Here is a 72,089-nt window from a genome sequence, read left to right on the forward strand (position 1 = left end):
AAATAGAAATACCTACTACAACTACAAGAAAGCCTTTCTGAGTTACATTTAACTATTAAAGAGAATTATTCGTAACTTAGACTAATTCAGTGCAACCAAAGATACCGCTCTCGCAAACGCCAAAGGTAACACGACGTAAGTAAAACAGAACAGGACAAAATGTTGACACGAGCGAAGGGTGTGCGCGCACGCACGTTGGTCTTACACATAATTGACGTCACAGCCCAAAATTGCTATCAGCCAATAGGAGCGCGGCGTGATATTGCACGAATTATCGATTTCACAGTCCGGCGTATTTTTTGATTCTACACACTTTCACAGGACTTAAACGCGAATATTTGAAAGTAAATTCTAAGGTCCCCTCATCCTTTAAAAGCCGTATCGATTTTCTATACGCATACCAAAAATCAAATGCGTAACTAAAACAGAAATGAAATTACAGAAGTTTTAAATTTTTTGTCAAAAAACGAACTTTTAGGGGTGTTTCTAATGACCAGGGTCAGTACAACAAATAGAGATAAAGGTGACAGTACTAGTGGGGTGCAGACTATTCGTTATTAAATTCTCAGTTCAAAGTTTTAAAATTTAATATTTCGAATGGCATAGAATGGAGACAAATGGCATAAAATTCATCAAATGGCATAGAAATTTCATGGCATAAATGGAAATTTTGTTTGGCCAATTCTCCATTATGCCATTTATGCCATTGGTACCCCCCCAGGAGGAGGATGAAGAGGAGATGGAGGACTGAGGAGGAGGACTGAGAAGGAGGACTGAGGAGGAGGGGGACTGAGGAGGAGGACTGAGGAGGAGGAGGACTGAAGAGGAGGACTTAGGAGGAGGATGACTGAAGAGGAGGAGGAGAAGGACTGAGGAGGAGGTGGAAGAGGAGGGGGATTGAGGAGATGGAGGACTGAGGAGGAGGATGACTGAGGGGGAGGAGGAGAAGGACTGAGGAAGAGGTAGAGGAGGAGGGTGACTGAGGAGTATGTGCAGGAGGACTGGGGAGGAGGAGGAGGAGGGGGACTGAAGAGGACAGAGGAGGAGGACTGAAGAGGAGGACTGAGGAGGAGGATGAAGACTGAGGAGGATGAGGAGGAGGATGAAGAGGAGGACTGAGGAGGAGGAGGAGGAGGATGAAGAGGAGATGGAGGACTGAGGAGGAGGACTGAGAAGGAGGTGGCGGACTGGGGGTCAAGCATACAAAGTGTCATCAGTAAATTTCAGCTATTGAGTTATTTCAAATTTAAGGATTTAACTGGATCTGGACGAGTCATTTTAGGGTCTATCAAAAAATCGTTACGGCCATTTTGACCGCCATTTTGACCGCCATTTTGACCGCCATTTTATCCTACACCTTTTGAACATGCTCGATTTGCATGAATCTCTTAGTAAACCGACAAGTAATGTAAGTCAGTGTACACCGAGCTTCTCTCAAACTTGTACACTCTGATCACTGCGCAAAATGGTCCCGGTCTCAATCGCATGAAAATGCACAGAACGGTCAAAATCTAATCGCGACTAATGTCTCACATAACCCTCTCTGTCCAGACACCCTGAAGAGCCCCTTTAGTTGGGCAGGTGTTAAGCAGTTAAGTGGCAGGAACACAGTACTCGGCCGCACTCAGCACAATCTGTGTTTTATGAACACTAAGCTTGGGTACCCATGTAAGAACAGTGTCTGTTGTGAGCAAATGCGCTGCCAGTAACGACTGTAGTTGTACCACTGGGGAAAAGACAAAATAACACATCGATTACAAAATCAAAATAAAACGTTTTATACCATCATTTATTTTCAATACAAATTTTATTTCGAAAATTACATTTAATCAACCAGTTCGGCGCAGGTCGGGCGCAAAAGTGCTTTGTTTACAATTCAGTGTAGAATTGTGGTACTAGTAAGGTGCACGAGACGCACTTTTGGATTTTTCCAAGAATTTTCCGTTGTTTCAAGGAGGGATCTAGTTCCCATATATAGTTTCGGCATAATTCTGATTTGTAAAAGAAAAAGAAAACTTAGTCTGAATCGGACACCAGGATTACAAAAAATCAAACATGATAGATTAAAAACGAACACAGAAACCTTGCGGCGGATCGCTCAGTCGTAAACCTAAAGCATGCAAGTTTTCCACATCTATGATCTATGATCTAACGCCACAATAGTCAAGACTTAAGCTACTTAAGATTAAAATTTGATTCACTTGTACAGTAGATTGTACAAATCAATTTTTAGACAGTCACAAAAATCTCGCCCATATTTGAAATTAAATTCGTATTATACATTTTGATCAAATCGTAAACTTGATTGTTACTGTCCAAGTATCTGTTATGTATAATAATATGTCACTGGTACACGGCCACCAGGGCCACTCAAATAAACAGTATGGATAAAAGCTCTCATATTCAAAACATATTTCCTGGTGTAAATAAAACTGTTGGTAAAAATTCCAATCTGCTCTTAATACCGAAACCCCGTTCATCGTCATTAAAAAAACGGATCAGCCAATTTAAAAACATGAAAATGTCTATAGAATGTTCTAGAAAAAAAAAATTTTCGTCACAAGGACAAGATATTGGATGAGATGATCTCGAATGACTCCTCAATATTGAAGGTGAGCGCCATGATGTGTTTTATCTCGAGGGAGATATCCCCAAAGAGAGGTCTTTGAGATGGATCCACGTGCCAGCACCGTGACATTAAGTTCCACATATCATCGTCAAACTCTACAAGCCGTTCTGGTCGACCCCCACGTTCTACAAAATCCTGAAACAATACAACTTATATCATAAGGTGGGTAACTTTTCTGCCAATGTCTTACTGTGTAAAACATTTTCCTGTAATAGTAAGTGTTCGTGCTTTCGCTGTAAGTCAAATCAGCTTGCACAGACTTCACTTCAACCAACTTCTCTGAATTCTATTACATTAGTGTACTATTGTATTAGTGATACTATTCTATTAGTGATGTGATTGATCCATGATTTCGAAAGGAAATCGATCAAGAGACTGATTATTGCAGTGGCGTAACGTTGCCTACTGGCGCCCCTCTGTTGGCGCCCCTCTCTAAAATTGAACAAATTAGATGATTTTAGATGATACGCCGGTAAAATCTCTAAAAATGTGTTTCTAGAGCAAAACGCGCAGTTTTGCTAGTACCTCAGTTAAGTTTTTCAAAATTGTCCCACATTCAATGTCGCCCCCCCCCCCCCGCACAGCAGGGTCAGCGGGGCCCTTCGTTACGCCACTGGATTATTGTTCAGTAGCTGACAGAGGTGCTTCTCAAAATTCTGCTTAAAATTGTCACCATTCTTTTGATCAGTAATATTTCAAGCTTCAGATGGAATCATTATCAGCATCGCCAATATTATACTTAAGAATTTGAACGTCGGCATGAGTCGTTGCTGTTCATAAAATTTGGAGAACTTGCCATCAACAATTAAGTGCCAAATGATATTATGTATATTGCAAATCTTTGTTATTTACAAGTGTAAATGGACACGTTCATTGAAGTTTGAGGAAATTGGTAAATTTCTAAAAAAGCGTTTTTGACGATAGTGGTTTAATTTTAACATATATTAATCTAGCGTGTTCATAAGTTCTGAACATTAGCCACGTGACCCATACTCCCATATGCACTGCTCAAAAATAAAATGTATTGCTTTTAGGCACTATTATGTAAAAAATGTCACATTTTTGTGACATTGTTTACCATAGCTGCCCAATTAGCATTTTTTGGTCTAAAATATAGTAGATTAGGTCAATCTAACAATTATGATACAATGTAGGCCTAAAGGGCAGTGATCGAACGGCTTTAAGGCAACATTTCGTAAACTTTGTCACACTCAGAATACGAGACCTATTTTCTACTGTGAAGTGTCCTCAAAACCCTTTCAACTCATTATTTGATAGTTCTTCTGCCAATCATAGCCCTAAAATATGTTGTTTTGAAAAGTTAACAAATACATGCGCTTGGCTATTGGGAAATGATGTAAATTCTGTCACATTATATGGAATTTGAAATTCTGGGTGAATTTCCGAAATCATTTATATCTGATTTTGGTTTGGAAGGCGGGAAAACTATATATGAGGACGATACACGGATACAGTTGATTGAAGTATAGGGCAGTTGATGTAAACATCGTCACAAAATGATACGAAATCGTAAATGGACACGTTCATGTTGAAGTTTAAGGATATTGGTAAACCAAAAAATAGCGTGTTCAGAAGTTCTGGACATTAGCCACGTGAACCATACTTCAATATACACGGCTCAGAAATACAATTTATTGTTTTTAGGCACTATAATGTAAAAAATGTCACATTTTTGTGACTGTGTTAACCATAGTTGCCCAATAAGCATTTTTTGTTTAAAATAATATAGTAGATTAGGTCATTCTAACAATTATGATACAACATTTGGCTAAAGGGCAGGTATCGAACGGTTTTAAGGCAATATTTCGTAAACTTTGTCACACTCAGAATACGATACCTCTTTTCTACTGTGAGGTGTCCTCAAAACCCTTTCAACTCATTATTTGATGGTTTTCTACCAATCATAGCCCTAAAATATGTTGTTTTGAAAAGTTAGCAAATACATGCACTTATTGGGAAATGATGTAAATTCTGTCACATTATATGGAATTTAAAATTTTGGGTGAATTGCCGAAATCATTTATATCTGATTTTGGTTTGGAAGGCGGGAAAACTGTATATAAGGACGATGCACGGATAGAGCTGATTCAAGTTAAGGGCAGTTGATGTAAAAATTGTCACAATAATAATAAGGGCAGTTGATATGAAAGAAAATCTATCTAACTAATGCAATGGCTGATGTGACGAAATTTTGACCCTATTTTGAAGAAACATGCCTCGATTAGAATTCAATATTCTTCCAGGAATTATCAGTAGGTTATTATTCAGCAAATCAGAACTCGAGTTTAACAATTCTGAGTTTAATTTTACTAAGTTACCGAAATGTGACGAAATTCACTTTTCCTGCCCCAATAGTATAATTTCAATGTGATGAAAGATGGGCATGGGTTTCTATATTTCCTTATCTCTGAATTAATCATTTCAAACTATAATTAGGACTGTTGATGTGAAAGAAAGTGTATATCTAAATTTTACAGTGACGTATGTGTCAAAATTTACATTTCTTGACCCTATTTTGAAGAACCATACCCCGATTAGAATTCAATATTCTTCCAGGAATTATTAGTAGGTTATTATTCAGCAGATCATCAGAACTCAAGTTTGACAATTCTGAGTTTGATTATACTAAGTTACCGAAATGTGACGAAATTCACTTTTCCTGCCCCAAAAGTATAATTTCAATGTGATGAAAAATGGGCATGGGTTTCTATATTTCCTTTATCTCTGAATTAATCATTTCGAACTATAATTAGGACTGTTGATGTGAAAGAAAATGTATCTACATTTTACAATGACGTATGTTACGAAATTTACATTTCTTGACCCTATTTTGAAGAACCATACCCCGATTAGAATTCGATATTCTTCCAGGAATTATTGGTAGGTTATTTTTCAGAAAATCAGAACCCAAGTTTAACAATGCTGAGTTTGATATCACTAATTTACCGAAATGTGACGAAATTTACTTTTCCTGCCCCAACAGTATAATTTCAATGTGATGAAAAATGGGCATGGGTTTCTATATTTCCTGTATAAATCCATTCCGACTATAATAAGGGCATTTGATATGAAAGAAAATATATCTAACTAATGCAATGGCTGATGTGACGAAATTTACATTTCTTGCCCCTATTTTGAAGAATCAATTAGTATATACTGTTACTTTATCACCATCAATATGTCGATAAATTAGTTATTTTGCCAACACGGAGCAAATAAAGTGATAATATTTTTTTTGTGACAAAATTTACAAATTTTTACCCTGTTTAGGTGTTGAAATTTATCCAATGTTAACATATCACTGCCATATAATAATTTATATGACCGGCGTATGGTTGAAATATTGTTAATTGATCCATAGTACGTAATATAGGGTGTTTAAGTTGGTATACTAATATTTACTCAATTTCACACATGTTGAGATATCATACAAATTTATGTGACTAAATTTACCTATTTCTGCCTTCTGTATTTGTATTTGCCTATAACAATGAAATATGTGAACAATTCCAAACACATTCAGCTCACAAAATAATGTTAGACTATTCGGCATTTCTTGTCAGGATGTCATAAACATCCCTCATATAAATTTCTTAAATGTGTGACGGAGTTTACATGGTGCTACCATTTAAGAAAAAAAGTCGCTAAATATGTAGATAATAGTCATATACAGCCATTCTATGAATTGGAAATTCGAAAATTTGGTCAAACACGGCAACAAGGGGTCCATATAAACTCCGTCACGTTTTTATAGTGTGACAAAGTTTACAACTCACTGCCGGCCGCATTTTAGCGATATCTTATCGTCTGATAAAGATATCGTTATGCGACAAACTTTATCTAGAGGATGAAACGATTATCTTAGGGTTAGAGGGTTTATATAGTTTCATAGTGTGACACATTTTACATCATCGTGCCATTCAGTAGGGTCACTAATATTTACCAATATCCTCAAACTTCAATGAACGTGTCCAAATATGTTGTATACTTATTATGCAGACCATCAGTTCGTTCGGCAACCAGTAAAATAATTAACATGTCTATTTTTCACTAGGATGTATTATGAACACTTGAACGAACACCGATAAGACAACAAAATATGATAAAATATTAAGACAACATTAAGACAACATTAAGACAACATTAAGACAACATTAAGACAACATTAAGACAACAATAAGACAACATTAAGACAACAATAAGACAACAATAAGACAACAATAAGACAACAATAAGACAACATTAAGACAACAATAAGACAACAATAAGACAACAATAAGACAACATTAAGAAAACATTAAGACAACATTAAGACAACGTTAACGCAACAAACATCAATAAGACAACAAACGATAAGACAACATTAAGGCAACAATAAGAAAACATTAAGACAACAATAAGACAACAAACACCGATAAGACAACAAAATATGATAAAATATTAAGACAAAATTAAGACAACATTAAGACAACATTTAAGACAACATTAAGACAACATTAAGACAACAAACTCATTTAAAACAACATTAAGACAACAAATTCATTTAAATGAATTTGTTTAAAACAACATTAAGACAACAAACTCGTTTAAGACTACATTAATGCAACAAAATGTTTAGAATATGTAATATACTTTAACCCGTTGTTTGTTGTCTTAAACGAATTTGTTGTTTTAATGTTGCCTTAATGATGCCTTAATGTTGTCTTAATGTTGTCTTATCGTTTGTTGTCTTAATGGTGTTTGTTGCGTTAATATTGTCTTATTGGTGTCTTATTGGTGTCTTAATGTTGTCTTATTGTTGTCTTAATGTCCCATCGGTGTTCGTTCTAGTTCCCATACTAGTGTAACCCGGCCTTCGGCCGGGATTTCACTGCCGCAGTTAAAAAGGGTAGGAGTAATTACCCGCTTTGTCAAAACCCGCACTAGGCGAGCAATTCTATTCGGAGTGCCCTCACGTATCCAATAGTATCTTAAATAATAATCTCATAATCAATTCTTTCTCGTGGATAATTAAGTCATTATTAGGCACCATATTCCATGATCATAAGGTCCGAACCGCTTTCCATTTTTATTTAATTCGTTTTAGAAATTAACCCCTGTTAACTCCGCACCACACCCGCCTATTATATTTGAAAACACGCATAACGTTGTCGTATGTAAGTATGAACTCTCTCTGCAGTCCAAACAGACCCCAAACAGTGCCCCCTCTCCCTAATAAGCTTATAGTATAACATTACAGCGAATCTTACCCGAGTAACCCAATTATGATTTACTTATGCAGCTACATATTATGCAGTAATGGGAGAGAGAGCGAGCCCCGTAACTCTTACCGTTTTTTTGATTAAGCTGCTCAAGCCATTTTATGTAACATTTATGGTACAAAACCATCAATTAAACCACTGACCACCGGCCGATTAAAAAATTTGCTTATGGGCTTCGTCAGAGTTTTCTCAGCACTATACCGAAAAAACCACTTCCGTAACTCTTACTGTTTTTTTAATATAACCGACCGGAAATTACACACGCACAGACACACGCACATATATATATATATATATATCGTCTCGCTCTATATCAGGGACAAAAGGATTTCGCGGTTATTTTGGCCAAAAATCGCGGCACCGCGACAAGCCAAACTAGGCTAATTCGCGGCTAATTCGCGGCGGGAATTTCGAAAATCGCGGCATATTCGCGGCGAAAAATCGAAAAATCGCGGCGAATTCGCGGCAAAAAATAATGTATTTACAGTGCTTAGTTAGAGTTCACATATTCTTTGACTATTCTATTTGATCGGCTCATGTCCCATGAGGATGTGATCTCATCATATGATCTGATACAGGCTGATGGGGGTCCATAACAACAAGAGCTGCCATAACTTTTGACATGATCTCAAATGTTGCAATGTCATACGTACTGTATGACATATCTCGTTATCGATACTATATAACTTTCAACAGACGACAGGAGACATCATCATTCGACCATCTACACTTCACAACTATAGCAATGGAATACTACGAACTTTTCAATCCAATTCCCATATCCCTACCTATCCCCATCTAGTATCCAACCTATCCCCATCTAGTATCCAACCTCTACCCCTTGAAGCTTACATCAACCTGGACGAAATCCTTACCCCGGCCCCCTGCACGAACCTTTTAGAAGTTCTAACCACATCCCGAGGGAAGCCCATGATTGTTCCTTATGTGGTCTACGACGAGATTACATGCTCTACAAAATAGCTTCCCATTGTCAGCATAAAACGATGATTTGCCAAATTCAGCCACTCCCGTGGAAGCTGTTACATTGCCCTGTTTAGCCTGTTTCGAGCGTTTGCTAGACGAAGGTCCAGCCGGTTTGTCGGCAGGCCGTTTGACAAAGCGGTCCATTATAACAAGCGAATACAATACCAAGCGAATAACGATGACGTTATCGATGACGAAATATCTGACAAGTGACGATTCAATAACAACACTGATTTAACATACTGTTCGATTTCTTAATCCATTGTATGTCTTCTGGTCAACTTTATGTCGTTTGGTCAAGTTTTTTATGTCTACTGGTCAACTTTATGTCGTCTGGTCAACTTTATGTCGTTTGGTCAAGTTTTATATGTCGTTTGGTCAACTTTATGTCGTCTGGTCAAGTTGTATATGTCTACTGGTCAACTTTATGTCGTCTGGTCAAGTTTTAATTTTATATGTCTACTGGTCAACTTCCATATACGATAAGGGAAGGCAGGCCTCCCCTTCGCAATACGAGCTCGAAAGCGGGAGCCCCGCCTTCAGAGGTACGTATCGAGAATGACTCGGACAGAAAATTTTCTAAGTCAAAATTTTTCAAAGTTTTTCTGGAAACTACTTTTGTTCATGTTTCATGCTATCCTGATCATTATGAGCCGAAAATATTTTTTCGGTTTTCAAAGTTCAACATACCCTTCGATACACGATTTTGGGCTCGAGGGCTCCCCTTGTAATGCGATCTCGGAAGGCAGGCCTCCCCTTCGCAATACGAGCTCGGAAGCGGGAGCTCCGCCTTCAGAGGTACGTATCGAGAATGACTCGGACCGAAAATTTTCTAAGTCAAAATTTTTCAAAGTTTTTCTGGAAACTACTTTTGTTCATGTTTCATGCTACCCTGATCATTATGAGCCGAAAATATTTTTTTCGGTTTTCAAAGTTCACCATACCCTTCGATACACGATTTTGGACTCGAGGGCTCCCCTCGTAATGCGATCCCGGAAGGCAGGCCTCCCCTTAGCAATACGAGCTTGGAAGCGGGAGCTCCGCCTTCAAAGGTACGTATCGAGAATGACTCGGACCGAAAATTTTCTAAGTCAAAATTTTTCAAAGTTTTTCTGGAAACTACTTTTGTTCATGTTTCAGGCTACCCTGATCATTATGAGCCGAAAATATTTTTTTTCGGTTTTCAAAGGTCACACACGCTTCGATACACGATTTTGGACTCGAGGGCTCCCCTTGTAATGCGATCTCGGAAGGCAGGCCTTCCTTCGCAATACGAGCTCGGAAGCTTGGTCCTCAGATTTAAATGAAAATGCGCAAATTTGGTCTTCAGATTTAAAGGAAAATGCGCGGTTTTTCGCGGAGGACTGAAAAAATCGCGATTTGTCGCGGAGAATGGGAAATTTCGCGATCTTTCGCGGAAAACGTAAAAAATCGCGATTTGTCGCGGAGAATGGGAAATTTCGCGGTTTCGTACATGCCGCGAAATCCTTTTGTCCCTGCTCTATATATAGTAAGATAAAAGATTGTAACCTGTAACCCCCTTCCCGGCTCCCTCTAGTAACCTGCAGCACCCCGGCTCCCTCTAGTCTTTAGTAATTATTGTAACCTGTAGCACCCCGGCTCCCTCTAGTCTTTAGTAATTATTGTAACCTGCAGCACCCCGGCTCCCTCTAGTCTTTAGTAATTATTGTAACCTGCAGCACCCCGGATCCCTCTAGTCTTTAGTAATTATTGTAACCTGTAGCACCCCGGCTCCCTCTAGTCTTTAGTAATTATTGTAACCTGTAGCACCCCGGCTCCCTCTAGTCTTTAGTAATTATTGTAACCTGTAGCACCCCGGCTCCCTCTAGTCTTTAGTAATTATTGTAACCTGTAGCACCCCGGCTCCCTCTAGTCTTTAGTAATTATTGTAACCTGCAGCACCCCGGCTCCCTCTAGTCTTTAGTAATTATTGTAACCTGTAGCACCCCGGCTCCCTCTAGTCTTTAGTAATTATTGTAACCTGTAGCAGCCCGGCTCCCTCTAGTCTTTAGTAATTACTAGCAGGAACCCGTCTAACCCTAAAATGGTGTCAAGACTCAAGAGACTAAAACAATTATTACCTATTTAATTCGCGTTTTTGACACCACTTGGGGTACCAAATTTTGGGCTCTAAAACTCCTATTTCTTGGCCAATTTTTTATTTTTTCATGCTGATTTGGAGGCCATTAAAGCATTTGACCCAGTCAAAAAAGATTCAGTTGTATATCTTTGACGGTTTTTGCAGAAATTCGCGTTAAAGTTGATGCCGTGGTGTCAGTAAAATGGCACAGATAAATATATATATATTTATCGTCTCGCTTTATATATAGTAAGATTGTAACCTGTAGCACCCCGGCTCCCTCTAGTCTTTAGTAATTATTGTAACCTGCAGCACCCCGGCTCCCTCTAGTCTTTAGTAATTATTGTAACCTGCAGCACCCCTGCTCCCTCTAGTCTTTAGTAATTATTGTAACCTGTAGCACCCCTGCTCCCTCTAGTCTTTAGTAATTATTGTAACCTGTAGCACCCCGGCTCCCTCTAGTCTTTAGTAATTATTGTAACCTGTAGCACCCCGGCTCCCTCTAATCTTTAGTAATTATTGTAACCTGTAGCACCCCGGCTCCCTCTAGTCTTTAGTAATTGTTGTAACCTGCAGCACCCCGGCTCCCTCTAGTCTTTAGTAATTGTTGTAACCTGCAGCACCCCGGCTCCCTCTAGTCTTTAGTAATTATTGTAACCTGCAGCACCCCGGCTCCCTCTAGTCTTTAGTAATTATTGTAACCTGTAGCACCCCGGCTCCCTCTAGTCTTTAGTAATTATTGTAACCTGTAGCACCCCGGCTCCCTCTAGTCTTTAGTAATTATTGTAACCTGTAGCACCCCGGCTCCCTCTAGTCTTTAGTAATTATTGTAACCTGTAGCACCCCGGCTCCCTCTAGTCTTTAGTAATTATTGTAACCTGTAGCACCCCGGCTCCCTCTAGTCTTTAGTAATTATTGTAACCTGTAGCACCCCGGCTCCCTCTAGTCTTTAGTAATTATTGTAACCTGTAGCACCCCGGCTCCCTCTAGTCTTTAGTAATTATTGTAACCTGTAGCACCCCGGCTCCCTCTAGTCTTTAGTAATTATTGTAACCTGTAGCACCCCGGCTCCCTCTAGTCTTTAGTAATTATTGTAACCTGTAGCACCCCGGCTCCCTCTAGTCTTTAGTAATTATTGTAACCTGCAGCACCCCGGCTCCCTCTAGTCTTTAGTAATTATTGTAACCTGCAGCACCCCGGCTCCCTCTAGTCTTTAGTAATTATTGTAACCTGTAGCACCCCGGATCCCTCTAGTCTTTAGTAATTATTGTAACCTGCAGCACCCCGGCTCCCTCTAGTCTTTAGTAATTATTGTAACCTGTAGCACCCCGGCTCCCTCTAGTCTTTAGTAATTATTGTAACCTGTAGCACCCCGGATCCCTCTAGTCTTTAGTAATTATTGTAACCTGTAGCACCCCGGATCCCTCTAGTCTTTAGTAATTATTGTAACCTGTAGCACCCCGGCTCCGTCTAGTCTTCAGTAATTATTGTAACCTGCAGCACCCCGGCTCCCTCTAGTCTCTAGTAATTATTGTAACCTGTAGCACCCCGGCTCCCTCTAGTCTTTAGTAATTATTGTAACCTGTAGCACCCCGGCTCCCTCTAGTCTTTAGTAATTATTGTAACCTGTAGCACCCCAGCTCCCTCTAGTCTTTAGTAATTATTGTAACCTGCAGCACCCCGGCTCCCTCTAGTCTTTAGTAATTATTGTAACCTGTAGCACCCCGGCTCCCTCTAGTCTTTAGTAATTATTTTAACCTGTAGCACCCCGGCTCCGTCTAGTCTCTAGTAATTATTGTAACCTGCAGCACCCCGGCTCCCTCTAGTCTTTAGTAATTATTGTAACCTGTAGCACCCCGGCTCCCTCTAGTCTTTAGTAATTATTGTAACCTGTAGCACCCCGGCTCCCTCTAGTCTTTATTAATTATTGTAACCTGTAGCACCCCGGCTCCCTCTAGTCTTTAGTAATTATTGTAACCTGTAGCACCCCGGATCCCTCTAGTCTTTAGTAATTATTGTAACCTGTAGCACCCCGGATCCCTCTAGTCTTTAGTAATTATTGTAACCTGTAGCACCCCGGCTCCCTCTAGTCTTTATTAATTATTGTAACCTGTAGCACCCCGGATCCCTCTAGTCTTTAGTAATTATTGTAACCTGTAGCACCCCGGCTCCCTCTAGTCTTTATTAATTATTGTAACCTGTAGCACCCCGGCTCCCTCTAGTCTTTATTAATTATTGTAACCTGTAGCACCCCGGCTCCCTCTAGTCTTTAGTAATTATTGTAACCTGTAGCACCCCGGATCCCTCTAGTCTTTAGTAATTATTGTAACCTGTAGCACCCCGGCTCCCTCTAGTCTTTATTAATTATTGTAACCTGTAGCACCCCGGCTCCCTCTAGTCTTTAGTAATTATTGTAACCTGTAGCACCCCGGATCCCTCTAGTCTTTAGTAATTATTGTAACCTGTAGCACCCCGGCTCCCTCTAGTCTTTATTAATTATTGTAACCTGTAGCACCCCGGCTCCCTCTAGTCTTTAGTAATTATTGTAACCTGTAGCACCCCGGCTCCCTCTATTTTTAAAAAATTATTGTAACCTGTAGCTCTGGGAATGTGCGGCAGTTGAAGTTTTTGGGTCTCTCAGCTCGGCCACTACATAGATACCAGAATATAATACCAAACGCATAGATGTCAACCGTCTTGTCGTATAGTCCTGAAAATAGGAAATGTAAGCACGTAAAATTAACAATAACTAATAATAATTTGGGCTGTAACCTCATCGTCAAAATACAATCTAATTGGCAAAATCAAAGGAAATCCATTATATTGCTGACTCTGCATACCTATTATGTTAAAGAACGTGACAAATTATACAATATTTCAGTGTAAACACTGGTTTTTAATTTCATTATTGGCATAAAATGGAGACTTTTTCTATGGAGAAAATGGAAATACCTTAGGGTAATTCTCCATTTTATGCCATTGCCCCCCCCCCCCGTCAAACTGCAAAAAGTATGGATTTATTTGACGTTGACGACAAATTTCTAAGCATTCCCTAATCGATACTTTTTCTGCATGAAGAAATATTAATCAAGGCCAACGTTTTAAGTTATGGTTAAAGTCATAATGTGAGAGTAAATGTGAGTTAGTCATAAGGCATGAAAACGCGCATTTTCTATGGCCTGTACTTGCTCGCGCACGTGCAATCTTTTGAAGTTGCTAAACAACGACGCAGTAACAATTACTAGAAGTTGCGTTTTTATTGTAACGTCTATTTTCACTCACTTCCAACGGTATTTACCAAAAAATTAAGGCATTAATCAAATTCTAAAAATGCTTTGTCCTTTGGATATAATCCGGTTCTTTTGCGATAGTCAAAACGCGACAACTAGCGCTGGATGGCGACAACTAGCGCTATCCAGCGCTAGTTGTCGCCATCCAGCGCTAGTTGTCGCTATCCAGCGCTGGATAACGCTGGCCAGCGCTAGTTGTCGCTGGCTATGCGACACTGTCGCACGCGATAGTTTGCGATGGCCAGCGCAACTGGCCATATATATGTTTGATAATTGTCGCTATCCAGCGCTAGTTGTCGCCATCCAGCGCTAGTTGTCGCCATCCAGCGCTAGTTGTCGCTATCCAGCGCTAGTTGTCGCTATCCAGCGCTAGTTGTCGCTGGCTATGCGACACTGTCGCACGCGATAGTTTGCGATGGCCAGCGCAATTGGCAATCGCAGAAAACAGTTCGATAACTAGCGCTGGATAGCGACAACTAGCGATGGATAGCGACAACTAGCGCTGGCCAGCGCTAAGCGATAGCCAGCGCTGGCCATCGATATCCAGCGCAAAATTTTTGCGCTATTACTCGTCAGCTGGCGCTGGCCAGCGCTAGCCAGCGCTAGTTGTCGCTATCCAGCGCTAGCCAGCGTTAGCCAGCGGTAGCCAGCGCTAGCCAGCGCAATGTATCAAAATCATATATTACTCGGATGATGATTAATCACTTTACACTCGACTGTCACGTGACTTTTTAACCCATTCTCTGACTCTAGCTGGTTCTGAACGACTTTTCGAAACCCTAACCCTCTAATTTGATCCCAACCCTAACCCTAACCTAATCCTTAACAAAAACATATGCTGAAACCCTAACAATAACGAGAAATTAGACTAACTTCCTTATACGGTCATATCACGTGATCGATACATGTACAGTTTTTCGCCAATATCTCGTCAGGAGAGCATTTTAACCCTATGTCATGGGCCCATGGGGCCGGGGTTGATTCGAAATTAGCGTCCGAAAATACATCGATTGAAGTTTCAAGTTGGTTACAACCATCGTGGGCCCTTTTAGAACAATCTCGAAGATCGACTGTAAAGTAATTTGGCACGCTCGATATTAGTATTACTCGTCAGCCAGCGCTGGCCAGCGCAATATAGTTGCGATATTACTGAAATTACTCGTCAGCTAGCGCTGGCCAGCGCTGGCTAGCGCTGGCTAGCGCTGGCTAGCGCTGGTTAGCGCTGGCTAGCGCTGGTTAGCGCTGGCTAGCGCTGGCTAGCGCTGGTTAGCGCTGGCTAGCGCTGGATAGCGACAACTAGCGCTGGCTAGCTGACGAGTAATAGCGCAAAAATTTTGCGCTGGACATCGATGGCCAGCGCTGGCCAGCGCTAGTTGTCGCAGCGACATGTCGCAGCGACATGTCGCTATCCAGCGCTAGTTATCGAACTGTTTTCTGCGATGGCCAGTTGCGCTGGCCATCGCAAACTGTCGCGTGCGACAGTGTCGCATAGCCAGCGACAACTAGCGCTGGATGGCGACAACTAGCGCTGGATGGCGACAACTAGCGCTGGATAGCGACAATTATCGAACATATATATTTTGCGCTGGCCAGCGTTATCCAGCGCTGGATAGCGACCACTAGCGCTGGATGGCGACAACTAGCGCTGGACAGCGCTAGTTGTCGCGTTTTGACTATCGCAAAAGAACCTATAATCCTTCTCTATAAGTATAACCCCGCTAAAAATCGCGAGATTTCAACTCCATTCGCGACCTGAAATTGGTTTCAAAGGAGCGACACTTTTGGTCAAGTTTTTGTGGTTTTATGCCGTTATCGGGCGATTTCGTCATGTTTAGAATGTAGTATAGATAATTTGAACAAGAAATTGTCATTGATAGCAGTGATGCACGCCGGTTCATTTTTCGCCAACCGGCGGCGGCGTGCCCAAAATGGCCCGGCGTGGCGGCGTTCGGCGGCGTGGAACATAATTTTGTCAAAATTTAGGTTTGAATTTCCAGGCCCACAAAAATTGTGGCGTACTTGCGATCATGAAATAATGATGTAATAAGTGTGGTTTATGGCGAAAACGTGGCTGAATGTGATGATGAACGTAACGAAGTGGCCTCATAGCAGCGAGTAGCCCCATAAAATACGACATCCAACCGCTGAACTACAATTATCAATGCTACCATCAGAAAACTCTAGTTTGCCCGGCTGCGCGTGCCCTAAAATTATATTTTTCTAAATTGCAATCGTCCAAAAAAATTTGCCTTGAAATTTTTTAAAATTTTCACGCCACGCCGACTTGAGAGGTATCGGCATGGCGGCGTGTGAAAATGTGCCGGCGCGGCGGCGTCCGGCGGCGGCGTGCATCACTGATTGATAGTCAATAAAAATAAAAATCACTCTACATTGAATTATAAAAACAAATGTGAAACATGATCCTGGAAAAATCAGGCATTTAGGTGGAGGGGGGGGGGGGGGACATTGGACAACCATATTAAAGTATATTGAAATGTATGCTAGTTGCCGATTTGACCCCGGGATATACTTTAATATACTTAATGTTCATACAAAATATCGAAAACTGATTTAGTTATTTAAATGTTAATGAAATCACTCTAATTTCGCGAATATCGCGAACCGAGATATGAGCAATTTAGTTGATTTTTTGCCTTTTCAACAGATATTGAGCTATATCACAGACAATATTTAGTTTAGGCTTACCTTGTATGTATATATATATATTATTGGGCCAAAAGCTATCAAATTTGGTGCGTATGCCCAAATATGGGCGTATGATTTTTGGCTCATAATTATAAATCGGCAATTTTTGTCCAAACAGGATGAAAATTCATGTACGTTACCTTACAAGACCTATCTAACAGGCTTTTCTTGCCAATCCAAACGAAGAATATGGCTAATCTAATTTTAGGTATTACATTAAAGTATATTAAACTGTAGGTTTATATGCGATTTGATCCTGGAGATATACTTTAATATGCCCCCGCCCCCCCCTATTTATTAACAGCCCCTTCAATATTATTCATAATCCACGGACATTACTGCAGCTTTATTTTTCAGGTACATTATATCAATGAATGGTTAAAAATTGTCCGTAGAAGGGGCATCGTCAAGTGATGTGGTGATAGTAAGACAAAAGTATTTGTCCTCAAAATTATCATAACTTATTCGTCTAAAGTAAGAGTAATGGCAAATTAAAGCTAGAGATTATACACTGTAAACGTCGATTGTTCCATGTGCCATTGCGCACACGTGGCTGATGAGCGAGGGAGGGATGAGGAGGGCATCCCCAGGTTCAACAGCAATAGTTCCCTTGCCAATAATCAACACAACTCTAACAGCAGTCTGTCCCCTGCTGTTATCTAACAGTACCTGCCCTGACTTAACCCCACGTCCTAGTGAACTAACACTGTACCCTACTCCTCGGTGCAGCATGATATGGATCCCTGCTAGTTTCTCTACTCTTATTGGTTGGAATATATCATGCTCCCAGTTCAAGTAGCAGTAAGTATCGAGAACAGTCCTCTCAGTGCAGGCGTCTATTTCACGGTCCCTGGAAAGCAACTTGCCTTTACCTCTGTACAGCATTTTAACTATCTTCTTAACCTCATTATCATGACTGTAGTGAGTCAGTATCTCCTCCCTGATCACCTTAGCCTTGTCCTCCTCCCCCAGCTTTACCAAACACTCCAAATGTACAAGGTACTGATGGAGCCAGTGCTGCTCCCCCGGGATTGTGAAAGGTTCCTCAGACAGCACAAGATCGCTGTCAGCTAAATCAGCCCACTCTACACAAGACTTCACGTGACCTAGAGCGTGGGAAATATTCGATAAGATCAGGTAGTTACCAGTGTTAAAATCAGTTTCATCTGTTTTCATGCCATTTTGAGAAGGTTTCAGACTGTCAACAGCCACCGCTTCGTTCAGTTCCCGAACACATTCCATGAGATCCGAGTAAGACGGAAGCTGGGGTACGTGAATAACAAACTCTGCCATGACATCCAGATCATACTCCACCTCCAAACTGTCCACCACTTCAGCTACATTCGGCCAATCATAGATAAACCTCTCAACAATTTTAAACCTGTCAACAGGGGACTGAATGACTGATTCCACGGTCTCGTCGAAAGGATACCGGCAATCAGCGAGTAGGAACTCCAGGAAGAAATCTAGTTCTCCTTCGGGATCAGGATGCCTTTCTTTAATGTCTATCAGTTTAAGGATAAGTTCTCTTTCAGTACTCGCAAGATGCCGGATGTTCGTCAAACGATTATCTCGCGGTATGAATTCGTCAGGGTAAGTAAACGCACTTACAAGCAGAGAAGGAGAGAAGGAGAGGAGGAGCCCTAGGAATAAACTCCTCATTTTTACAATTCTAAAGAAAATAAACGTGTTAAGGGGTCGTTCACATATTACGTAATCAGCCGAGGGGGGAGGGGGGGTTTCCAAATGCTTACGGTTGATTACGGGGGGGGGGGGGGGGGGGGGGGGGTTTCGGTCGTTGATTACGTAATCAAAATTTTATTTTTTACCTTCTAGAATAATAACAATTTGACAATATTTTAATTGAAATTCCACTCAATTTCACTCTGAGTCTGATAGTGATAAAATTTAGAAATTGATCGAATATCCGGCTATAATAGTAAGTAGTTTAGAAGGTGCTTGGCCGGATATCATAACAATGATTTCGGCTCATCATGATAGCATGATAAGGGTAGCATGAAACGTAGAGAAAAGTGTTTTCTAGGAAAAAAGTCAAAGAGGGGGGGGGGGTCAGGCCATGATTACGTAATATTGCTGTCAGGAGGGGGGGGGGGGGGGGGGGGGGGTTGGGTCTTGATTACGGTTGATTACGGAAGGGGGGAGGGGGGTAAAAATTGCTAAAATATTGATTACGTAATATGTGAACGACCCCTAAAGATAGAATACTACTAAACTCCTCATTTTTACAATTCTAAAGAAAATAAACGTGTTAAAGATAGAATGGGCAAGGCCAAGGGCTGGAACATGAATTCTATGTAATGGTAAAATATTTACGATGAGCAAGGAGATAATACGAATTACAATGAGCAAAGAAATTGAACAATTTTGCAAAACTAGGAAGAGAAATACGATATTATTAATTTCGAACTCAATACGAACAATGTAAATACATGGTGCTATGCATTGCATAAATTATGATCAGACAACGGACATGATATTCATAACATTGCTTAGGTAACGTGCAAAGGTGGACATTGAACAACTGTTATGTTCCCAATCTGCGGTGCAGTCAGTGATAATTTGCCCAATTATTCCATTTATGGTAAAGGAAGCTCTTCCAAAACATCACACTCACATTACCAGAGCTCGGAGGGCATCACAACCTTTATTATATTTCTTGTAATTAAATTAAACGATGATGTCCATATACTTACTATATATATAATACTTTCTAATAATATCAACACTCAGTAAAATGTTACATCGAACACTTTCAAGGGTACATTCTCGTCAAGAATTTAATCGGACATTCGGACTGTTATAGTAGTTAATATGATGAATACTCGTAATTGTAAGGATTTGATCGCACTGTTATGAGTCCTGATAAATGCACAGAATTGAAAGTGGTCGTGGACGGTGGGGTAGTATGTATGTATGTATGTATGTATGTATGTATGTATGTATGTATGTATGTATGTATGTATGTATGTATGTATGTATGTATGTATGTATGTATGTATGTATGTATGTATGTATGTATCTTCTCAAAAATTTATAAAAAACTTATGCGCAGACGCGTATTAGAATTTCTCGACAAAAATAACTCACTACTCAGTACGGCTTCCGACCAGGAAGCCGTATTTGGCTGAGTGGACCGGGGGCTGCATAGATCACTCAGGATCCTTAGCTGAGCGTCGACGACGCTCACCCCACGGCTAGAGACAGAGTCGGGAATCGAACCTGGTACCTCAAGCAATGCCAGGCAGATTAACCAACTGAACCACTAAGCCGATAATAGAATCTATCGTATACGGTGTTCTACGAGGGAGCATATTGAACTTAAAACCTTGTTGAAGGAAGTAGGAACAACTGTCCCAGAAACCTGGGAGAGCTCAAGAGCGATCCTCAGATCAGGTTGATTTTATGAAACAATTCGCTGAACAATTCTCATCTTTAAAGGAAGACCTCACAAATATCAATGATGTTATTGAGAATAAAGTGAACTCTGTTGTAACAAAATCCGGTACTGATTCTCATAAAAAGGACGGTCTCTATTCCAGTTTGTTTACCGACTCAAACAGTTCCACACCATCTGCTCAACCACCACATGCTCCAATTGCTCCGACACAACCTTCATAACCCGAGATTCTAATTCTGTCCCCGAAAGAAGAACAATCGGTAAATGCTGCAACAATGACGAATGTGAAAAAATTTGCTACTAATGAATTAAAGAGCAGTCAAGTAGTATTTCTCAGATGCAATGAAAACAATAAGAAAGTTTCAATTGGCTTCCCTAATGCTGAAATTCGTGATAAGGCTACTTCACTTCTCAATGATGGAAAAACCTTAGATTCGTATGGATATCAGTTAAGAATGGCAACAAAATGCTGCCAAAAGTTACTATTTATGGTGTTTCTTCTGAAGTTCTTGACGATATAGACACTACAGCTGTAGGGAATGATGCTGATTAACTTAGTGATCTTGAAAAGAACCACATAGTCGCCCAAATTGTTGAGAAAAACTCGTCAATCAAAGATTTGTATGAAGCAGGGCACAGTATTTTCTATCTCAATAAGAATAAACGTTTCACCAACGATAAGCAGGAACGCATAGAGCTCACTATTGGAATCAAACTATCACCATCTGTCTATACAGTCCTCATTACCCAACAACAAGGATCTCTCTATTTATAATTTAGGTAGTCGCAGATACAAAGTAACTGATCGCTTCTACATCAAACAGTGTTATCATTGTCAAATGATTGGACACACTTCTGTTGACTGTAATGAAGTCAAAACAAATAAACATTCTACCTGCATGTACTGTATGGGAAGTCACCGGTCTTTAGTATGCCAACTTAAGCAGAAGAAGGACAAACATGCCTGTGCTCGATGTTTGGCTTCAACACACACTAATGATGCTGAGAATTCAAAAACACATAATGCGGCAGCCTACGATTGTCCTGTGTTGTTAAGAGAAACTAAACGTATTGCTGCTAACACTGACTTTATTTCAAAAAACGTAATGTGAAATTAGGTGCTAATCAACAGAAATCACAGCTTTCTATTGGTTGTTTTAACGCAAGGTCTCTATGCAACAAAACTTGTGGCGTACTAGAAATGCTTAAGGATAACTCGATTTCTATCTGTTGTATCACGGAAACTTGGCTAAAATCTAATGATCGGGAAAAGTTTGCCGAAATCCGTGATTTATTCATCTTTTAATAAAACAAATATTTAATAAAACAAATATTTATTTTTACGGCACAATCAAACAATATCAATAATAAATAAATCAGGGGAGGTTTGAAGAGGTTTCAAGTGCCGAAGGCCACTGCTTATCTTTAGGATTTGAGAGTGACCTGTGCTTGAAACCCCCTCAACCATCCACTACGTCAATATACTAATTACAGTATACAAATATAGAAAAATATAATAATCTTAAATTACTTATTGGTTTAGTTTGGTGACAAAGGAGAGCCCAGTTGAGTTTTAGTTTAGCTTTAGGTTTTGAATCACAGTTTAAAAGGTTAGCCATGTTTCATGGCAGAGAGAGATATCATGTGTGCATAGCCGTACCGGATGTAGAGTTTGAGATATAATATAGATTAGTTACCATGTATTAGGGTCATCTCGATTTTGGAGGGATAGCAAGTGCTTTTTAAGGTTAGATTTAATAACACCTGACGAAGCTGATAAGTCTGAATTCTTGGAAGAACCCGGGATTATCAACCCATCTACATTAGCATCACATATTTCGAATACATAGGGGCTGAGGTCATTCCAAATTTTCGTAGAGGTGTACAAAAAGTTCTGTTGGGAGATATCTAACCTCAGTAATGGGACAATCAGACGAAGTTTTTCATTTCTAGGACAGAACTTGAAAAGGTCTTTAATCGACTGGGGGACATCAAATTTAAGAATTTTAAATAATTCCATAAATGTATGGTACATGTGCAGATTCTCCAGGTTCATAATTTTCTGCTCGGTGAATAGCGGTTTAGTGTGTTCAAGACAGTAGTTCTTGCTAGCCATATGTTCGTTATAAGTTCTTGAACGTGCACAGGTTAAATAGTATTCTTTATGATCAAAATTGGGAATGTTACCAAATAGCAGTCTTATACATCGTTTTTGAATTGCAAAGATTTTATTCAGCTTATGTTTAGGGATCCCACCCCAGCAACTTATACAATAGCTAAGATGTGACATAAAAAGAGCATTGTATAGTTTCAAATATTCAGATTTGGGAATGAATTTGCAAATTCTCTTAATCGATACAATACTGGAGTTCAGCTTTAAAGATAAATGATTAAGATGTGGTTCCCAGCTTAGCTGTTCGTCTATTATCACCCCAAGAAACTTTGTACATTGAACTTTTTCTAGCTTTTTGCCATCTATTAAAATCGTTAGATTCCTGTTAAAGGGCCGTGTTCTGGCACAGGTCTGTGTTGCTCTTGACAAACCTGGCTGAAAATGCATATAACAACTTTTCCCTGCATTTATATGTAACTTGTTAGACTCCATATAGTTACTGACTTGTTTCATTACATGATTAGCTTTTTCAAAAGCTTCCTGTGCTGAACTACCTATCACAAAAATATTTGTATCATCAGCAAACAGGACGAATTCAGCCAAGCTTGAGGAGCTCACAATATCATTTATATAAATCAGAAATAGTAGAGGTCCTAACACTGACCCCTGGGGTACACCATACTCAACTGAACACTTGTCCGACTTTTCAGTTTGAAAAGAAGTTACTTGGCTACGGTTTGTTAGATAGCTAGCAAGAGTTTTTAGTGCAATACCTCTTACTCCATAGTGTTCAAGTTTATGCAGGAGTTTATCGTGCTCAATTGTGTCAAATGCTTTACTTAGATCAATAAATATTCCAATTACATGATTTTTCTGTTCAATCTCATTAAGTATTTTATTGACAGAATAGTTTACGGCATGAGATGTTGAGTGTTGTTTTCTAAAACCAAATTGTCGATCATAAATCACGTTCATAGCACTGAGGTAATTATATAACCTATTATAGATTATTTTTTCAAGTATTTAATGTGTCATTAAAACTTGAATGTGTCATTAAAACTGCTGGTGAGATTATCAGGCTATGTGTAGTTTATCGCAGCACTCAGGCCAAAACAAAATATGAAGAAACAAAAATATCTAAGTTTATGGATGACTTTGATGCATACCTGGACGATCTCCTGCTTAAAACTGGATCTCCAATTATTTGTGGTGACTTTAATTTCCATGCTGAAGACATATAGGGGGGGAGCCAAGTGGATATTTGTAGATATTTGTAGATTAATGTAGAATGGATAATCCACGAAAAAAGTGGATGACATTCTACAAATTTATACATTTATCTCCAAAAGTTCAGTAGAATTTCTGGGCACATATTTGAGATTACATTTTTTGTAGATAAATGTAGATATTTGTAGATTATTGTCAATGGATAATTCACGAAAATTCTACAAATTCTACAAATTTATACATTTATCTCCAAAAATTCAGTAGAATTTCTGGGCACATATTTGAGATATACATTTTTTGTAGATAAATGTAGATATTTGTAGATTATTGTCAATGGATAATTCACGAAAAAAGTGGATGACATTATCCAAATATCTACAAATATCCACTTGGCTCCCCCCCCCCCCCCCCCATATACAATAATGTTGCCCAGAACTTTATTGCTCTTTGTGATAGCAAAGGCTTCCTTCAGCATGTCGACTCTCCTACTCACATCTCCGGCGGGACACTGGACTTGTTATTTACTCTAGATTGTGTAAGTGACTCATTGTCTGTAACAGATATGATGGTAGAGACAAGCACTGGAACCAGCTCTGATCACTATCTAGTAAGTTTTCAGATCCCAGTCACATTCGATCTTCATAAAGCTCGTACATATAATGAAGAAAAAGTTGTCAATGAGCTAAGCAAAATTGACATCGATAAGTTCAGGGAAGATCTGTTTTGTTCAGAGCTTAACCTTTCTGAATATCAATCCTTAGACGAGGCTGTGAACCTTTATCAAAATGTCCTTGAACAGGTGCTAGACAAACATGCCCCACTTATTACGAAACGATTTACTGCTGAAAAGTCTGATTTTTGGGATAAAAAATGTCAAATTGCTGTCAGAGAGAGGAGAAGAGCAAAACGAAAAGCCAAAAAGCATCCAGAGAATGATGAGTTTATAACTGCTCATTTTGAAAAGTGTGTTGACGCAGAAATCACCATCAATCGAGCTAGGGATAGCTACTATGATAAACAGCTCAGTTCTTGCAAAGGAGACTCGAAAGGGACCTAAATAAACTTTTAGATAAAGAATATGGCTCCAACAAACTGCCAAATGGTGAAGATATCGAAGTGGCTGACAAACTCAAGACTTTCTTCGACAAAAAAGTAAAAACCATTTACTCTAATATTGAGAAGGAAACTCAAAACACTTCCCTAAACGGTCAAGGTACCAAAGACTCTACTTCGATAGAGAATGCAAAGTGTAGACTTGATCAGTTTAAGGAATTCTCATTATCAGAACTTGAAACCTTAATTAAAAGTCTTCCCAATAAATCAAGCGTACTCGATGTCATACCAATGTGGCGCTGGCTCTTCAAGAACTGCTTACCCGAGCTTCTCCCAATCATCCATTACATCGTGAATGAATCACTAAGAGTCGGAAAGTTTCCATATGCCCTAAAAGAAGCATCTATTAGGCCTGGACTCAAGAAACCTACCTTAGATGTTGATGAGCTGAAAAACTATCGACCGATTAGCAATCTAACCTATCTGTCCAAAATACTAGAAAAAGTAGTTCATTGCCAATTAAATGAATATGCTGATGTCAACAACCTGTTTTCCTCATATCAATCAGGCTATACAAAATTCCATAGTTGTGAAACTGCAGTTACCAAGATACATAATGATATTCTAATGATGATTGATAGCAAATCGAATGTTGTGCTTCTACTCTTAATTCTATCAGCTGCTTTCGACACCATAAACCATAATCTCCTTCTTACAAAACTCAAGAATGCGTATGGTATTACAGAACTAGCACTCAGCTGGTTACAATGTTACCTTAATAATCGCACATTCAAGGTTAAAGTAAAAAAAGTCACATCTTCTGAAGGCTATCTGGATATTGGTGTACCTCAAGGATCCATTTTAGGACCACTACTGTTCATATTGTATACCAGAGATCTTGAAGAAATTGTCACAAAACATGGTTTCTCGATACATTTGTATGCATACATTTCGATGTTCACAGTTCTAATCCTGATTTAACAGCTGTGAAAAATTGCTTTCTGGAGATAAAGCAATGGATGACAGTTAACTTCCTAAAACTGAATGATGAAAAAACAGAGTTATTAGACGGCCCCAATGTTAATGTGGCTCTTGATATGTGTTGGTTCAACCGAATTATTTATTATGTAATCAAGTTTATTTTTCTCTTTCAGTTAGTTGTCATCCGGCCAAACATTAAGCAACTTATATTGCAGTACCATTTATCAATTAGTTTATAATCAAAATATGTCATTGTAATTTTGCATGGCTGAAATGTAACGCTTGATTTATATATATAATAAATATATATAATAATTAATTGAATTTTCAAATGAAAAATAGGACCATTATATGTCAGCCCAATCCAGACAATGGATTTAGGAGACCTCTCAATCTGTCCTGTTAGCAAAGCCAAGAACCTGGCATTTCTTTTCGATCACCAAATGAATTTGGACTCTCAAATAAATGCTGTCTCCAAAGTATGTTATTTGAATCAAAGGGACTTAGCAAGAATCGGTTCGAAGCTTTCCCATGACCTAAAAGTTCAGTTAGTTCACTCCAATATCCTCTGTTTCATAGACTACTGCAACTCAGTCTATTATGGTATAACAGAAAAGAATCTTCATAAGCTACAAAAGATACAGAACAATGCTGCTAGATTTATCTTTGGTCTTTACGGGAAAAAAATACGTCAACCTATCATGCTTTACCTCAAAAAGCTCCACTTTCTGCCTGTTCGGTTCAGAATCAAGTTCAAAATATCACTTCTGGTCTTCAAGTGTCTTAATAACATAGCCCCTCAGTACTTACAAGGACACATCAATCTAAGGGAAGTACGAAGACGAAGTTCCAGACTAGATGATGACTTTTATTTGTTGAAAGTTCCTCCTGCTCCTCATTTCAGACGAACAGATGCTGCATTTATGTTTTGTGGACCAAAAATTTGGAATGAACTACCTTACTCAGTGAGATCATTATCATCTGTAGAATGTTTTAAAAATGCCCTAAAGACGTTTTATTTCCACCTAGCTTTTGATAATATTTCTAATATTTGTCCATAATGTCTGAACTGATACAGAAAGTGCATAATTTTGGTAACTTCATACAAATATTTGTTCATAAAATCTGAACTGTTTAAAAAAGTCCATAATCTTGGTATTTCAACACTAAGTCTCGCTTGAATGACTTAAATGTACATCTTTGTTGGGTATATTTTAATGTCGAAGCGTGTAATAAATGTTAGAATTTATTATTATTTATTTATTTATATTAGACCCCCTGCTCTTTGTCATAATATATATCAATGACTTACCAGGAATCAGTAACCTAGCTAAATTTATATTATACGCAGACGACGCAAATATAATTATCACCGGATCAAATGTACAAGAAATTATAAACCTCACTGACGTGTTGATAAAATTGGTTTACTCGAACGGCTCTTAATCTGAAGAAGACTTGCTATATGGTATTTTCAAAAAGGCGGGTAAGAATCGTCTCTTAAGAATCAACAACACTCCTATTATACTGTCCTATTGAACGCAAAACAGAGGCCAGGTTTTTAGGAGTTATCGTCGACGAAAAATTAAACTGGGCTAGCCATATCCGAGCTGTCAAAACAAAAATGTCACGATTTATTATATAGGTGTTATGTTCAAAATAAAACGCAAATTACCAATCAAAGCAGCGCACGCTTACAGATCTTCCAACGTTTTGTACAATCTCACTTAAATTTCTGTTCACTAGTTTGGGGCTTTGCTGCAAAATCCCATATTGACTCACTGTTCACTAAACAAAAGCAGGGAATACGTGAGCAGTTATGTCGGGTTACGTGAATTACTATTACAAGGATGGTAAACTTCCGGATCATACACTAAAGTTGTGTTTAAAGAGTACGAAATATTAACTGTTTTATTTATCGTGTCTAGTCCATTTAATTTTAAGTAGTTATTCAAATCTATGAGTGGTACATTAATTACCAATTAGATTAACAAAAGAAATATCAAAGCTGACCTGAAAATAGTTCAGGTGCGATGTAGATGGGTGTGCCAACCAGAGACCCGGACATCATGGCCTCAGGTTTACAAAAACCATAGTCTGTTATCTTAGCCATGTTGTTGGAGTCCAGCTGAAAGTGTGTTTTTTAGATTAAAAGGGGTTTTTCACTTAACATTTGTAGCTAATGTTTAATTCTATTTGAAGTAATTTGTTTCAAATGAGTATGTATATAACAAAAGATCAAATATACATTTCATGTCAGAGTGGTTTAACAAATAAAAACTACACTTTTTTACACTAAACTTTTGCCTTTTTTGTATGGTGTAGGAAAAAGTGTAGTAAAAAAAGGAAAAAAGGTATACTTTTTTATACTATTTTACATTTTTTTACACTTTCAATTACATTTAACAAAATTATCTTCTAAAAATCTTCTTTTTTCCTATTATTTTCCAATCAGTCTTCACATAGTAAAACATACCTTTGGTGAGAAAACAAATGTCACTTTTTTACACTATGTTACACTACACTTGGGGGGGGGGGGGGGGGGGGGGCAACCATATTAAAGTATATATTAAAATGTAGGGTTTTTTTTTCAATTTTGACCCAGGGATATACTTTAATATACTTTAATATACCTATTAATGCTTTTCATTCATACAAAGTTAAAACAAATTCTTCTTGTAGTGCATCCTGGGTTTGGACAGGATATGCCCGCTTAAAATATTTCCATCACGTCTTGGATTGGTTACATAGAAAATATACATGAAATTCCATTTCTAATTAAAATGTAAGTTTTTTTTATATATATGCTTAAATATACTTAAATATACTTAAATATACTTTGATATACAGCCCCCCCCCCCCCCCCGTTGTTGCTACAATCTTTCAAAATTTAATTGCTGAAAGTCGTCTTGGCAAACATGCTAGAAACCCCATTTTTACCTATTATTGTTAAAGGTCGTTAAATTTAGCACGATCCAAAAGTTATGCGAAACGGGTTTACAATGACGAAAATATAAAAAAATATATTAATATTGCTTAATTATGCTTCCTGCACGACAGTTTGGATATAGTGCCCGCAATCCGGAGTGTGACTCACTCAACCCCTCCCTGTTACTAGAGTCTACAAATTATTTTACACAAAAATAATTTGTAGACTTAAACTAAATTGCTTGATGATCCTTTCGATATATGGATAATATGGATTGAAAGGAAGTTAGATCGATTTTACTTAAATGAAACTATAATGTTCCAATATTTTAGGTCAATATTAAAAGGCATGCGTGGGAGTTTGCATTTCATGAAGCACAAACCATAGTAAAAACCTATTACTTACCAAGACGTTCTGTAGTTTGAGATCTCTGTGGACGAGGCCTTGATTGTGGAGGTATCGAGCTCCCTCCACGATATCCAGCGAGACGTTAAACCTAGTGCGGGGATCCAGGCTCTTGGACTTTAGGGCTGCAAACAGGTCACGCGACAACCTGTCCATTATCTGAAATGTTATCACATGTTATATAATGTAACGTTACCATGGTTACATGTAATATGTAACGTTACCATGGTTACATGTAACATGTAACCCTCAGGAAAAGTGGAGAAACTCAGTCAAGAACACTGAGCCACTTGAACAACTTCTTCAACTCGTTAGGGTCTGATAATTGTGCCGTAGTTAGTAGAGTTAAGATGAGCCTCAGTAAGAACAGGACCGCCAAGCAAATGATCCTGTATGACTTTAGCAGCCTGAGGAAAGACTCTGAGCTCCAGGATAAATATGCACTTGTAGTGAAGAACCGTGTCTCATGGACAGTGACCACATGGAGGATGCTACGGAACTTTACGCCAAGTTTGTGGAAATCACCGAGGCCGCAAATGTAACGCTACCATGGTTACATGTAATGAGGAACTGCTTCCAAGGAAGGCTAGGAGGAAGCCTGATGACCCAGCAAATGATGAGCGAGTCCAGGCAGCTAGAATTAATCTTTTTCAGGCCAAGCCCCAAGGATGTTCTCCATCAGGTCCTTTAATTTTATTTGTTTTGACTCGCTGAATCTTATCACTCGGTAATTCATTAAGCTTGTTTCACTAAAGTAACACTTATATTGATGATTGATCCGCTCAGATGACTAAATACTAATACGCTATATTGATAAATTAGAGTAAATCGTAACCCGATGAGTATTTTGTTAGCTCGGAGATGTGGAGAAAAATATCGGGGCAAATTAAGTTAATCAAAACTTTGTATTTAGCGTCATCTGTTGTAACCGTTTGTTTCAGCGTCTCTACAAAATTGTCCATTGTGGTCTTCCAATGCACGAACTTGTTGGCATTTCTCCGTCCGCTGATGTTCCCAGGTCAAGTTCCAGTTTTTCAGGTCTTAATACCTTATCCATTACTGATCACTGTTCAAATTTTTAGAGGAGTGGTCTATATTGCGAAAGAGCAGACTTTTTTCATCAACGTAGGACTATCGGGCCACCTCATATTATATCCAAACCCGATTACTTATTCCCTACGATCTTAAATAGTAATACCTAAAGAGCGTTATCATATATTCATACATGTGTACATGTATATTCATATTTGATTGTAATTAAAGATTTTAATATTTATTTTCAACATGATACAGCGAAATTATTAAATCAATTTGATTGAATTCTTGAAACCATATTCAATTGTTTTCAATTTGAAGCTTAGTCGAAAAAGTAAATGTGCTATAATTACTTTTGAGAAGAGCTCTAGAATTTGTTTTCCGTCACGCTGCAATTTTTTTCCAAAATCTTGAAAGAAGTTGTATCTAAAATCCCGGTCAAAATCCCGGTAAAATTGGTATTTTGGCCGGCATCTGGATTTGGTAAAAAGTCCAATCCCGGCCGGGCCCCGGTACCGGGATCACGGTCGATCTCGTTGATCGTTGGATTGGCTTCCTTTGGTAAAACCTGTTTGGTTAGGTGGATCAGGATGTGAGATTTGGCGGTGAGTAACAAGCCGAGATAGCAGCATCGTAGAGAGCAGTTTTCCGATACAGCTACAAACTGCTTTTGCTCTATAGTTGTCAGGGTTCCTGTCTCCTGATGCAACCTTTTTTGCGTATCGGTGCGATCGCACTTTTGCTCCAGAGGTAAACTCCTGTCTCCAGAGGTAAACTCCTGTCTGCAGAGGTAAACTCCTGTCTCCAGAGGTAAACTCCTGTCTCCAGAGGTAAACTCCTGTCTCCAGAGGTAAACTCCTGTCTCCAGAGGTAAACTCCTGTCTCCAGAGGTAAACTCCTGTCTCCAGAGGTAAACTCCTGTCTCCAGAGGTAAACTCCTGTCTCCAGAGGTAAACTCCTGTCTCCAGAGGTAAACTCCTGTCTCCAGAGGTAAACTCCTGTCTCCAGAGGTAAACTCCTGTCTCCAGAGGTAAACTCCTGTCTCCAGAGGTAAACTCCTGTCTCCAGAGGTAAACTCCTGTCTGCAGAGTTAAACTCCTGTCTCCAGAGGTAAACTCCTGTCTCCAGAGGTAAACTCCTGTCTGCAGAGGTAAACTCCTGTCTCCAGAGGTAAACTCCTGTCTGCAGAGGTAAACTCCTGTCTCCAGAGGTAAACTCATGTCTCCAGAGGTAAACTCCTGTCACCAGAGGTAAACTCCTGTCTCCAGAGGTAAACTCCTGTCTGCAGAGGTAAACTCCTGTCTCCAGAGGTAAACTCCTGTCTCCAGAGGTAAACTCCTGTCTGCAGAGGTAAACTCCTGTCTCCAGAGGTAAACTCCTGTCTCCAGAGGTAAACTCCTGTCTCCAGAGGTAAACTCCTGTCTCCAGAGGTAAACTCCTGTCTGCAGAGGTAAACTCCTGTCTCCAGAGGTAAACTCCTGTCTCCAGAGGTAAACTCCTGTCTCCAGAGGTAAACTCCTGTCTCCAGAGGTAAACTCCTGTCTCCAGATGTAAACTCCTGTCTCCAGAGACAGATTATCTCAGGTATAAATATTAAATAGAGTTTGAACTTTATCAAAGTTAATCATTGGTCAGTTAAGTGAACAGCTGGTGTGGTGTCCTCTGACGGCTTTAAGGAAGAAACTCAAGCACACCGGGACACCACACCTCAAGTCACTGGTACCTCGCCCTTTCAGACAATATCCGATCCCTTGAAGTTAAATCACACGACCATGATGTTGACTTCGCATCTACAACTAGCCTTGAAGCCTTCTTAAGCAATATTCCCACATTAGCATTAGCATTAAGTTATAGACTTTTGCTGGACGCTGGTCCACAATTACGTTGATCTTTAGAGTGAAGATGGTGAAGTTGAGGGGGTGAAGGGATAAAAGAAAGGATATGAAATCTAGGAATACATTATATTGGCATCAATCACAAGATTGATATAGGAATAAGAGGATTAAAATTGTTCACTTACCAGATATGCAATTGTGTGACCGTTGACGGACTCGTCTAGAACGGCCCCGTGAAACCCACATATGTTCTTGTGCGCTGGAATGTTCCTGAAAAAAATTGCAAAGTCACACACACAGTTCAGAACAACAATACTAGATGTACTGCAGGTTCACACACTCAGTTCAGAACAACAATACTAGATGTACTGCAGGGTCACACACACAGTTCAGAACAACAATACTAGATGTATTGCAGGGTCACACATACAGTTCAGAACAACAATACTAGATGTACTGCAGGGTTACATACACAGTTCAGAACGACAATACTAGATGTACTGCAGGGTCACACACAGTTCAGAACAACAATACTAGATGTACTGCAGAGTCACACACACAGTTCAGAACAACAATACTAGATGTTTTGCAGGGTCACACACTCAGTTCAGAACAACAATACTAGATGTACTGCAGGGTCACACACACAGTTCAGAACAACAATACTAGATGTACTGCAGGGTCACACACAGTTCAGAACAACAATACTAGATGTACTGCAGAGTGCAGGTTCACACACACAGTTCAGAACAACAATAGTAGATGTGTTGCAGGGTCACACACACAGTTCAGAACAACAATACTAGATGTACTGCAGGGTCACACACACAGTTCAGAACAACAATACTAGATGTGTTGCAGGGTCACATACAGTTCAGAACGACAATACTAGATGTACTGCAGGGTCACACACAGTTCCGAACAACAATACTAGATGTACTGCAGGTTCACACACACAGTTCAGAACAACAATACTAGATGTACTGCAGAGTCACACACACAGTTCAGAACAACAATACTAGATGTTTTGCAGGGTCACACACTCAGTTCAGAACAACAATACTAGATGTACTGCAGGGTCACACACACAGTTCAGAACAACAATACTAGATGTACTGCAGGGTCACACACAGTTCAGAACAACAATACATTTTGAATGAATGTAACCCCAGGGGATTAAATAGGGAGGAATTTAGATATATTGAGAAGTATAGAACTAATTGCTTGGGTTTAAATAGGTGCAAAGTTGAAAGATAAGGTTTTTAGTTTTTAATTCACTTTTTGAAGTTTTATTCTTGTTGTAGTTCATTTCCATTTACCACGTGTATTTTATTTAGGTAATTTGATTCTCGATTTTTTGAGGCATTTTAGATCTTCGTTTGTTTAGTACTAATTAAACTAACCAACTTAATTTCATTGTAGCTAATGATGTAATCTTACGAAGTATACACTACAATTGCGTGTTTCACTGTCTAGCCCACCAACCATAATAATTAGACAACTGCAGTTAACTAAGTCACACAAAATGTGACATTTGAAACATCATATTGCCTAACAACAATAGATTTTCTTTCTGAGCAGTGTATATGGGAGTAAGGGTTACGTGGCTTATGTTCAGAACTTCTGAACGTGCTAGGTTAATCGATGTCTAAATTAGGCCACTATCCTCGAAAACGCTCTTATTTTTGTTTACCAATATCCTAAAACTCAAATGAACGGGATGAACTGATCCCGTGTTAAAATGTTTAATTTCTTTGTTATAGGGGGGAAGGGGGGGGGGGGGGGGGGGGGGGGGGGGGGTCCCTGTTATAGCAACTTCTTTAACTTCGTGCATTCTGTTGGTAAGTAATCTCGCTCACTTCTAACTCAAACTGGAGATTGTAAATAAGGATCCCGTTGATGTAACCTGACATGATTCCAGCATTTCTTCCAAAGGAGAGTACGGCCCAACGAATGAAACTCAATCGGTCATGCCTCAATCCAATGACAACATTAACCAGGAAAAGAATGTATTAACAGTTTTTGAACACTGGTGATAGCATTAGCATAAAACTTTTAATTTCACCACATTTCATTACTCTTAAAAATGAACGTCTTTTCCTATTCCAATTTACAGTAATGAATGTTACGAAGGTCGTTCATTTCTTTAAAATGTTACGCCAGTCCCAGTTTTATTCATGGCCTTGTGACATCAGGCTCAGTAGGTGTAACCATCCATAGCGCTACTGGGATTACTAGGGCCGGTTAGTTAAAACTAGTTAATCATAGGAACATAAAAGCTTTAATGGTCGTGATCACCTCCGGATTTCAGGTTGCTTTTTTCCCTCGCCATGTCGAGGCGGAAAAGGTGAAGGATAACACCCACTCCGCGATGGCATCTGATACAATACGATATACAAAGAATACATTTATGTGCAATTGGACAAAAACTTATTATTGGCGTCCTTTTTAATTTATCACACCCTAACAATATGGGCCAAACAGAGTTCAACACGTGACATCAGATCCAAACAAAATATAAAAAAGGCGTGTCACCTTGCGTAGTAGAATTCAAGAGCGAGGCTATCCCAATGTAGGGGGGGGGGGGGTGTGTGTGTGTGTGTGTGTGTGTGTGTGTGTGTGTGTGTGTGTGTGTGTGTGTGTGTCTCACCTTGCATAGTAGAATTCAAGAGCGAGGCTACCCCAATGTTTGTCGTCGGGAGGTACCACTGACTTAAGAGCTAACGGACCCTTTCCAGCCCATTTAATACAAGAGTAAACCACGCCAAAGTGACCTCGTCCTATTTCACGACCTTGTATCGGAATTCCGTATTCTAACTGGTCGCTGAGGGAGTTTTTAAACATTGAGAAGATTATTAATGAAAACAATAATGATACATAATATTATATTATGTACAATATATGTTATATACTCCAATTAGCTACTGTTACTATGCCACACATACCGATATATATTATAAGCGTAACAAAGTAAACGGTGTTATTGCCCAAATAATAGTTCCATGTGTTCAACAATAATCTTCAGGGACATAAATACAATTGAAATAGCAAATTATGAAGACAAATAACAAATTTCCTAGAATGTCTTCATTTTGAGATAATCTCAGATCTTTCATTTAATGAGTCTGGATTCTTTAGGTTGTGCAGCTTCTCGTCTAGGCAGAGGCCACAGTGCCCCGCCCCTGCCGTATAACTATTTGATTTGGTGATGATTTTCCAGTCTATACTATAGTCAATGTTTTTCTCCTTGAGATCCAGAGGTGTAGGAAGCGGGGGGATCCCCCCATAAAATCTGGGCAAGGGTCCAAAAGGGCCAACTTTTTTATTTAGGTTTCTAAAAATTTTGGGGAAAATCATAATGATCAGGGTAGCATGAAACATGAACAAAAGTAGTTTCCAGAAAAACCACTTTTGTCAAAATTTTCGAGTCATTCTCGATACGTACCTCTTTCTCATGTGATCAAAAAGTCAAAATTGCGATCTCGGAAGGCAGGCCTCCCCTTCTCAATACGAGCTCGGAAGCGGGAGCTCTAGTTTTACAGGTACTTATCGAGATGCTACCCTGATCATTATGAGCCAAAAATACAGGGTGGGCCAAAAGTCAGTGTTCAAACGTTGGCCTTAATAGCTCAGTCACTGAGTGCCCAATTGAAATAAATCTTTCTGGTATGACTCACTACCACCACTGGTTCGAAGAATTTGTCAAATCGAAAAATATTCGTGTTCATTAAAAAAAAATGAATGTTCATTTTCGCATTTATTTGATAGTTTGGATAGTCGGATCGAGCCAAATTTTATTGGATTGTATTTGGCCATTCGAATTACGTTTGTCCTGAAAAAATGAGAGTTGTAGCTTCTCAGATGACCGAGATACGGTATTATGTAATCAATTTTTGGCCAATTTTTAACACCGTGAATGAATGGGAAAAGCGAGCAACCGGTTTCATTTTCGGTACCATTTTGCATTTGAGAACAGCAATTTAAATTGACGTCAATTCTTTTTGTTCGGAAAAAGGAGACACTGGCCATGGTCCACTCTACACAATTTTGAGTTTTAGTTTAAAAAATGGAAGATCAACTTACCACAGTGATGTAGAGTAGAGGGCGAGGCGGGCAAGTCTTGGGGCGTATTCGGTGCGAGTGCGATGTCTGTCCTCTTCCGTCTACCGGAGAAATTAGTTCAGTTACGGTTTACAGTGTAAACCGTCCACACTCCACTACTGAGTTACACAAAACATACCCATTCCGGGATCGCTTGTTGATGTAATTTGTATTTGATGAGCTAGTATTTAAATTTATGGGAATTAAGAGCAAAGTTTCTTTTCTTGCCTGGCCTAATCTAGCTTGATGAAGTTTCAGGAGTTGGTCCATAGATGTCTCAAAAATAGAGTGGCTTTCGTTGAGTCTCTCAGTGAACTGGGTAGTTATGCCTCTTGCCATAGGAACAGCTTGAATCTTTCCAAGTATGTTCTGAGGAGTACATATTAAATTTCTTGTTTGAAATGCAGCAACAACAAAAAAAAATGTTTTATCATATCTAGGGAAAAGCCGGAAGCATCTGAGGACAAGATAAGTCGACGCCACAACATGCGCTTATGAACTCGCGTGTTATTGGCGAAATTGTAAACCTTTAAAATAAGCTCCGCGCGTCACAAAAACTATAGTTTCTGCCTGCCTTCGGCCGGGATTTCACTGCCGCAGTTAAAAATTGTATTCTTGTGTAAATTTGTATTGATCCTGTTTGATGCGACAAGGAAAAATGCTCTTATCAGGAAAGGAATTACTCAACGTTTCGATGTTACATTTACAACATCGTATTCATGATCTAAAATATTTCTATAAAAATTTCAAAATGTAATTTAAAACATAGATCTGAGGCAAAATTAGTGTACGATTATTTACTTTTAATTCAATCAACTTTATCCAAAAATGTGATACAAAAGTCATGACCAAATGTTAAACAAAAAATTTTCGTAGTCACTGACATGGATCAAATCAAAGAATGATAAGAAATTTCGCCCAGTTCGGACGCAAAATAGTGCATAAAACCGAATTCGAACTCAGCACCTACGGCATGTGAGGCGATCTTAAGCCACTGGGGCGACATTTAGTACAATTCTGAGAATAAACTAGTGGCGACAAGGGGCGAAATTTGTACACTTTTACGTACAATTTTGCTAGAACACCTCCTCTGCACATCAGAGGATGTTTTCAATGAGTTGTAACGCTGAATCTGCATCCATATATTAAAGTCACTATTGTAACGCTGCCCTCATCCTGAATCTGCATCCATATATTAAAGTCACTATTGTGACGGTACATTAGAACTAGACAGAAACAAAGTGTGAGGGGCCTGAACGGAACCCCTCGGTTTCAGTTCCTTGTTTAACACTGCCGTACAGCAAGGACATCCACCGGGTTCTCCAAGGATGGGCACATAGCTCACTCCACACTATGCTTTGTCAAATGTTGATTATATACCAAGGATCTACAGGAAATATTTCCTTGTAAGTTTACAGGGCGATCTGTGAACAGACAATATACATTGCGCTTGCGCGTTTCCAGAAATGGGGGCATATTACAATTTCGTTACAAATTGTAAATTGTAATTTTGTCGCCCAAGTTCGGATCCATAATAGCGTAAAAGTTAGGTGCGTGCAGAAATTGACATCGATAAATTACACCGTTCGGAGAAAACTGTGCTCTCAAAGACATGTCAAATATTTGGTTTGGTAAATGGTTCCTGCTAACTAGATAATAGACGAATTCAAATGATTACACATATTGATTGGAAGTTTACCTTAAGTTTACGAACAGTGTATTATTGGGAGAAGGTTCACCAGCCTCTGATAGGGCCTCATCGGCCATATCTACAATATGTTATCGCTGAGGATATATTGTGACAGTTCATATAATGTATTATTATAAGGATTGGGCAGCATACCACCAGATGAAGATGATATGTAAGACTTACATTGTAAGTCCGGTAATCGTAGAGATCTCAAGATACGACTGTCCAGTTTCCCTGGCCCAGGAACAGTCGTATCTTGAGATCGTAACCTGGGCCCTGGCTACAGTCCACACCTCACCTATGTGGGCAATCTGCGGAGGAACACGGGGCTTGACGACAGCAAGGAGATAAATAACTCATGCTGAATAAACAGATTTGGAGAAAAACTATATTATCTGCTCGGACATTGAAACCACAATATGTATTATATTATCTGCTCGGACATTGAAACCACAATATGTATTATATTATCTGCTCGGACATTGAAACCACAATATGTATTATATTATCTGCTCGGACATTGAAACCACAATATGTATTATATTATCTGCTCGGACATTGAAACCACAATATGTAATTATTATCTGCTCGGACATTGAAACCACAATATGTATTATATTATCTGCTCGGACATTAAAACCACAATATGTATTATATTATCTGCTCGGACATTGAAACCACAATATGTACTATATTATCTGCTCGGACATTGAAACCACAATATGTATTATAATGAATAAATGAAATTGAATTGCTCTCTCTATGAGTAAAACTTCGCAACAAGATTTACATTGGTCGTTAACCACTATTGGTGTACTACATATACACTGTGCAAAAGTTATAAATTGAAATAACTATTTGAAACAATCTGGTATGAATAAGGAAAAATGTATGGTTATTTCTAATATCAAAGATGAACCAATATTCTTGTACCGTGAGAGGTATACCGAGAGAAACCCCGAAAAGTAAAACAATTTAAAAAGGTTTGAATTGGTACAGCTTTCTAGATGCAGTACTTTATCTGATTTCATGGTACACCGTAGTAACTAACTGAAAGTGAGGGAATGAGGTTCCAAGCTAATTTCTTCATTTAAAGTTTTAAAAAGTAGCCTCTTAAACTGTAGAACTAACTTATTAATGCTAATTAACACTGTATTCTCATCACATTGTCGCCATATTTCTATCCAAGAGCTAGAGGTAACTAGCCTATCACAATTTACAAGATCTAATGTATAAACCAATCTTTTGAGTAAACATTAATCAGTAAAAAAAATCTGGTTCCCCATCAATCGGGTATATAGATTTAAGTTTTGCATAATGGTCAATGCGTTCGTGTTGGCGAGGTTCGAGTTCCGTCCATTAAGTATTGCATAATGTATGTAATGTTTTGCATAATGGTCAATGCGTTCGTGTTGGCGAGGTTCGAGTTCCGTCCATTAAGTATTGCATAATGTATGTAACATGTATGTAATGTATTGCATAATGGTCAATGCGCTCGTGTTGGCGAGGTTCGAGTTCCGTTCATTGAGAATTTTTTGGCAATTATAAATTACTCGACTAAGGTAATCAGTAGAACACCTTAATTAAACTGTTCGTTACCTGTTAATCAAAGGTAAATTTTCAATTAATATGTGTAATCACTTGATTTCACCGGTTATCTGGTTAGCAGGAACCATTTATTAATTTAACAAAACAAACATTTCCTGATAACTCCGTTTACTATTTGACATGTCTCTGTATGAACTTCTCCGGACAAGGTATTTTACGGGGGGGGGGGGGGGGGGGGGGGGGGGGGGACAGTCCTCTCCGAAGTCAGAACAGTATAAATTTCCGCACCAAACTTTTTAGCTATTTTGGATCAAATTTGTTCGCGACAAATTTACAATTCTTAGAATAAACCTTGCATGACATTTGTGTGAAATTTTTACAATTTTGCTAGAACACCTCTGCACAGTGAACACGCATCATCTCACCTGAGCAGTATTGCGTTTCCACTCCGAGTCCGGGACAGGCTGTGGAAATCCGGTCTGGAACATCATCTTGAGGCTTTCCCAGATGGCTTGAACCGATGAGAACTGGTTAGCGACCCTAAAGTCAAGGCCGTAAGCGGAGGCGACTACCCTAGTTAGAGCCTGCCTGGCCTGACCGTTGTTTGTGTCCTCCTGTTCTTCTTCCAGTCTTGCCAAACATCGCGACAATGTGCCTGGAGGGAGACTGCTGATCAGATCTGATATAGGCTTCCTGAAACTTTCAGAGTATAGATCAACTGCCGTGTTAGCATATTTTAAAACTGAACCCTGCAATTAATGTAAAAGTGGTTTGAAAAAAACATTTTACCATAATATATTAAGCCTCGATCCTTGTCTTTTTACGATGGTATTGCTACGAAGAAGTTCCAAGAATTATGTATTTTATAGTATGTAGGGTACTACCCAGCCCACCTTGACACTGCGTCATTCACTTTTTCATTGCTATGCAGATAAGACCATGATCCGACTTTTACTTACCTTACCGGACTTTATTTGAACGGACATTAATTGGACGCTGGAGGCCCTAACATTCATTTTTATGTCTGTTCAAATAAAGTCTGTCTGTTGAAATCCCCCCCCCCCCCAGATGTATTCCACTACTTATAGTCCAGGATATGGCTGCTTTTTGATTTAATTTAATATAAACATGTTTACTTCTTAACGACTGCTTTTTTTGGCTCACTGTATTAAAAAACGATTGAAAAATTATATCTATTAAAATTGGGAAAACCGCCCAAAAAGATGAACAAATTTCGGATTTTTAATGGTTTTGAATGCCTTTAAGTGTAAATTTTAATGCCCGTTCGCATTATGTCTGGTCAATAACAAATAACCGATGAGATACTCCGCTTCGATGATCTGCCGTCGTCATCCACCATTTTTACTAAATAGGGTGTACAAAAACGATAACCACAATACATGAAAAGTGTTTGAAAGTTTTAAGGTTGAAGTGTGTTAATCTTTAAAATGAACTTTAAAGTTGAAAGAAACCTTGTATTGAGGTAGTGAATGACAAAAGTATTAATATCAAAATATTTGAGTATTTTTCGCGAGCACAATTTAAACCATGGTTCGGCAGACAAAAAATTAAGGCCCACGCAATTTTAACAGTAAAAAACTACATAGTTTTCAGGTTTTGGTAAATTACGTGATTGAAATTCTAGCCAATTCCAAGCAACCTCTAGTATAAGGATGGTACTATGTAATGATGGTTTACCTAACTCTATAGATGATCGCCGGCGTGTGTTTCCGGCCCCTTCATCCGCAGCTGACCATGACAGAATGTCTATTATTCGACCAAACTTAGCATGCAGATTGCAGTGAATATTATATTTTGAAGTGAAAAAATTAGAGAATAAATAATCAATTACCAATTTCATTTAGACAGTTTAGTGACCAAAGAATCTTAACATAGTGTTATTTTCACAAACCTATCATACTCTCTTGGAGGCAGCTAGCACTTTGTACAATCTTCTTAGAAACAAGTACATTTAGTTTCTCCAAAACCAACTTTTCCAGTTGATCATTACATCTCCTCACCTGTTGCGTTACATTGCTTCAAATAAATAATTGGATAGCTAACCATACAACTGGTAACTAGTAACTAGTAACTGGTAACTAGTAACTGGTAACTAGTAACCAGTAACTAGTAATTAGTAACTGGTAACTGGTAACTAGTAACCAGTAACTAGTAACTAGTAACTAGTAACTGGTAACCAGTAACCAGTAACCAGTAACTAGTAACCAGCAACCAGTAACTAGTAACTAGTAACTAATTGTACTAGTAACTAGTAACTGGTAACTGGTGACTGGTAACCAGTAACCAGTAACCAGCAACCAGTAACTAGTAACTTCATTGTCGCTACCAGTGGTGTGCGCCGCCGTGTTCTACCAAAATCGGCGGCGGCCTGGCCAAAATTAGCGGCGGCGGCGGCGTTCGGCGGCGTGGCCTGTGGTAAATTGGCAGTTTCAGTTGTGACTCGACAAAATGGAAATTCATTGCTTAGGTAAAGGATTGACTTAGTATTAATAAGGTTCAGACAGTTGCAAATTTCACTTCAATTCATCGTTGATCGTATGACGGGAATTCACAATTTCATGAAACATTGCATTTGCTACATCGAACTACTTGACGTCAGACATGCTAGAGGGATTTTATAATTAAATTCAGCAAATTTTTTTATTAAATTTTTAATTTTTTTGAGTAATATTTTGAAAATTCAAATTTTAAAAATACCACGTTCACGCCGTTTGCGCCGCCGATAAATTGTTCGGCGCAGCGGCGTGGGCTAAACACTCGGCGGCGGCGGCGTTCGGCGGCGGCGCACACCCCTGGTCGCTACAACAAAAAGGTGTAGTGACACCTCCCCCCCCCCCAAACAAGTTTATCTTACATCGTGAATAAAACACAAGTACATGTAGCTAGTACCCCACCTGTCTGATATCAGCTAGTCTCCCACTCTCACTCAGCCTCACTCTCTCGAACTCAAAAGACTCTGCTTCTCCCAGGATGTCAGGTGTTATCTCTGCAATGCTTTGCTCTATTATACCTGACATTTCCTGCTGGTTGTCGTGTACCTGATCAAAATAATTGATAATTTGATTTATGCTTCACAGTTCACACTAGAACAAAAAAGGGTTAGCTAGTTTATTTAAGTGCAGTTTAATTAAACCCAGCATAAATCAATAAGGCGTTTCAGAATAGACTCATAGTTGGATAATATATATATAATATATTAGTGTTGAAAGTATTAAAACTTAATGTTTAATACTTTCAACACTACTATATAACAAATAATTTGAGCCTGAAGATGGCGTTGACACCAAAAATTTGCCTATATTCCTAACTTCCTGTTTCATTTGTCCTTGTCTCTTCCAACCGGATATTATCCAACTATCAGTACATCTAGTATTGTTGTTCTGAACTGCGTGTGTGACCCTGCAATACATCTAGTATTGTTGTTCTGAACTGCGTGTGTGACCCTGCAATACATCTAGTATTGTTGTTCTGAACTGTGTGTGTGACCCTGCAGTAAATCTAGTATTGTTGTTCTGAACTGTGTGTGTGACCCTGCAGTACATCTAGTATTGTTGTTCTGAACTGTGTGTGTGACCCTGCAGTACATCTAGTATTGTTGTTCTGAACTGTGTGTGTGACACTGCAATACATCTAGTATTGTTGTTCTGAACTGTGTGTGTGACCCTGCAATACATCTAGTATTGTTGTTCTGAACTGTGTGTGTGACCCTGCAGTACATCTAGTAATGTTGTTCTGAACTGCGTGTGTGACCCTGCAATTCATCTAGTATTGTTGTTCTGAACTGCGTGTGTGACCCTGCAATACATCTAGTATTGTTGTCCTGAACTGTGTGTGTGACCCTGCAATACATCTAGTAATTTATAACCATTGATACAAAGGCCATAATTTTTCACCAGCTCTCCAATATCCATCTTGAAGTTGCATTTTATATCATCAAACTTAAGCATACTACATAAATAGTGTAGACTTTCTGTCACAACAAGACTGCAACCCATAGTAACAAATATAAACAGAACCCCTAATGTCAGCTAACAATTTTCTTCTGATCCTAATATGAGCTTTTTCTCTAAAAACTCAACTGAACTAGCGTTTCGGTGTGTGCAAAAGCTTCCAGGCACGCACATTGCTTGCCCCGTTAGTTACCTGTCCCTTCAAAATCAAACTAACAGTCAAGGACAAAAAGTCATACACCAAATGAGCATTATATTTTTATAAATTGTTTTACACCTTTTTATTCGTAAAATGTGCTAAAAGTAAATTTCATGTTTTTTTTGTTTTTTTTTCTTTCTTGGACCAATTCTGTTCATAATTTACATCAACAACCTTCCTCAAATTATTGATTTAGCCAAACATATTTATTTCGTCCGACGCAAATCTAATTATCAGTGCAGATACTTTTGAACATTGAACAACTTAATGTAATGGCAAATGAAATCCCAGTGACTTTTATAATCGATTGGGCTTCTAACAACGCGACGGTCTCCAATTGAATGCTAGCAAAACTAAATATTATATGATATTTACAAATAAGAAAACCGAGGATATAATAGAAATCTACATAAGAAGTGAACGATTGAAGCAAAGTGAACACGAAAAATTTCTTGGCGTGATCATTGACAAGAACTGGTAATCATATTGTGTCCTAGTATTGTGTCCTAGTATAGTATAGCGGATGCGGCTATTTTCACATTTCCTTTCATTCGTATCACTCTAAACATCAAATCACATCATCCGATGAAAACGAAGATAGGAGTGGCTAAGATAGGAGTGGCTAAGAAGATAGGAGTGGCTAAGATAGGAGTGGCTAAGATAGGAGTGGCGAAAATAGGAGTGGCTAAGATAGGAGTGGCTAAGATAGGAGTGGCTAAGATAGGAGTGGCTAAGATAGGAGTGGCTAAGATAGGAGTGGCTAAAAAGATAGGAGTGGCTAAGATAGGAGTGGCTAAGATAGGAGTGGCTAAGATAGGAGTGGCTAAGATAGGAGTGGCTAAGATAGGAGTGGCTAAAAAGATAGGAGTGGCTAAGATAGGAGTGGCTAAGATAGGAGTGGCTAAGATAGGAGTGGCTAAGATAAGAGTGGCTAAGATAGGAGTGGCTAAGATAGGAGTGGCTAAGATATAATAGGAGTGGCTTAGATAGGAGTGGCTAAGAATTTCCACGTAATTGCCCGAGTAAGCTCTTCCCCAGAGCTCGTAGAAGAGTTTAGTCTACTCAAACACAACGGATACCCGAATCCTTGACGGTTCATTGACCCCCCACCCCCATCAGGATGTTAGGGTCCAGTAACACAGTTCAACTGCTCTATACTTTAGCGAATGATCCATGCTCTACATTAAGAATTGTCTCATAATTAGGGTAATTATAACACTGTGCTTTCTGTCTCTCGGAATTCTCCATGGTCTTCTTTGTTGAATGTTGAAGGTGGGAAGTAGAATTAGGATTAATAACCTTAACATAAAAAAAGACACTTGGCCCGGCCTATAGAAACCACTTGCCTTAATGTCTGGTCATGCCTGTTCAACCGTAAATGTCGAGGACCACAAATTCACCAAGGCCAACCCTCCTCGACAAAAATCCTTAGCCTCATTCAACTAACAGACCAAAGATCACGCGCTCAGCGTTTCCCTTCCATTCCATCCCTCCCTTCCAAACCCATCTTCTATATACTCGGACAAGACGACATCAAAGTCACCCAATCATCAGCAACTACTCTCCGCAACCTCCTCACCAAGACGAATACCACACCGCCCACTCAACTCACTCCCAACACCATCTACGAGATACCCTGCTCACAATGCCTCTCCAAGTATACCGGACGGACCTACAGACCCCTGATCCACCGCATGAAAGAACACGAACGATGCTACCGTACAGACTCAACAATGCTTTCGACGAAACCACAGACATGATCAAATCCGCCCCCGCCCATCATGCACTGACCACTGGAGTGGGGGGGGGGGGGGGGGGGGGGGGGGGGTGGGGGTGACATGTCCGCTTCCTTTTAGTTCTTCAAGCGGAGGTTCAACATCTGAGCATGCTGTGTTAAGCATATCCGCCACTGTGAATTGTGATGGTGAACGATCCAAGTGGCCCGAGTCTATGCTGTATCGCAATGTGATAAAATCTGTATATTCAGATTTATTTAGAACTCAAATTCTTAGCGGTATACAATTTAAGCTCCCTGGTTCACAAATCTGCTCCAACACCCTTGCAGTTTTCTTATTTACTTTTTCTAGGATGTGCTGTTGATGTTCTTTATACATATTCTGAGACACGTTGTTTTAGTATCTCTTGGAGCTCATCTGGAGCAGCTGATGATTGTTAACTTACATAAAACTTACAGTCGGCTTGATTTGTTGTTTCAGTTTGTAACATATCATATTTGCTACTCAAACAATTAAATAATTAAGTAGAGCACCTTGTTGGAAAAAGAGAGCACAGCAGTATTTAAAACTACAATATAATATATTACAACATTCCCGTTTATATTCCCAGCCTAGCAACAATACTCAAGTCTCGGTTTCAGAAGTAATGGGGCTGCCGTGAAACTTGATAGCAGGCAATTAAATCAGATGAATAAAATACAGTACTGTAAATTTTTACTGTCAAGGATTCAGATGAAAATGGAATGCTACTCAAGTTTTCACTTGACCACTCCCAAGTTTCATGTCATTATTTGCAAAACTACATTATATACCTACTAGTGTAACCCGGCCTTCGGCTGGGATTTCACTGCCGCAATTAAAAAGGGTAGGAGTAACTACCCGCCGAGTCAAAACCCGCACTAGGTGAGCAATTCTATTCGGAGTGCCCTCACGTATCCAATAGTATCTTAAATTTAATAATCTCATAATCAGTTCTCGTGGATAATTAAGTCATTATTAGGCACCACATTCCATGATCATAAGGTCCAAACACCGACTATTACACCTCATCACTCCCGTCTTGAACCGCTTTCCATTTTTATTTAATTCGTTTTAGAAATTAACCCTTGTTAACTCCGCACCACAGTCCACACCCGCCTATTATATTTAAAAACACGCATAACATTGTCGTATGTAAGTATGAACTCTCTCTGCAGTCCAAACAGATCCCAAACAGTGCGCCCTCCCCTTATAAGCTTATAGTATAACATTACAGCGAATCTTACCCGGATAACCCAATTATGATTTACTTATGCAGCTACATATTATGCAGTAATGGGAGAGAGAGCGAGCCCCGTAACTCTTACTGTTTTCTTGATTAAGCTGCTCAAGCCATTTTATGTAACATTTGTGGTACGAAACCATCAATTAAACCACTTACCACCGGCCGATTTAAAAAAAATTGCTAATGGGCTTCGTCAGAGTTTTCTCAGCACTATACCGAAAAAACCACTCCCGTAACTCTTACCGTTTTTTCAATATAACCGACCGGAAATTACACACGCACAGACACACGCACACACACACACACACACACACACACACACACACACACACACACACACACACACACACACACACACACACACACACACACACACACACACACACACACACACACACACACACACACACATTCTGAGATTATTGTTTAAGATTACAGAACCATCATTTTACAGAATACGGTAATTTACAGAGCCAACCAATCTACAGAAAACACACAAATTGAGCGAACTCACCATTTCTAGGAGGTTGTTGTACAATTTGTTCTCCTCTGCTCTCACGTAACTGATACGTTTCGGTGTCGCCTGGAGGTCTCGAGCCAGTTTGAAGGCGTGTGTTATGAAGAAGTCGAGAGATCGTGTGTGAATGGTGTTAATCCTTCGCACCGCTTCTTTTAGCTCTTCTTGGAGATTAAACTGAAGACACCTTATCGTGTTTATGATTGAAGTTTTTAATTTGTATAATTGAGATAAGATTTTTGAGTATTACTGACTTCATTCGAGTGAATTTTATACAGGCACAATTGCACTGTTGCAGTTTTCAGTTTTATAACGTAAAAACCATGAGATTGGGTTATCAGTTATCAGGTTATCAGTTATCATACTATACAGACCACCCACCTGAATGAAATTAATGAGAACTTTCCGGAATTTATCAAATTGTTCAGTAAAGAAGTTAGTTTCCCTGTTGCGCCGAGCACTTTTACTCTGCCGTGCGCTGATAGTAAAATAATTATCGCACTTTTCCGGATCCGAACAGTTTTGTAAGAAGCCCATCTCTTTCAGTTTATCAAACATCGTCCGCTCCTGCAAATAAGTTTATTAAACATCGTCCGCTCCTGCAAATAAGTTTATCAAACATCGTCCCCTCCTGCAAATAAGGTTATCAAACATCGTCCCCTCCTGCAAATAAGTTTATTAAACATCGTCCCCACCTGCAAATAAGTTTATTAAACATCGTCCCCTCCTGCAAATAAGTTTATTAAACATCGTCCGCTCCTGCAAATAAGTTTATTAAACATCGTCCCCTCCTGCAAATAAGTTTATTAAACATCGTCCCCACCTGCAAATAAGTTTATTAAACATCGTCCCCACCTGCAAATAAGTTTATTAAACATCGTCCCCACCTGCAAATAAGTTTATTAAACATCGTCCCCTCCTGCAAATAAGTTTATTAAACATCGTCCCCACCTGCAAATAAGTTTATTGTTCTAGAAACTAGAAGGGGATGAAGCCAGTACTAGATTCGATTATGATGCTGGCCGACCTTGGAGTTGTATCGGAATTTTCACAACGTTTACGCCGGATTATGTTACATCTGTTTTCAAGTTTCAATCTAACCAGGTCTCAAGAAAATGAGACTAAGTAAGTAGGTTACATACTGTAGAACTTCAAGTGTACAGTACTATTTGAAACATGATACAGTATATTTTGGTTTCAAGACGGAATACCTAACGATTTTCAGTCACATTAAGACATGGCCCATGGGTCATAAAAGATCAAGACCGCATTCCTTGTCTTATCCCAAAGCAAAATTAATATCTAAAACGCTCGGCAGCGATAACACATGCACTAGTCAGGACATAAAGTTGAGTGTAGTAAATCAATGCTATAATATAGCGTATGTAAATAATATATTGTATTATCGTTTTTATTCTACATTCTAGGACTACAATATTCTACCAGGTATTTGTGCACGTATGCCAAGAAAAGGTATGATACTCGTCCGCATTGATAGCGTTTCCGGATGTTTTGAAACTCAATATAGGCCACATTTTACTCTGCAGATTATGCACAATGTAAGATAAAGTCATGTGCAAGTCAATGTGGAAAGTTAAGTTATGCGAACACTATACCGAAAGTAAGGAGTCAGCTGAAGGCGACCGGTCTCGGCAATATAAAATCCTAGAAAAGAGCAAGTACTGACCCGGTTACTACTGTGAGTAGCATTCTCGCTAATTCGGGGTTTGCGTTCTTCGGAGTCAGAATCGGCGTCCAGCGCTGCTGCCTCTTCATCAATATCACACTTATTGACCAGGAAAAAGATTGGTGTGTCGGGCATGTTTTCCTGAACAATATCACACTTATTGACCAGGAAAAAGATTGGTGTGTCGGGCATGTTTTCCTGAACAATATCACCCTTATTAACCAGAAAGATGTTTTCCTGAACACTTTGATATAACATAACATAAGCAAAGCTGCATGATATAGGAACAGGAACCGACTGGGATCCCGGCGCCGGAATCATGATTTTAATCAAAATAAAACCTCCGCCAATTTGTATTTTTGGTCGGGATTTTTTTAATTAGAATACATATATTATGCATCAGTCATCACGATTAATTTACAGTATGACTACGTCCACTAGTTAGCTGCGTTATTTTCAACAGCAGACTTGATTGTCTCAATTTAAATTGACTAATCTGGCTGACTCGTTACCAATCGTAAGTTGACTAGGTAGTAGGCCATTTGACTTAACGTCACGTTATGTGAGTAGACCCGACCCGAAGACACTGCAACTTGCAGGTTGATAGAATTACACAATTTAACATTTAAAATATTATAATATTACACTTGACAGATCGGTATATGGTACATTATTTGAGGACACATCAATAGCAAAGTCTCACTCACAAATTACTAACTAAAACTGATACCCGTCCTGATTTTGATTCGCATGACCATATTATATGGAATAATAGCACGTGATTCGATGCGTGCAGTTTTTAAAGAAAAATCCCACGCATATAATTGGACATTTTAGTTTGCTTTCGTTGAGAGTTTTAAATAGTACCGCAAACCCCGCGGTAAATCGGGGTTTGCGGTACTATGTACTATGTACAATGTACTATGTACTATGTACTATGTACTATGTACTATGTACTGTACTATGTACTATGTACTGTAATATGTACTGTAATATGTACTATGTAATATGTAAGTTATGTACTATGTACTATGTACTATAACATGGCTCACTTGCCTGATAGTAGAGCAAACTAACTGTATCTTCCTCAGTTATACAATAGTTCGCATCAAACACATAGATTAGAAACGCTATAATCTTACTATCTCCGGTACCAAGACGGGGACGCTCGATAATCTGCAACCCCTGTAAATTAATAATTAATATATACCTTTCATGTGATAGTACATTTCAAAGAGAGGCTTCAATAATACTACCACATTCAATTGACTTCAGACGATTATTATACAGTATTATTGTGGCAAGCATTATCGAAATGCAACATTCACGTGTTACCTGTTTCATAAGCGGGTGGTTAATGGACGCCTCTACCATCTCATTGGGGTACTCGGCTGACAAATCAGAATCACTCTCCAAATACTCCCGAGGGATTGCTTTCTCTAGTCTTTTGTACGTACCTGCTATCTAGGAGGGAACATTTTGTGCTAGTTTGATCTTGTTTGTGTTCCAAGGGTAAAGAAAGTTGGAACATTTTATACTTTCTGTTATCAAAGAGAAGAAGTAAACATCATGAGCTGACCTCTTTGCTAGCCTTGTTGAGGAGTCTGACAAAAGGAATTGAACCGTACTGCAGCTTGACAGGTCTGTGAAGGCTGGGTGTCTGGGAGGCTGGGCACACTGTCTTTCCCAGCAGTTCGTTTATAACACTACTTTTACCACAGTTAACTTGACCTGGCAGATAACTCATTATCATGATTAGATTACGGTACAACTTCTATATTAATAGTCTAAAGTTCAACAATAATTGACAACGGAAACTTTATATGTACTCACCAACGAAATACAATGTTGGGACGCCAATTATAACATCACGAATATCGTTCTTCTCCATATCACTCATGAAGATATTGCTTCTGTCTTTTAAAAGGCTATCGGAATGAATGTCCATGAAACACTGAAAAAAAACCAGTTTATTTTTATCTATTTTTGGTAGTGCAAAAAATAAGATACAGCACGATAAGCTACATAGGACAGAGCTGGCTACTTTATCATGCACAACTATATTATAATTTAAACTTGACATAGAAAAAAAAACACTGAAAATTGACAAAAAACCGACCCTTCTTCCTGACCAATTTCAGCTCGCAAATGGAGTTGGAACCTCGCGATTTTTAGAAAAAGGACAGGAATACGAGACAGCATTCTTATAATTTTGATTTAGGCTTTAGATTTTTTATAATCAACATCAAGAGATTGCACGTGCGAGAGCAAGAACAGATTAGCAACACGCGTTGCCATGCCTTATGATACGTCATGACTAGCTCACATTTACGCTCACGCTTTAACTATTCATAACTTAGGTTGTGATTGATATATTTTGATGCGGTAAAACAACTTTGTCGTCATTGTCAAAAAATCCATACTTTCTACAGTACAGAGCTTAGACCTGGATGATGAAGAGATTAGAGAAATTTAAACATATTATATATATATATTATTTTTCAAATTTCCTCGAACAAAGCTTTCGACTAGCGGGTTTCTAGTATATAATAAAATGATTAGTAAATTTTGTTTTCGTAGCTATATTTATTCAGGACGTTACAGAAGGAATTTATTTAATGTAGTTGAGGAGCCCTCACTCTCCTCACGTCCGACAATGGCGTTTCTCTTGTCGCTAATATATATAAATCTAGATTCTAGATATTTCATTCGATAGACATGGTAAGAAGTTGGTAATAGGTGGAATGTTCTCGAATAGCGTGTTTGATTCCTGTCCATAGAAATGTTTTGGCAATCGCGAACTGCCCAAGCCTTTTGGTCGCTCATTCCTGCCACTCAGCATTGCCTACTGCAACGGTAGACAGTTTAGAAGAAAATTTGAAAAGTTGAAACAATCACGTCATGTAACCTGTATAGTGTCGTTGTAAAGTTCATCAAGCTTTTTCCTTGTTTCAGAGTAAAGCTGTAACTTCTCATATCCTGTTTCTGACTCCTCCATTTCTGGTTCAGTTTGAGTATTTTCATTCCATAACTATCACGGTGCAGAAAGATTAACCGCAGAGTTTGGGGGAAATGTAAAGGGCGCAGTAAATCGGGGTATTGATTTTTAAAATCAGGGTTTGCGGTATATCGGGGTAACTATGGTAACATGTAGTCTTTACTGTAGTAGGTATGTGCCTTATATTATAAATATTTATATTTGTAAAAGCCAAAAGGTGTATTTTTATCATAAACGGAAGGATTTTTACGCTAATCAGTCACTGTGAATATAGGATATAAGGTAAATAATAATAATAATAAGGTAAACCTGTACTTTGGATTTAACTGTGTTATGTTCAATTTTAATACAGGGGGGGGGGGGGGGGGCAAAAGTCGGTAAACATACGTTGGGTCTTATACCACCGCCGACCGCCATATTTCATATTTGAGACTTGTTGCTTTGCAGATGTCATACTGTACCTGCTCATTCGGGGATTCTGTCGCCAAAATTTGAAAATTCGGTTTTTAGGGGCCACACCCAATCCACATTGAATTGCTTATACTCGTGTTTGCGAACATGCTAGAAAATTCATTGTAACATATTGTTATTGGTAATTTAACTGGAATTTGATCTGAAAAGATGGCGCCAAACGGACACAAAATGACAAATTTATCGAGCAATTCGTTTATCTCGTTAGCAAAATTGATTGGGTAGTCATGTGATTTCGTGCTACAACACCGTAATTGGGCCCTTTCACGATTCCCATAGTGCCCAATCACCTGATCACGTGATTAGGTAAACCAATCACCTGATCACGTGATTAGGTAAACCAATCACCTGATCACGTGATTAGGTAAACCAATCACATGATCACGTGATTAGGTAAACCAATCACCTGATCACGTGATTAGGTAAACCAATCACCTGATCACGTGATTAGGTAAACCAATCACCTGATCACGTGATTAGGCAAACCAATCACCTGATCACGTGATTAGGTAAACCAATCGCCTGATCACGTGATTAGGTAAACCAATCACCTGATCACGTGATTAGGTAAACCAATCACCTGATCATACCTAATGAATAAGCTCGTTAAGCTTCCTATCTCGGTCATTTGAGAAGCTAGAACTCTCATTTTTTAGGGAAAATGTAATTTGAATGGCCGGCCAAACACAATTCCATACAATTTAACTCGATCCGATTATTCAATCTATCAAATAAATGCGAAAATGAACCTTCATTCGAAAAAAATTAACATTCAAATATTGTTTGATTTGACATATTCCTCGAATGAGTTCGAGTGGTGATAGCAAGTCATACCAAAAAGATTTATTTCAATCGGGCATTGAGTGACTAACCTATAAAGGCCAACGTATGTGCAACCCCCCCCCCCCCCCCCCCTGTGTATAATTATATGTAGCAGTTGTAGCTAAATAAAACAATATTGATTGAACTAAACCGAAAGTTATAAATTTTGCAACAACAGAAAGGTCATTAAACGAATAAATTAAAAGATCCGAAAACCCACAATTCAAAGGTTGTGGAACCTCATTCAACTAAGAACCATCTACTGCAGGGTGATTGAATGCCTCCCTGAATTCTTTGTTGGAAGCAATGTCCCACATTAGTAGTCCTCCCTCCAGAGCCCCTATTGCCAGCATTGTAGCGTAATCAGGACAGAACGAAAGACAATGCAAGGAACCTGCTTCTGGAAATGCACGTGACGTCACACAACTGGGTCTGTTATCAGAAATTTGCCATACCTTGACAGTCCTATCAGCACTACAGGTCGCCAGAAGGCCAGGAATTTGTTTAGTCATGGCTAATCCAGACACTTCATTATCATGGGCTGCAATGGTATACAGAGGCTTTTCTTGTCTGATGTCAATGCACAAAGCACTACCATTTGATGTGCCTGCTAAGAAAGAAAAGGGATTTGAGACGTCCCACATTAAATGCTCTACTTCCCCATCAACTGTCCAGGACTTGCTGTTTTTTGTTCTGCAGTCTGTTACCTGACATGTGTTATCATAGCCTCCAGATAGGAGAGTTGTGCCCTCTGCTAAGTGCCAGCATAGTGTCTGGACCTGCAAAAAAAACACAATGTTCTCAACTAAGATTATCTACAAGGTGCAACAGTTTATTTGGATATAAATTCAATGAAATTGTTTGTTAATTTAATTTGATTAATCAATATTTGGTAATTTTAGGCAAACTTTATTATTGTACCTTATCTTTGTGATGAGTTAGGCATTCTTTAGCAGAACCTGTTTCTAAATCCCACAAAAGAATACTACAATCAGCACTCCCAGATGCAATAATATTCTGAGTAAGTTTATTCCAGCTGAGACTCATCACGGCATCACTGTGACCTTTCTTACCAACTTTGGGCTTCTTTTTAGAATGTTTTAACCTTTGTCCAAGAACAGCCACTGGTTCTGACGTATCAACTATGTCAATATCCCAAATTTCAATGAGAGGGCTCATACAGCCAAGAGCAATGTAATTTCCTGGAGCTCTGTCCCCTTCAATTTCTTCTTGATCCCCAGCATCAAAACTTAACCATTCTACACATAATGGAAATTTATCTAACAATATATCATGATGCACATAGAAATCTTGTTCTTTTTCATTCCAGAGATGAACCTCAATGTTGCTCATTTCACCATCTAGCTTCGCACAGCAAATTAGATTGTCTGTTGGTTTTATGCCATAACCTTCTTCTTCGTCTTTTGCTGCTTGAGGGAATGTTATGTAAGGATCATCCTCAGGATTTGCATAATATGTCACTCCACTCAATCCTGCACCAAATATTCTTTGACCATCCATTTCTTCTTCCTCGTCATAACCTGCCATGTTAAATTCGTCATCCTCATTTATCTTGTTGCACATTTGCTCAGCAGCATTGTCTACAGATGATTCAACTTCTTCATCACTATCAACTCCATCAGGGCCGTCCACTATTTCCAGATTTTGCTTGGTTTTTTCGATGAGATGATTGAGTTCTTCTGAATCTAACTTCAACACAGCAGGCTCCTCTGCAGCTAAACCCCGGGCAATCCAGCATAAACTAGGGATCATATCTTACTTAAGTGATGCTGAAAATATTAATATCATTAAACATAATACCTAAAAGTATTTATTGTTGCAGTAAAACATCTACTATATGGACACTTTCATTTCATTTGAGAATATTGGTAAATATTAGCTTGGCCCCATTAAAAGGCAGTGTAGTTGACTTCGTCACACTATGAAATTATATAAACCCTTGATGGTTCGGGGCCAGTCGGATCTGCAAATTTTCCAGTTTCTGCAACGCCAGAATCCGGACTTGCCGCCCAATTCCTTAACTTTTGCGTCGATGAACTCAGGGGGCCGCAGCCCCACAGTGTATGTGGACATGGATGTTAATGAGGCTGGCCATACCTACCTGGGTGGAAATAGCTATAAACTGAAGACAATGACAACGACTGAGCAGGAGTCAGCGCACCAATTAAGGCCAGAGGGGGGGGGGGGGGGGTTAATTGCTCAAAACAATTTACAAAAATTTCGTTGAATAAATTCGTTTTTTGATGACAAAAATTTTGCTGCCATTCACATATTATTTGTAACTGCTTAAGCAGAATTGATGTCATCATGACAAATTGCTACTCAAATTTCATAGAATGTGCTTGAAGCTTTGAAGACAGAATAGGAGATCATCAGGCTCTCAAATGTACTCTTGACTTTAAAGTTAATAAAGCTAGCTAATTCCAAAAGGTCCTTATTAGAGATCAATCCCTTAACAATCTCAAATCCCTAGCTAAGCTATTTCCTGGGTGCCTGCAGTAATTACAGCAATATAGTTGTACTAATGCAATGTAGACCATGCTATAGATGGACTAAATCGTCACATCCAAGATTCATATATGATAATTTCTGTCCACCTAAACAGATAAAATGTAATAACAATTTTCTTTTCGAGCCTTCCAAAGAACTGCTGACAGGATAAGGAAAAAGAGAATGCTATTCAAAAAGTATAAAAAGTTGCTAGAGAAAAATTGATAAATTCATGTGTAAATGTATTAATGGCTTATGTAAATGCAGGAATAGTTAACTGCATAAAAAATGTATAAACTCTTGGGAAACTTATCAATTCCAAAGGAATTATGTTACCATTATGTTAGAGAAAACAGACGCACTAATATTGTCCAAGATCTTACTGTAAAAAGAGCAAAAAATGATTTAAAATGTATATGGAAAACTATCAAACACGCTTCAAACTTACCTGGACAAATTACTAAGTCCTCTTCAAGCAACTTAAATGTCAACGGAGTCAATCTACATTTTGCCACAGTTGGAACAATCATACAAGAGTCTATTAAGGTTAAGGACTCGGACAACTTCCTAGAATATATGGCACCTCCAATAGAGTGCAAACTCTCTGTTTTCGAAGAGGTGACTGTAGAACAAGTCAGCTGTAAATGACACTTAAAGGATGAGGGGACCTTAGAAAAAGTTTTTTTCTCGTGCAAATCCTTTTATTACATTAATCATAAAAACCACTTTAGTGAAATCCGCAAAGTTGTATTTCATTCGCGCGCCGAGATATCCAGCCAAAACAATTTGAACCTGTGACGTCAATTATGTGAGTTGCTCTGATCCGCGCATATAGAAATACAGGTAAAATGAGCGTGCGGGCCGACTAATTACTAATTAAGAATACATTAACAATTTACGATACTAACGAGCCTATAACCAATGGAGAGGAGACTTTTTATGACCGGTTGAAAAAAGAATTATCACCCTACGATAACCATGAGCCGAGATACACCTGAAATAAGATTGAAGTCACACAGAAAGGCATGTAAATTATGTATATTTATAGCTCCCAACGTAACACCTAGCAACTCCCTGTATTGTATCACAGTTGATATATCAACATGTCATATCAACACAACACGGTCCTAATAAAAATGGATCGGGTAGGTATGAAATGCATGTCTTCATTCCAGTTGGACAAGCACCAAGCAGCAAGCTTTTAAGTTCTAACTCGCTATGAGACACTACTTATGACGTAAGCAAGATTTGCAACTATTACACCAAACAATATTATACCAAGCATAGCAGACGAACACATCCACATTCGTTACGCTTTACACTCAAGTCACAGCAAACTAAAACGGTAAATTATAAATGAGTGTACAACTAAAGGCCGGTACACGCTCAGTGTCAAACCGCACGTGCGCACTCAGATAGGACTAGAGGCGCCAAGGGCCAGCTAGTAAAATGTCTTCTACTACATCATACATTCAATCGATTTTTAGATTGTGTCCATATCGGGTTTCAAACAAGTCAAAACAAAATAGCAGTTTGTGGTTTAGCTAGCGAATGCTACTTATCTTAGCTATTTATAAATAGAAATACCTACTACAACTAGAAGAAAGCCTTTCTGAGTTACATTTAACTATTAATGAGAATTATTCGTAACTTCAAACTTAGACTAATTCAGTGCAACCAAAGATACCGCTCTCGCAAACGCCAAAGGTAACACGACGTAATTAAAACATGAGAACAGAACAAAATGTTGACACGAGCGAAGGGTGTGCGCGCACGTTGGTCTTAACACATAAGTGACGTCACAGCCCAAAATTGCTATCAGCCAATAGGAGCGCGGCGTGATATTGCACGAATTATCGATTTCACAGTCCGGCGTATTTTTTGATTCTACACACTTTCACAGGACTTAAACGCGAATATTTGGAAGTAAATTCTAAGGTCCCCTCATCCTTTAAACTAACAAGTAACAAGGGTGTGCCTTAGACGGAAGTGAAACAAGAAACTGTTCAGTTAACAGGCGTTGATTTAACTGTAAATAAGGCAGCTGCAACAAGCAGATATCCAAGAAGGGTTAACAGATTTTCTAACAGAGGACTTGAGGAAAGGATGATGACTACAAGAAATCGCAGCATGAAACACATCAGCCTATCAAAAATAAAAATCAGGTAATAAAAATGAAATTCCCTAAAATATCAAAAATTCTATAAACATTTTATAGAAATTCTATAGACTCCAAATGTACAAACAAACTGAATACTCCAATATACAATAAAAATTATGCCGGTCAAAGTATATAAGTATATTTTTCCTGAAATCATTGAACCAGTAGCTCACGAAGTAAATCGTAGTATGAAAAATGGAATTATACCCGTGGCATGTGTAAAATTGCAGCAGTAACTTCAATTATCAAAAACCAACTACTAACCAACCATCATGATCAGTATGGATTTAGGAAAGACCATTCAACCACTTTCCTTATGCTTAATCTTTTTTTCTTTTTTTAAAGGGGGGACCCCCAACCCATGTAGCTGAGACACCTCACAGCAAGTAGACCAAAGTGGCTCTTGCTTGTGAAAGGTGTATCAACTACCCGCCGAGGCGGTGGGTTGGAAGTCCCCCCTGGGATCATTTCGTCCGCTTAATCTATTTGACAAAATATTATGTCTAAGGAATCATCGAAGAAACCTGCAATTGTATTCTTGGACATAAAAAAGGCTTTTGACACTGTTAGCCATAACATTCTATTGAAAAAACTCAAGTATTATGGCATGGATGGCTTTGTCATTAAGTAGTTTGAAAGCTACCTGGGAGGCAGAAAACAGTGCACCAAAATACGTGGTAATGTAAGTACACTGCTTCCTGTAAACACAGGTGTGCCACAGGGCAGCATATTAGGTCCGATTCTCCTTAGTCTATTCATAAATTATCTCAGTCGTAATTGCACACAGTGTACTGCTTACTTATTTGCAGATGACAGTGCACTATATTTAGATAATATTTCTAGAGGCTTATACAACAATGTAATAGAAGATATGAAAATTGTGTATAAATGGCTTAGAATTAACAAGCTAAGACTAAATGTTGCAAAGTCCTCATTCATAGTATAAATTGACAAATGTCCTAATCTTGACAGGCTGTCAATCCCTCTTGATTTGGAAAATGACTGTCTTCACATAGAAGAAACCCAATCTCAGAAATACTTAGGTCTCATGATAGACAACTTATTAAACTTTCAGGACCATATTTATTATGTGAAATCAAAAGTTTCTAGAAGAATAGGAGCATCATATAGGTCTAAAAATTTCCTTCCACTGAAATATAGAAAAATGTTTGTAAATGCTCTTATGCTCCCTCAATTTGATTATCTCAATATTTTGTACAAACAAATTAGCAAAAATTGCTATTAATGTTAATTGGCGTGAACAGTAAATGTGTATCGAGATATGAAATGGCTCCCCTTACATTTAAGGAGACAAATTTATTTATTACTTTATGAGAAAAATTCATACAATATACACATAATATAGCATTGACCCTATATAAAAATTCAATATGAAATTCCATAAAAAATCTTAGTAAATTTTATAAAAATCCTTTAAGTAGTAGAAGTAGCCAGTTCAATTTGTATCTAAATTTATATCTAGTTCTGATATTTTAACAGCGCTACCACTTTTTATCCCTCTTGCTCCTCTTTATTACTTGATGTGACTGTTGATTATTGATGTTGGACATGGTTTGACAAACGTTGACCATTGTTAATAATCTGTTCCGGCGCGCGCTACTTCGTAGCACTTGCCATCAGGCCAATAACATTTCGAGAAGAAAGCGGCGCGCGCTACTTCGAAGAAATTTAGACGAGTAACAACCATCAATGACCAACCCCGAGTTTGTGGAAGATTATATGCAAAGCCGTATGGGATGTTAACATAAAAACAGGTCAGAAATATTACATCTTGAGGCGGTAACACTGAGAGCATTAAATAAAAGTAAAATATATATTCCCAATCCTAAGACAAAGTACCAGCTGAGGAAAACAAACATCCTAACCAACTGCAAAGCTAATCTTCCGTTTACAGGACCAAAGAGTAGTCAAAGCAAAAAGTTCAATACACACAAATGTCTCATTGTGCATGATGCTTACTTTGACAAATTCGAGCAAGACAAATTCTCACGAGTCTTTGACATCAGCCGTGTAAAAGAAAAATCTGCTGAATCTACCATCAAGAACGGAAATCTGATTTCACGGATCAAGGCAGTCAAACCAGAAACTGTAGTTATTCACGTTGGTTTCGGTGACGTGCTGTGTAATACAGAAGGCAACACCATAACAAATAACTTTAAAAAGATTATTTACAATGTTCTAAAGAATACCTCAACCAAACTATGTGTTTCGCTTATGATACCAGTACCAGGATACCCTGAAACCAATAGTAGACTACGGCAGATCAACAACACCTTAAAGGAATTTATATCCTGCGAAAGAACCTCCCACAAGTACAAGGATCGCCTATTTACAACCAACAATGACTCTCTAGGAGGAAACATAGAAAGAAAAATCAACGACAATGGAAAAGCAAGTATCCAACTTAGTGAACGTGGACAATCTAGGCTTTGGCTACGTCTCAGAGACAGTCTGCAGCGCTCGGTAGGAATCCAAACACCATCAAAACAAACAAACAACAGAACCCTACGGAACGATTCACTACATGAATAACAATCACAAGAAAAGGCATAGTGAGGTAGAATACAAAAACTGTGATTTGTCGATCCTCTCCTGGAATATTCACGACATTAATCACCAAACCCTAGGGAAGAAAACGGATCAAAATGAATTCACCAGAATTCTAACCAGCGGTTTAATTTTCTGCCTCCAAGAAACAAAAGGGAATGTCGAGCTTCCCCAGTATAAATGTTTTAACAAACTAAGGTCTGACTCACGATCAGGCGGTCTCTGTATCGGTGTTCACAGATCTATTAGTGAATTTGTGAGGCCTATTATGTGTGAATCACAAGACATCTTGGCTGTAAATATCTCAACTACAGCTACTGGGCTCAGCAAGGACCTAATGCTTATAAATGTGTATGACTCTCCTCCCAACTCATCTTACAAAATAAAAAAGCTCGCCTTGGGCTCGGATGTAGACACAATGGGGCATACTCTTGAATTCATTGCGTCACTTAAGACCAAAGCGATACTTCTAGTTGGGGACTTCAACGCAAGAACAGGTAACCTTAACGCAGATGAAGCGGTTCAACCCTGCAATGACGAATTCACAACAGGTCAAATCGAGTCCTACCCTTCTTACCACAAACAACGAGCAAGCAGGGACCCTGTCATCAATGACCGGGGTAAAAAATTTCTAGACTTAATTCAGAGCTGTAATATGTCTATCCTAAATGGATCCACTCTAGGTGACATATTTGGCGAGTCGACGTCACACCAATACAATGGAACTAGTATTGTGGACTATATGGCATTATCAAATGACACACGACATGTAATCAAACATTTCAAAGCCCTTGAGCTCTCCGACCTATCAGACCATCGGCCGCTGCTGTGCTCTTTGAAATCAACTCAGAAAATAATAGACTCAGAATCAGCTCTCAACCTTTATGATGATGTACAAGAAAAGGTGCAGTGGAATGGTGAGCAATCAGCAAAAGAATACAAAGCAAGGCTCCTTAAGCTAAGTACGCTTAAAACTATCTCTGACCTTGTTGACGAAGCATGTCATTCTGAAGAAGACGTCCACAGTCTTAACCTTAGATTAACCAGACTCCTTGTGGACATCAACAAAGATGTAGAGAGTCCCCGAAAAAATCATATCACCAAGAAACGCAAGCCAAGAATTCAGGCCAAAAATCGCTGGTTCGATGCAAAATGCATTATACTGAAACGAGAAGTCAACAAGCTTGCCAGAAAATATGGAAAACAGCCTAGAAACGATGTTATACGCATTGAGTACTACGCTAAGAAATCCCCGGCAAATCTGCTTGACCACTTCGGTTAGTACTCTACACCCCTTACCTTACTCTTTTTATCCACCACTACTAAAACTTGATTCCTAACTATATTATTCAAGCTAAAATAATCTCCCTCAATTCAGATCCAACTAAACTGCCACGCTTTAAACACAAGTCACACGAGTCTAAAGGTCCGCCAGATGTCGAGGTAGTTGAAACTTTTCACGCGACTGAGACACATACCCAAGCAGAAATTATCCCCGAACCAGGTATGTCCACTAAGTCATTAACTTCACACGCCAGTGACCTTCTCTCTTAAAATTACAACTCATGTTATTCTTTTTTCTTATAATTTTTAATCTCAAGCCGACCAAAACACAGCCGAAAATGTTGTAATCAAGGCAGCCTAACCTCCCATACAAATCAAAATTAGTCCTGATGGTTAAACACACACCAACGCATTTTTATCCTCAGAAACCAAGGGATCTGAACAAGTAACTCCTGCAGACATTCCTGCATCCCCCTGCGTTCAGGAAGACAACCTAGAACAAGCACCCACCACCTCGACGACTGCAGATCTCATGGGGGCTGCCCCACTCACGGAAACACCTCCTGATGCGGGACCTTCAACCACGAATCATCCGAACGAGATAGAGCTCTCAGACCAGCTGATACAAGACATGCTTGCTGAATCTATACCTCAACAACAGCAAGAACTAGAGAAATTGGAAAGTAATACTGACAAGAAACTATATCCTATATGGATCCACAAATCGGATTACCGCCCAATCTCTCAGAATGAAAGCGACGCCTTGAAATCTGACATGATGAAGAACTTTCTGACTCTTGCGAGAAATGGCGACCTCACAATTGATTTTCGATTCACCTCGAAATTCTCGGACCTTAAGTCCGGTAAGATGAAACTAACATCAGAAGTGCCTGAGGCTGCAGAGGCCATTAAGCGGGTCTTATCTAACATGCCTTTTTGGAAGGTCTTGACCACGGAGGACCTGAACACACAGGAAGGCAAAACTTTCTGGGTGTTTGTTCCCTCGGTGTGCCACGAATTCGTTGAAGACAACTCACTGAACGAGTTGATTCGTGCGCACACCGGGTGGTTCTTAGAACCAAACGATGTCCGAACTGCGTTACCCCCGAAGAAAATTAAGGATACTAGGAATCACCTTTGCTACATATTCTTATCCTATAAAGCCCAGTGCTATTTCTTATACTTTGGATGGAACATATCCCTTCTGGGATGCACCCTGAAGTTACAGGAATACGGCGAACGAAGGGACACCACACCAACACTTACTACAGACAACTCTCCTCAAGATCTTGTAAATTCACTATCAACATCATCCCTGCAATAATTACTCGCCCTCAAACTGGAATGAATGAAACTTATTTATGTGTGCATCCCCCCATCAAGTGATGGATATATTTCATTGTTACTTGTTTTTACATAAAAATATAATAAACTGTTATGTGATAATTGGACTTTTTACAAGTTCTCTTGTAAAATTTTCGTTACAATTCAATCTTAACTTATCGACTTTATCGATCAACAAGTTGTATTATTCTCTGTCTCCTCTTCACTCCTTACCTCAATTCAGTTCAGTCTCCATCAATGCATTTATACATATTTAAACTAGCACAATCTATTTACATCTCCCGTATAACACTTATTCTCAACCTACCTTGCTTAGTTAAGGTAGTGATGGTGGTACACAGTCAGCTTCAGGTTAGTGGTCCTAATTCTTTAAATCCCAAAAAACGAACAAACACTAACCGAATCCCCGAATCAACCGTGAACTATATACCATGCTCACAGATCAACCTTCACCACTCCGCGATCCCTACGGCTCATTTTTATCAAAGCATAGAACAGAATGACGATCTTCCCTTCATCACGTTTGTGCAGGAACCATACTGCTATAAAGGTAAACCAAAACACACCCCTGGAAACGGCGTTACATTCTACCACTCAGCCCCTGATCTTGCAAATCCCAGAGCAACGCTGACAATTTCTAACAACCTTGCAAATCAATTTTTCTTCCAAAAACAATTCTCCGGGCGGGACATATCAACATGTTCTATTGAACTTCCCACATCAAAATTATATCTATCCAGCGTCTACATGGAGACCAACTCATCTAGTGAACCCCCCGAGAAATTTATCAAACTAGCTGAGCACTGTCTCACTCACAAACATGGCCTTATAATCGGTACGGACAGCAATGCGCACCACACATTGTGGGGCAACAAAACCACCAACACGCGCGGTATTAAACTCCTTGATTGTCTGGCCCAAACCGGACTACTTTGGCTCAACAACGGCAAATTCACTTTCAAGCGAAACAACCAAGAAACAGCCATTGATCTCACGCTCCGAAACGACTTCGCCCCACCAGTCGAATTCTGGGATACCAACCCAAACTTTTCCGTATCTGACCACGTGCTCATTGAATTCGTCATAAACCTAGACAAAAACAATATTAAGACGCGCCCTATCCGTACTCTAAATAAAAAGAAATGCGACTGGTCTCAATTCAGATCGACCCTAAAAAGTGAAACAGATTCTGACCCTGTATTAGCAAGACTGAAAGCTCAACCATACAATTCAATTTACAACAAAGACTACCATTATCTCAACACCATAGTATACCGCCTCAACGATATACTTAATTCGTGCTTCAGAAAATCCTGCCCACCAACGTTCATTCGCAACCAGAAAAAGTTATCATGGTGGTCGAACGAACTTACTGAGGCCGAACAAAACCTTGTTCTAGCCAGAAACAACCACGAAAATGACCCCCTGAACACGGATCTTCATTCTTCATACAAAGAAGCACACAAAGCACTGGACTCGCTCATAACCAAAGAATCCAACGCTCACTGGCAAACCTTCTGCTCTGGTCTACAGAAAAACAAAAACGTCGCGAAAATATGCAAATCACTTATGGGAAATAAAACGACAAATCTCAGCTCTCTCCGCAAATACGACGGCTCTTACACTGAAAGCCCGAAAGAAACCTTAGAACTTCTTTCTTCAACTCTCTTCACTAACACGGCTCCTGACCGCTCCAAACTGAACCCTTGTAAGGACTACCTATCACCGGATGAACTGAACTCAATTATCTCGCTCTCACGCATGAACGATGCTATCAAAGAACTAAAAAACAACAAAGCTCCAGGCCATGACAGTATTACCAACGAAATCCTTAGCGAAGCATACGAGATTATCAGGGTACACCTTCTATATATCTTTAGACTCTCGCTATTTTGCGGGCGCCTACCCGAGGCCTGGCAAACCTCAAACTCTGCAATTTTATCTAAACCAGGTAAAGATGATTACTTCTCAGCAAAATCTTTCCGCGTCATCACACTCTCATCTTGCACTCTTAAACTAATGGAACGTCTCATTCTCTGGCACCTGCAAAGGGACCTCAAACTCGAAGTATCACTCTCCCCCAAACAATTCGGCTTCCGCAAAGGCTGCAGCACTGAATCAGCAATTCTGAAACTAGTATCACTGGTAGAAACCTCGTTAAAAGTAGGGAACTACTCACTGGGTATCTTTCTCGACATCCAAGGGGCTTTCGACAATATTCCATTCTCTGCCATCAAAGAAGCATTAGAAAAAACGAAAGCAAAGGGCAACGTGAGTAACTGGATTCTTCACTTCATAACTACTAGGAAAATGAAACTTAACCTCAAAGGGGTTGCCCTCATCATATGGATCCTTGCTGGTACACCCCAAGGAGGAGTTCTATCACCTCTTCTTTGGAACATAGTTCTCAACTCTCTAATCATTCTTCTAGACACCTTGAAGAACCTCTTAGCCTTCGCAGATGACCTAGCCATTATTCTCTCAGGGTTCTGTCTAAACACACTTAGAGACCTTGGCCAGCACTACATCACAACATGTAATAAGTGGTGCGAAAATAATGGACTCAAATTAAACGCAATAAAAACACAAGTTATTATCTTCAGCAGAAAATACAAAATCACCCTCCCACCCAAGATAAGATTAAAAGGCCTAGATATTGAATTCTGCAATACAGTAAAATACCTCGGTATTCACTTAGACAGTCGCTTAAACTGGCACGAACACGTCCACCAAACTGCCAGGAAATGCACTAACATCCTCTTTGCTACACGCAAAATGATCGGCGAACAGTGGGGGTTGAGCCCGGACAAGATTTGCTGGGTATTTAACTCTATCATCAAACCAATCATGACATATGCCTGCGTTACATGGGCTCCCAGATTACTAGATAACAAATCTCTGATGAAACGACTTGACCGTACAGGGAACCTAACACTACTAATGGCAACAGGTGCCAGGCGCACGTCGTCCAAGAATGTTCTACACACATTATTTTCACAACTCCCAGCCTCTCTCGAACTTGAGAAAACATCTCTTCTCCAAGCGATCCGCCTCAAAAGTCTTGATCACTGGCCGAACCTTCAAGTGGATAACACCGTGCGGAAATCTCTCGAGCCATGCTATATCATAATTGACCGCATTCTTAACACGATCTTCACAAACTACGACCACCAAAAAAATGACCTAACCAAACCAACAGACATCAGCCAGAAGAACTACACACTAGAAATAAATGGACATGACATGATTCCTCTCGAGCCACTAAACTACATAATCACAACTTACACAGATGGATCGAAACACGCAGATGAAACCACAGGTTACGGGGTAGCCATTTTTATGGATTCAGAAACATGGATGACCGAAAATTACACCATGGAACGGTATCACACTGTCTTCCAATGCGAAGCTCACGCTCTCCTAAGGGCAAGCTTCCTACTAAATGACATCTTGTCATCTCCCTCTCTCTCAGATCACAGAGTCATAATCTACTCAGACTCACAAGCACTTATCAAAGCACTCTCGAACCCATACTCGATCAATAAGACCATAATCGATCTTCACCATAGCTTAAACGACACAGCATCAACTCACCATATAATGATAGAGTGGGTCCCAGGACACAAAGACCACTACGGAAACGAACTAGCAGACAAGCTAGCAAACATTAGAGTTGTTGAGCCTAACCCAACTCTCTCAACAAAACAGCCGCCCATTCCTCACACTTTCTTCAAAAACAAGATACATAAACACATCAGAGACAAGACGAACAAGAACTGGCATAACTGCAACATAAGTAATAACACTAAAGAGCTGGTCTCAGCAATCGTGAACCATAATCTCCAAGGTCAACATCTCTTCAAGTTAGGTTTTGACGTCCTCAGACCTTTTACTAGACTCATAACAGGTCACAACAACCTCAACCATTTTCAAAACAAAATTGATTATACAACTGCACCACAATGTAGTTTCTGCGAAGAAGACATACATGAAACAGCTATGCACCTCATATGCGACTGTGTATACTTCGCCAGGGTTCGCATGGAAAAATTCGGAGAAGACCCAATAACAATCGACCAACTAATGCGCTTCATTTCGCGTACCAAGAAAAAGGACCTAACGGTGCTATTAAATTTCATCGGCGATTATGAATTGTAAATCAATCCAAACTATGACTCACTGACTTCATCACCATGGAAACCAGTATCGTACGCGCGCGAGCGGGCATTAGAAAACATGACATCCAAATGGACGCTTACATAATGAAAATAACGCGCGGCGAATGATCATAGGAAAGTCCCCCGCGATGCGGAGCAGGTAAGCTACCTGGATCGGAAACTTCCTAAACTCATTACCGACAAAACTGCTATTGCTATTCAAGATGCGTCACCCTCGTAGACAGATTTAGCACCGTATACGCTCGAATTTTGGTACAGCCCCCCGCGACGCGGAGCAGGTGGTTCCCTGGAACGGGCTGCCCAAAATTCGCAGCAACCAAAAAACGCCGCAAAAATCACTTAATTCGCATCTAAAACACAATCTCATAAATTTCCACACATACACAGGGCCGACTGTCTACTCCCTGCAAAAACACGAAGAGACAAAACTCGAGGGGTCTATTACCCATCCGAGTTCTATTGTTACGCGCGCGTGTCAATTGTACAGTGCACCGGCCTGCGCTGTCCTCTTGGCATTGTTGTCGCCTTTATGACCCTCAAATCTAAAAGTAGGTTGAGGGCACTACATGGGGTCTAGCGCTGCCCCGTGTCAAAATACATACATACATACATACATACTACGCTAAGAAAAAGGAATACAAGCGTCTCATCAAGCATAAAAAATACCTATTCTACAAAGAAATCAATGAAGACATCTTGCAAGACGGGCATATCTCATGGAAGGACTTCAATAAACTTAAAGATGCCAATAAAGAAGAGTCGGTACTTGACCTCTTCGATATAGAGAACTTTTATAAATTCTTTAAAGATCTGTACAAGACCAAAACAGTACCTAACGAATTGGTGAAACTGAATGATGAAAGTGAAATCATCATCGACACTGAAATCCTTAACAGAGATATCGACCAGGAAGAAATGAAGAAAGGCATCAAATGCTTACAAAATGGAAAGGCAGCGGGTATCGACTGAATTCTTAATGAGTTCCTCAAAACATCGACGGACGAAGTTGTGAAACTCATTCAAAAACTCTTTAATGAATGTCTTAAGTTTGGTGTATACCCTTGGAACACCACTATCGTTACCCCTCTCCACAAAAAAGGTTGTCCACATGACCCGGATAACTATCGAGCAATCGCCGTGGGCAACAATTTGGGCAAGTTATTTTCAAATATTTTGCTCAGTCGACTTCTCGAATTCAGAGCTGTATATTGCCCCGAATCACAGAACCAGAGAGGATTTTGCAAGGGGGCACAAACCTCTGATCATATTTTCACATTTAACACCTGTATTGAAAAATATGTAAAAGTCCAACGGAAAAGAATCTACAGCTGTTTTGTAGACTTTCAGAAAGCGTTCGACACGGTATCAAGAGAAGCACTATTGTACAAATTAAATAAGCTTGGTATGCAGGGGCGGTTTTTTGATTGCCTCCAATACATGTACAGAAACTCAAAAGCAAGGCTTAAAATGGTTAAAAAGCTCTCGGCTTGTTTTGACGTTAATGCAGGAACGGAACAGGGCCACCCCTTGAGCCCAGAACTCTTCAAATGCTATATCTACGAACTCTCCCTCCAGATTAACACCCTTACCGGAATGGAAAGTCCCCAACTCAACAACCAACAGATTACTCACCTGCTTTGGGCGGACGATCTGGTCCTGCTAGCCCTTAACAAGGTCAGTCTTCAGCTAATGATTGACCAACTCCACATATTTTGCACTAACTGGGGATTGATTGTTAACATCAAGAAAACTGCGGTCATCATCTTCAATCCCTCAGGAAGGCAGTTACTCGAGAGTAAAACATTTACCTACGGCAGAAGTATTGTAATCCCTTCGGTCAAAAGCTACTGCTACCTAGGTACTCATTTCACAATATGTGGCAGTATGAAGCTTAACCAAGAGCAGCTCAGGATCAAAGGACTTCGAGCATACTTCTCCCTGAAAAAGACGGTTGATCTCTCCTCAATTTCTAAAGAGGCTGTGCTCAAACTCTTCGATGCCCTTATACTTCCTGTCATCTCATACGGTAGTCAGGTGTGGCTCCCCTATACCAACATTCTCAGCAACATCTGCCAGAAGAAAACACAGTCTGACAAAGACACACTCAGTCAATTAGCGAACGACAGCATCGAGCGCCTGCATCTCTCGCTGCTAAAATGGACGACTGGGGTCAACAAGAGAACTTCAAATATCCTGATATGGGGAGACACAGGAAGATATCCCCTTGGAATACAACTGAGTAAGCTCTTTCTTGACTTCCACAACAGACTCGTCCTCCTTGACAGAAAAAACTCACCACAGATTGTTCGCCATGCTTTTGTAGAGCAAAGAAACCTAGAGCTGACCTGGTTCCGAACATCGAGAGCGCTGACCGACGCATTTGACCCAGGAGCAATTAAACGAACAATTGTCTCGAAGAATGTTCCCATGCCGAACAGCCAACTCGTTCGGAGTAGAATGAGAAATTGGTTCCAAGAAAAGTGGGAAAAAGCTCGACTTGAAAACAAAAAGCTTACATTCTACAACGAAGTCAAAAGCAGCTTTGGATTAGAACCATACCTGTCTCTACCCAATCACAAGAAAACCCGATGTACCACATGGCTGAGGACAAGCTCCCACAAACTTAATATCGAGACGGGGCGATATGGCTGGAAAAACTCAAGCATCTTCTACAGAGCTTGCCACTTCTGCTGCAGCTCAGACAGAATCACCATAGACCTCCTGAACGAGCTCCCTTTTAGTGACATCATTAAAGAAGACGAAGTCCATTTGCTTAAAGAATGTCCTGTCTACAAGGAGATCAGACAAAGAAACAGCACAGACCTTTATAACATACTCACAAATAGTCAATTCAGTAAATTATTTAATGAGGATTACATTTTGGAGACCAGAAATTTTGTTTATAATCTATTTCGTGAAAGATTTCCTAAAAGTAAGCTATGACTTAGTATCCTTATTTCGTGCACACTTTCAAACCTTTTAATTATTTATTTAAGATATTATGTTCTTTTTATCGTTTGGTTGTATAACTTTCCTTTAACTGATTGGGATCTGACACATGTAATTTTGTAATGATCTTTCTAATTTCTTCTAATTTCTAATTTCTAATTTCTATGTTGATTTGGCGCTCGATTTTCGTAATTCCGTAAAAGTACGAAACCAAAAAAGTCGCGCAGCGCACCGCTACCTATCTTTATTAATTAAACTTTGAATTTAATCATTAATTGTTAATGATTAATAACTAGATCGTGCTAAATCACTCTACAGTCGATCTTCGAAATTCAAAATTGTCCTAAAAGGGCCCCCGATACTAAACGGGTGATACTTGTAAAATATCTGTTCCATCGAAAATATCTGACCGTCGACGAGTCCAACTCGGTGCGCGTCCTGGTAGGTAAACCTACAACCCCGATACTTGAAACCAACTTAAATCACGGATGCATTTTCGGACGCTGATTCCGAATCACCCCCATGACATAGGGTTAAAATACTCCCCTAGCTTAGGCGAGATATTGGCAAAAAAACTGTCTTCTCGATCACCTGAAATGACCGTATAATACAAGGAAATTGTCATAAGATGTATGACCCGCCGCGCACGAGCGCGCGGCTCCCCCTGTATCCGGTATCGTCACCAGTGAAACGACCGTGGGGGTCACGACGTGATACAACAAGGAAGTTAGTATAATTTCTTGTTAGGGTTAAGGTTTTAGCATATGTTTTTGTTAAGGATTGAGTTAGAGTTAGGGTCGGGATCAGATTAAAAGGTATGGGTTTTGGATAGTCGTTCAGGGCTTGCTCTATCCAGAGCCCTTGCGCTTGCAGTAGCGCGCGCCCGCCTCACTTTCTTGACTTGTGAAACAAGCGCGCCCGAAGTGGCGCGAAAGCACATGGTTAGGTGAAGTTCAGGGCCAGCTCGAGAACGGGTTGAAGAAGTCACGTGACAGTCAAGTGTATAGTGATTAATCATCATCCTTAATAAGTATATCTAAATACTTTTATAAATCATAAATGATAGAATAATGGAACGTTATTTTTCATTTTTACTTATTTTGACTAATATTAAAGCATTGCTATATCCAGAGCCCTTGCGATTGCAGTAGCGCGCGCCCACCTCACGGCAGTAAAAAGGGCTCCAACCCCCCATCGATTTTGGCAACCATATATTGGTTGCCAAAATTTCCCACGCTTTGCAGTTTCTATGGGGGTAATTAGGTATAAACTACAGTACAGCTGTACTTGTACAGACTGTTTTACAAGGACATTGACAGATGATACTCACATTAGGCATTCATTATTGCATCTAAATTATTTCACTTGCATTAGGTTTAGAAATTTATTCTCTGGTTAACAGATTTCAAATGTTTAATTAATTTGTAGTATGACAGTAAGGTAGGATACAAGGATACAAGGATACAAGGATACAAAAGTGATAATTATTTTATTGAATTCACAATAGTTATAATTCTGAAATAATTTAAGGTTACACAATTCTAGTTATTTACAAATGTGTAGGGATAAAATAGAAATGTTTTATAATACTATTTTTGAGGTCCTATAGCATTATGCATTGGCCAGTATTTGAGTGGAAATCTGGGCTCTTATAGTAGGCTGTAAAATTTTCGTTCACAGAGAGAATTGAACGGATTGCTCTTGCTGTGGCAGTAAATTTTTTAGGGTCTAGTGTTTTATCGGATAGCAAACCGGCTAGGTCAGTAATATTTTTGGGATGGAAGTTAAATTTTTCTCTAACTGAGGAGTAGAGTAAACAGTCAGTTAGAACATGAATTTCGTCCTCAATAGGCTTAAGCCCCTTGCTGAAAAAGCAAAAAGTGCACCATCGATGTTCTTTTGGTACAAGGGGGGTTTCGTAACGGCCCCTCTCAATGTAAAGATTGTGGCAGCTAATACGAAACCTTGTTAAGCTTTTCCGAGAATCGGGGATCTTAACCACTCCTAAGTATGTTTCTGGTTCAAAATCATGTTTAATTTGATTGTAGAATTCTAATTTAGGTGAGGATGCCTTGGCAGATTTCCAGGTATCCACAAATTCT

General features: G+C 39.3%; 3 protein-coding genes across 4 annotated transcripts; 1 reads left to right on the plus strand and 2 right to left on the minus strand.

Annotated features, from left to right (window-relative positions):
- Window positions 1–1,751: 1,751 nt before the first annotated feature.
- Window positions 1,752–51,728, minus strand: LOC134815891 (dual serine/threonine and tyrosine protein kinase-like). Its single transcript, XM_063824490.1, has 19 exons — window positions 51,610–51,728; window positions 50,535–50,655; window positions 50,281–50,432; window positions 50,037–50,165; window positions 49,758–49,886; window positions 48,702–48,842; window positions 47,396–47,581; window positions 47,012–47,191; window positions 42,243–42,386; window positions 41,240–41,348; window positions 39,753–39,982; window positions 36,318–36,458; window positions 36,072–36,151; window positions 34,639–34,812; window positions 32,174–32,258; window positions 29,119–29,277; window positions 27,798–27,912; window positions 13,591–13,706; window positions 1,752–2,764 (listed from the first exon to the last, which is right to left on the minus strand). Exons 1-19 carry the CDS (start codon window positions 51,697–51,699, stop codon window positions 2,558–2,560), a joined length of 2,688 nt encoding a protein of 895 aa, XP_063680560.1. The 5' UTR covers window positions 51,700–51,728; the 3' UTR covers window positions 1,752–2,557.
- Window positions 51,729–53,132: 1,404 nt separating this feature from the next.
- LOC134815673 (periodic tryptophan protein 1 homolog) lies at window positions 53,133–55,116 on the minus strand. Of its 2 annotated transcripts, XM_063824233.1 has the most exons (3): window positions 54,951–55,116; window positions 53,914–54,782; window positions 53,133–53,771 (listed from the first exon to the last, which is right to left on the minus strand). In XM_063824233.1, the coding sequence occupies exons 2-3, from the start codon at window positions 54,763–54,765 to the stop codon at window positions 53,241–53,243; spliced, it is 1,383 nt and encodes a 460-aa protein (XP_063680303.1). In that variant the 5' UTR covers window positions 54,766–54,782; window positions 54,951–55,116; the 3' UTR covers window positions 53,133–53,240. The 2 variants fall into 2 exon arrangements, with proteins under 2 accessions (XP_063680303.1, XP_063680302.1); XM_063824232.1 differs by lacking the exon at window positions 54,951–55,116 and having other exon boundaries at window positions 53,914–54,820.
- A 5,384-nt stretch (window positions 55,117–60,500) lies between these two features.
- On the plus strand, window positions 60,501–63,155 carry LOC134814725 (uncharacterized). The gene is made up of 3 exons (XM_063822914.1): window positions 60,501–61,509; window positions 61,611–61,736; window positions 61,942–63,155. Exons 1-3 carry the CDS (start codon window positions 60,501–60,503, stop codon window positions 62,838–62,840), a joined length of 2,034 nt encoding a protein of 677 aa, XP_063678984.1. The 3' UTR covers window positions 62,841–63,155.
- The last annotated feature ends 8,934 nt before the right edge of the window (window positions 63,156–72,089 follow it).

Source organism: Bolinopsis microptera, chromosome 5 (genome assembly GCF_026151205.1).
Source record: "Bolinopsis microptera isolate Bmic1 chromosome 5, MBARI_Bmic_1.0, whole genome shotgun sequence".
Lineage (NCBI taxonomy): Eukaryota > Metazoa > Ctenophora > Tentaculata > Lobata > Bolinopsidae > Bolinopsis > Bolinopsis microptera.

What these genes read in the sequence shown, in the direction of transcription:
- LOC134815673 (XM_063824233.1), bottom strand. Translation starts at nt 54,765, where the DNA reads ATGATCCCTAGTTTATGCTGGATTGCCCGGGGTTTAGCTGCAGAGGAG. An exon ending in TAACTCATCACAAAGATAAG is followed by an intron (nt 53,772 to 53,913) that starts GTACAATAATAA and finishes TTTTTTTTGCAG; the next exon opens with GTCCAGACACTATGCTGGCA.
- LOC134814725 (XM_063822914.1), top strand. Translation starts at nt 60,501, where the DNA reads ATGTGTGAATCACAAGACATCTTGGCTGTAAATATCTCAACTACAGCT. An exon ending in AAATCTGCTTGACCACTTCG is followed by an intron (nt 61,510 to 61,610) that starts GTTAGTACTCTA and finishes CCCTCAATTCAG; the next exon opens with ATCCAACTAAACTGCCACGC. An exon ending in AGAAATTATCCCCGAACCAG is followed by an intron (nt 61,737 to 61,941) that starts GTATGTCCACTA and finishes TTTTATCCTCAG; the next exon opens with AAACCAAGGGATCTGAACAA.
- LOC134815891 (XM_063824490.1), bottom strand. Translation starts at nt 51,699, where the DNA reads ATGGAGGAGTCAGAAACAGGATATGAGAAGTTACAGCTTTACTCTGAA. An exon ending in TCAACAAGGCTAGCAAAGAG is followed by an intron (nt 50,166 to 50,280) that starts GTCAGCTCATGA and finishes GTTCCCTCCTAG; the next exon opens with ATAGCAGGTACGTACAAAAG. An exon ending in CGCACCTGAACTATTTTCAG is followed by an intron (nt 13,707 to 27,797) that starts GTCAGCTTTGAT and finishes TCCTATTTTCAG; the next exon opens with GACTATACGACAAGACGGTT.